We start from the raw sequence: 72,089 nt of genomic DNA, 5'->3' as shown, positions 1-72,089 counted from the left end.
CTTTTACCTATCAGACCATATTATGTTTATGCCTACCTGCACAGAGAGAGCTCAATGGTGGTCCATGTAAATTCCAACTTACAGGTTGGCAAAATTTCAAATCCTTAAGTCTTTTAGTCATCTCATAAAGATGTGAAAGTGACGTTTTTGTCTCTTACATCAGACAGAGAGCAGAGGAATTGACACTGTCCAAATTACACAAGAAGAAAGGAAGGAAGATACCCACCATTGGGTGTCTGGGGCATATATATATATTTTTCTGCCATGGTAAAGAAACAGGAAACATCATCTGATTCTTACTTTTGCTGCATCTCATGTCGAAGGTGAACGGGACCTTTGTCCTGCTTCAGGGTCCAGAAAAAACGTGGATATTGGACAACTTTATCATTAAAATGTGAACTTCTCTTTGTGCAATGCAGAAACGTTCTCATCGTTCTCAATGTGTTGGTCGCTCAACTGGTAGAGTAAACATCATGTCATGGATTTTGAGTTCTTCAGGCAGTCGCCTGGGTTCCAGTGAGGAGGAGATGTTTCTAAGTTCACCCGAGGAATCCAGAAAAACCTTCTAAAACCCAAAAGTGAAGAAAATAAGAAACTGGCAGTCATGAAAATCAGATATATACAAATCAATGGGATGAATGTAAACGAAGAACTGTATGAACAGATCTGAGTTGACACTCTGACTAAAACAGACTTCTCTTTGTGTAATGCAACGACTTTCTTGTCCTTCTCAATGTGTTTGTAGCTCAACTGGGAGAGTAAACAACGTGTCAAGAATTTTGAGTTCCTTGGTTCCGATGTAGACACGGATACTTCAGATGATCCCGTCTTTTTCTACCCCCGCCTTACATGACACTTCCCTCCCTCTACTATACAAGCAAAAGTCAAGTCAAGTTTGCGTAAGAAAATTAACTTGTTTAATGTGTGGAAAAAGTGTGCCTGATTGAAATGAATTTGTCTTTATTTTCATTTTACATTTATTTATTTGTCCAAAAAAATCAGTTTTTCCCCTTGTGTTTTTTTTTTTAAACTCCATCTGCTCCTTTTACTTCTAAACTTCAACACTGTGATTGCCATGATTGCGTTATTCCAACCACTTCGTAACCTTTTCTCGGTTCATCATTATGCTATCCAGCCTATTCATGTACAGGAGAGGTTAAAGAGGGAGGGTGGAGATTGGAGTAGGGGGATGAAATATGAGGGGAATGGATCCTTAAGTCTCCAACTCGACCACAAGTGGCATCATTGTCATCACCTTGTTTCTAATTTCATTTCATCTCTCGGCGCCACCACTGCAGGCAATATCTGCGTATTGAGTTACAAGAGGCCCACCTCTTTATTATTTTCATGGGAACTCAAGGGCAGGCAGTCTTGAGCCGAGACGAGGGGATATTTATATGGACACATATAATGTTGTGTTCTCAGTACTTGGGGACATTTAGCGCCTATCTCCGAATAGCATCAGAGGCTCTCAGCTCGACAGAGTCATTAATATCAGAAGGGTTTATGTGTTTCATATTGCCTCCATGCCAGCTGGGACCGCATGCCTGATGAGCTGGCCACTCTTGTAGAGGATGCACCGTTTCTTTTTCATATCCTCATTCACAGTGTGAACTCAGCACATACTGCTGTTCTGCAGATTATCACTTTGTCTCCATAGAGGTCAAGCTAGCAGTCAGAAGCATTTCATCGTCTGACTCAAGTCTTGGGCGTGATATGACGGATTGATATTAACTTTTGATGTAGACTTTCATGTTGTTGCAGTTTGAGCAGATTTAATCAGAATCTGCCTTCCTTTCACAATCCGTTTGATTTGGTTTCAGCACTGTTTTGTGCATCGATTTGTCAGGTCTTGGATGATTAGGACACGAGAGGTGACATTGTTGTTGCAAATTATGAAGTGTTGGCATGTTAAGCAAGATTCATAAGCAGGAGATGTGGCTTACTTCTCCTTAGGAATCCTGTAAATCTTTAAAACCAGAAGAGTGAAGGAAACAAGAAACTGGCAGCCATGGCATTTATATATATAATCAATGGGTTAAATGTAAACCATGACCTGTATGAACAAATCAGAGTCGACACTCTGCTTCAAACAGACTTCTTTTTGTGTAATGCAACAACTTTCTCGTCGTTCTCTATATATTCCCACCCATCATTTCACTGATTCCTGAGAAAGCCGAGCAGGAATGAGACATGAGATCGACTTTGAATCCAAACGTTTCTTCATCCTGGAGGATGACTGATGTGACCAGCTCAGCGTCTGTAATCCTTGGCAGTTCTTGTTTGCAAATCCACACGTAGCATGTCAGTCTCCGAGAAATGCAGAAATCCACAAGTTTCTGTCCAACTGAATTTAAATTCCCCTCTCTTCAAACATCAGAACACATCAGCTACACTGTTGATGCTGTTGCTTAAGTTTTTAGGAATTTCTTAGAACAGCGTCTAAACCTTGAGCCTCTGGATGTGTGTGTTGTTCGTCACTAAGAGGCTATGAGACACACTGCTTACTTTCGTGGACAAAAGGTCCAAAAAATGCAGTTTTTAACTTATTTTTAAGATTTATTCGTGGGCTTTTTATGCCGTATTTGGAGGGAAAGGACAGTGGATATAGACTGAATTTAGGGAGAGAGAGTAAGGAATGACATGCTGGAAAGGAGCACCAAGTTGGATTCAAACCCAGACCACCCACAATGCCAGAAAATTAATACAGAACAAGCAGATAAATGGATTTCCTTGCAAATTTGCTTGTCGGTGTCTATTATACTTAAAGCTCCTGTGAGGAATGTTCAGTCTGTGCTTCCTGTGGTACCACTTGGCTCTTTGCTGATTTTGTGTTAGTTATGTTTTTGGACCGAAAATGTCTTACCGTCTGCATTTCAACAATTAAACAATCTTTACTGTGCAATATGTGAAAAAATGATTTTTTAAAAGCGTGCCGGCAATCACGGTGTCTGACACCTACCCCGCGGCAGGGATTGGAGGCGTTAAGAAAAACTATGTAGGTTGAATAAATCTTTCCGCTGATGGTCTCGTTTGCTTTTGTAGGTCGTAGAGGCATCGTTGTCACTTTCAGTCTTTTTTTTTTTTTACTATCTAAAAACTCCTTACAGGAGCTTTAAGGGTTTAAATGATAAATAAGATAAATGATAGAGACACATGTTAGTGTGCCATACTCCTTCATTTGAATACAGATGAAGAATTAAAATGCAGGTGCTGAAAAACATCCTGCAGCGCTCTGACCAGAACTAATGCCCCATAGGTTGGTTACCACGCAGCGCTGCAGCAGCTGCCAGCGTGCCCTAGCAACAAGCTACGCCAGCCCACAAAGGCTGTGAGCGCCGGCGGGAGAGTGACTCACAGTCCATGTATCCCAGCATGCTTTGCCACCGTGGCGCCCTTCACCCCCTGAACCCGCCATAATGGCCGCATGGAGAGATGAAAAGAGCCATGTGACGTGAGCGGACACAGTCGCTGCGGCCTCATGCTGCTCGCTGCCTTTTCAAACATGGCTCACATGGAGAGAGCGAAGACACGGGGCAGCTGGGCAACAAGAGTCAACAAAACAGAAGTCGTGTTCTTTTCTCATCACTACAAAGCGTCCGTGCATGTTGACGACATACCTGCATCCTTTAAACACGCTCTGTAATGTATTCTTCTGAAGCCTGTTTTCATTTTCCACTTCAGTGATGCAGAATATTGCAGCTGTATTTCCTTTTCCACTAATAACTCATCAAAACGGATTCCTGGAGAAGTTTACTGACCAGAAGGAGCCAAATGAGAAAAACAGGACGACCAATCAGCTTGCGTTGCACACTTTCACCTTCATTGTTCAACAGTCTCCGCACAGTTTACAGAGTAACAGTTACTGTGTGAAAAAGCACCATCTGTGCTCGGAGCCAGCTAACCGCACTAGCTCCGCCATCATTCCTACAGTCCCTCTTGTATGCTGACGGTAATGGGACCTTAAATCAGTGCCACGCACCCTCGGGGTTCATTACAAGGTGACAGCCCATTGTTGCAGCTCTGTGATGACAACAAGTGGCAAAGGAAGAGAGGGAGGGGAGGGGGCTGGAGAAAGTGAGGCAGATGGTTGGGAGAGATGACAATGGTGCCATTTCACAGCGTATCCTCCACCTGTGGCGTGACGGAGACTGCTGTCGGGGGCTTTTGAAGCCTGCTGAGATGAATGAAATGGATGAACATATCTCTCTCCGACAGCCTCTGGATCATCTCTGATTGAGATGTCTAGACACGACACAACAGAAGACTTTGAAAACAAACTCTGTGACAACTTTCTCAACTTTTCTTCTCTTGGAAAGAGCGTAAGATACTCAAATTAATGAGTTTGGAGTAAGGGTCAGTAAATTATAGGCGATTAGAAATTAAAGATAGCAGATTTTTTGACATTTCTAATGTATTCGATGCATGTTCAATTTGACTTAAAGCACTGAAAAGAAGGTATGACCACGTTAACACATTTAAGTCTGGTTTCTTTTAAAGCAAAGTTATAATTTCATCTCACTGAAATACCTGAATTCTTCTCCCTTAAGTTCACTTTGTGATTGCAAATTCTTCCCATAGCTTGCCCCCCGCCCCCCGCAGATCAAATAAAAATGCAGATACCAAAGAATATATCATATGCACAGACTGCAAGACGGCACATTTCACATGCCATAACATCATCTAAAGAAATTCCTATAATGTTAGCTTCAATGTAGGGAATACGACCACCTGAAAAATAACATCCACCGAATTCCAACACATGAAACATCCCTCCATGTGCGGCATGTGTTATAGTTGTGAGCAGCACGATAATAAAAGGCCAGACAAGTTGTTTTAAGAGCGAGCAGGTGGTTCCGAGTTCAAAGAGTGTCGGGATGAGGCCGTGTTTTCCTTTTCTCCGGTGGTTCTTTTTTTTTTACCCCCTCCTCTTCTCTCTTTCTCCCCAAAGGGGTCTCGTCCTGCGAGTCCTCCTCCCCAGTTTCCTGAACTTCAGAGTTGCGTTATTATCAGCAAAGTGCTTTTAAATCCGCTCCTGCTCAACACCAGGATGTCTTCTGCTTGTTAATCCTCGGGGATACGGATCCGTCACTCCTCTGTCGTTCCCTCATGCCTGGCGTGCCGGAGACAGCTGGGAAAACAGTCTCTGCCCGACGATCAGTACATACAATGGGATTCTCAGGCCACCGTAGCTACAAATGAGCTCTTTACAGGAGATCATGGCGTGGTAGAAGAACAACACAGTTTGCACGCTTTAGCACAGAGACATGTGACGCATCGTGTTTCTAACACAGGTATTGTTTAAATGCAATGTAAACTTCTCCTGGTGTCACACATGACAGAGTTTGATTCTGATGTTTTCCTGGAAGCGGACGAAGCCACATTGTTGAATTTTTCTTGAAGATGACGAACTCTTCTGGTGTTCAGAATCACTCCAGTCCTTGTACAACGTGATGACTCTCTGTATCTGCAGATCTTCTTCTTATATAAGTATTTTCTGCTCTCTGTCCTCACTTCCACTGTGTTTAGTAAAATGACTAGAGCGCTCCTTTGACGATGTAAACCCTCTTGCGGGAAAAATACTTAACTCACAGAATCAGTTGTTAGAATACGTGAATAGTTTTTAAATCTTCATGTAATACAGAAGCGAGCCTGTTAGTTTGGAGTTACACAAAACTGGAGAGAGAACACAAGTAGTTTTGCACTTTGAAGACGAGTTGACGAAAGGTTTGTTTTGGTGCGTTTTCATCTTTCTAATAAAGTAAATTGGCCGAAGACTGGAGAAAAATAACAACAACATAACTACTTGGGTTGAATTGTGTACTTTTTGGAGTTTGAAGATCTTATTATCACCAAACCGAACATTTTCTATTCCCTCATATTCCTCTCATATAAAGTGGTGCTGCTTTTTGTAGCCCACAATTTCTGCTTACAATTTAAGTGTTTCTATGTAAGTCCACATATTAATCTCAGCTTGGTATTTAACAAATTCATTTCTTTTAAAAAAAATAAAAAGGACAAAACCTGTGAGCTGGTGGGCAAGTAAAGTGAAGCGAGCCTATTATAGTTTATTCAAAATGTCCTACCTGCCTGTTAAGTAGGGTTATGATCCCAGACCAGGAGTTAAGTAAGTTGAAGAATAATTCCCGAAAATGTCAATGACACTTTGAATGTCACTGAACAAACTGGAGTTCCTGCTCTTTTTAGGAGCTTCGCCAAAAGTTTCTCTCTCTCTCTTTGAGGCAAAACTTTGTATTGTCATCTGATGTACTTTACCGTCGAAAGAAGTCAAGTTTTAAAGGAAACCACACAAGTTCAAAGTACTAATCTCCTCGGGACTTTTGAGAAGTGAGCAGCATCAGTGAGACTTGAGGCTTATTTTCCGGAGAGGATGAGAAAGTGAGGCGATACAAGCTTGAGAGAGGAAGAGAGCGGGGGGAAGGGGATAAATACAGAGAACAGTGATAAAGAGGTAATCATCTCCACTCCAAGCATATTTTATCCAGTAGGTTATTAGGAGGATGGAGATGAGTGAAATCCACACAGACGTCTCTCTCTCTCTCTCCCTCCCTTCGTCTCGTTCTGTATTTACACCCTCTTGATCCTCTCTCTCTCCTCATCCTCTCGTCCGACCTGCCTTGGCACAGAGCCCAGCTCACTCCTTCTCAACCATTCAGGGCAATTTCAATGTTTCAATGTTTCACTGATTCACGCTAATAGCTGATGAATGAGCCTGTGAAGTGTGCAATACACACAGGCTGAAGCAATAGTTTTTAATTAAAAGTTTCACTTATGATGAATTACAGAGGAGAGAGAGAGAGAGTGTGCTCGTTCTTCGTCTGAGGTTCATCAACAGCACTGGCTGAGTTGTCATATAGTTTTTAAAGATAGGGGGCAGTGTTCTCAAAGGTAACGCGGCATCACAAACAGCTGACCTCCAGGAGATGCTTTCTCTCTGCCTTTAAGTTTGAAGTAAGGACATTAATACAGACGTCTCTTCATGTAATATACTTCAAAATGTGAAGTCTCTTCTCTTGGACTTACCGCATACATCAGTGTGATCAGAGCGCGCTGGTTTTTTCTTCAGTAAATGAGTCACACAGACTGCAGTGTGGTCTGCATTATTTCTGAAACATTTGAATTGCGTTATTTTTACACTTTAAAACCTTTCTGAAGATCGTCTGATTCCTTGACCCGGTGCAGTTACTCGTGTCTATATATATATATTTTTTTCAACATGTTTAACAATTCTTCGTTTCGGTTTAGGTTCATGTTACATGAACATGTAAATGTTCTTTGTATCTGTAGGTAGATTTGTTTTGCAGCCTGACACACTGATTACAAAATAGATGTAAGAAGAAAATAAATCAAAACTAAAACATGATGAGAAAAAACAAGTTTTGGACATGAATAAATAAAAGGTGCAAATATGTTTAATCATTTTCATTTTCCCCTCGACTCCACTCACTCACAAAGCGACACAGTACGTCCATACAGTAAACAACAAATACAGGATCTACTGATCAGTACTCTAAACATCTGTATTCTTAATAAAAAATGATGTTAACATAGTATATGGACCAACTCATCCAAACACCTTTAATAAGGAGTTTTGAGATCGTCATAAAACAGACTGAAATGTCGAATAGAAACTAACTCAATGTTCCTCACAGGAGCATTAGAGAAGAAAACATGAAATGCTCTCCTTTTAAAACAAGAAATGTACGACTTTAATTATCTTTCAAACGTGTAAATTGAACATTTCATCGAAACTTCGTGTAGCGTCTTATCAAATCAATGACCTTCAGAGTTTCACTTTTAAATTCTACCTGTGATGGTAGAATCAGTTTTATGGATGACACTTATTAAGCTAGACATATAACCTCTAGAATAACACTGATTTGATTTCCACTGACAGGCGTAATCTTTGAAAACTTCCGAACTTGAATTTAGCTACAACACTTTTTTTCATGACTCCACTTTTGTCTTCCTGTTTATTTAGCAGACAGGCAGCATATAATTCATCTAATTCAGCACCATCCTGAAGATGAATCTGTTTGCCTTCTGCATCCAGACAGAAATAGCTCTTAATAATGAAAGATTGATGTGAAGTAAGCTTGTCATTACATGCTGCAGTAGACAATTAGGTGCCTCCCAACATACAGCCCTCTCTGATTTTCTCTTCTACATTTCCGTTCCCTCTTCTCACTCCCCAGCTTCTCTCTTTTTCTACCTCGCTGACGATGTTGCTGAAGTCATTTGGTTAAAATGTGTTTTGTTTGAGTCTGAAGGGACAACGCAACAAGCTTGTGATTCATTCGCTGAGCTTGTGACAAATAGCTGATGGACCCCTGCAGCAGGTTTCCAACTTTTCCTTTCCCTCTGGGACTGAAGCTTGTTAAAAATGAATTACAATCAAGAGTCATATTGGGACAGAACAGACGCAAAGCAAGTTGGAGTGAAGGGAACTTAGATCAACTTAAACTTGTAATGTGTAGGTCATTAGACAAGCAGTTAAAGGAACAGAATTTTACAGCGGAAATAAAAACTGTCAAAAGGAACCATTTATACGCATCAGCATCGACGCTATATCTGGAAATCATAGCCTTGAATTAAACAGGAATGGACGCACTCGTTTATCAAGTCAACATCTGAAGTCCTGCCCCTTCTTGATTTTGATTGGTTGGTGCAGAAAAAAGTGAGCGCAACAACAGTTCTAAACTATTTTGAACAGATAGAAATTGAAATTCTGTAATGGCACTTGAAAAAAAAAGAGAGAAATGTAAAAATAAGGTTTTCCATCAGACACCAGCTGTGACATTGTCCCTCTGTAACACACTCACACGATGACAAACCTTCCACTGTTTAACCCAGTCCACTTCTCCAGGTGTTCCTATTGAAATCCCAGGTACCTCCCCTCACTCTCTCAGCCCCTCTGCTGTTCCGTCTGTACCCGTGACAGGGCCTGAATGCATTCATAAACACTGGGAGGACTGACAACTCAATGGGCCGCCTATTCCCCCACTATCGGCTTACAGCCTATAATTACAGCCAATCATCTTGGATCAAGCATGTCTGCGTGAACAGGCCAACGTAGCATCTGCTGCCTCGTCCAGCCGGCCAAGAAGGACTTTTATACTGAAAGGTGAGCTAATTGTAGCTGAGGACAGGAGGAGGGAGTTAACAGGTAGGAAAGGCTATTCATAAACCTACACTCAGGGAAGTTTTTTTCTTTTTTTTTTTACTTGGGAGCAGGTGCCCTGAGGTATTTCTCTTATCTTTCTTGTGCCTGTGCAGAATTCTTATCTGCATCAGTAAATGCTCAAGGGCATTACGATGAATCTCCAGGAGTTGTATTTGGAGTGCAATAAAGGAAGTAATGGAGCTATGCAGTTTTCAAACCTAGCAGAGGTGCAAGTAAATCGAAACAATCTCAATACATATAAATAACACAAGTATTTTTGACTCTGCTTGGAAGTTGTGAAAATGACTTGTGGGCCATATTTTAAACGAAACAAAGGGATACTAACATGAAACTAACGTCCCGTCAGTGCTGCAGGTAAAAGAAGTCCTATTTTAAGGTTTTCTTTGGTTTGCAAATGGTGATAAAACTCCTCGATAGGTTTCTCACTGGGTTTTAAGTCCTTGAGAAGACAAGAAAAAGAAAAGCTGTCCCATTGGCTGGGAAGATTTGATTGGCAGCTGTGAAGCCTATTTTGTGGTCTTTGGTTTATCTCGTATGCAAACCCCAAACCACAAGTCAACGCTCTGTGGAGACAGCCAAAGTCTTGGCCAAAGATATCACACAAACACCCAACAACTAAAGCTGAATGTCATCGTTACAGCTTTGTGTTTCAACCACAATGCAGTATTAGTTTCTTACTTATTGATCACTTGTTTTTGCAGATTTGACATCCGAGGGGTCAGTGCATAGATGCACTCTTTGCCGATTAGAATAAAGCCAATTTTCTTTCCTCTCTCTCCAAAATGGCTCATGCTACTTTGTCCAAAGGAGTAAGGGATGATGGGAACTCAGACTAATAAAGACACTTTCTGTCCATCCTCTCCACCGTCCAAATTCCATGTCTCTGCATACGCCTCCACCCATTCCCGGCCTTCGTCTGCGTAAACAAGTTAATCAGCCTCAGAAGCCTGTGGGCTGTGAAACAAACCCTGGCCCAACGTTGAGCCTACGCAGCCATCAATCATTTCATTTGGACTTCAGTGGAAAAACCAAGCGAACACATGCAGAACTTACACCTAACTCTGAGCTTAGCTCGCTCGTCTCTCTGCTGAACTCAGCACCACGGAGCTGGCACCGTTAGAGACTGAGTTAGACAGCAAGGAACTACCTGTCTACTGCAGCAACATGAGCGCTCATGTCTCAACTTAACAGAAATAATTATCAATCTCCTAATACAGCGAACGGGAATGCCCTGTCCATCACATTCATCAGGATGTGAAAGGGAACTAAACCTCTTACTTCAATTGTCCTTCAAAGTGGATTCATTTAACTTGACACTTTGGTATTTCTTGCTGAAGCCCCCTTTTTTTTTTTTTTTTTTTTTTTCTGAATCCAGTTACGTGGATATCATTCAAGCAGTTTTGGGTTCAATATTTGAGGGATCTTTTTTTTCCATCTCATAGATTTCCCCAACAAAAAAAATGTTGAACTGGTAGAATGCACGCTGGTAACCACAACTTTCCACAGAAAATAATCCAAACAGAACCACTTAAAAGTGCCAAAAGTCACAACCAATTAAACTCACTAACAAACTCGAAGCTTTGATGGAGGGAGTTTTCTTTGAGCTTAAGCTCTCCAGCAAATACATTTTAATCAGATAGAGCTTCTCCGATTCATGTGACCAATGTTAAAGCACACGTTGGTCTTATCTATTTGTAAAGACACAAGCTAAGACATCAACAGTGTCAAGCCAGCCCTGCATGACACGAGATGAGATCTGTGCAGATCCTAATGGACCTCAAAGAACACATTACTGAGGATATAGTCAAGGGCTTATTGGGGGAGATTAAGTTCAAGGAAAATTGTTCCTCCAACAAAAATGTAAGTTTGTTTGTGAGCTTTATTGGTTGTGACTTTTGGCTCGTTGAAGATGTTTGGTATTGGATTGTTTTCATGTGGAAAGTTGTGGCTAACAGCATGCTTTCTGCTGTTCAAATAGATATTTTTTAGATAAATTTTGGGATGGGATTTGGGGGGAAAAAAAATCCCTTAAATAATAAGACCTAAACTGATTGAATGGAGCTGGTTTTAGAGAAACTCGGGATGGACTCAGGACCTGCAGAGACCTTGAATGATATATATTTGAATAGATTTCACAAACTACTCCTGTGCTTTGAGAAAAATCAAAGTTACCTAACGGGTGAACTCAGTGTGAATAAACCTTTATGAACTCCTAATGAAGTGTCGGACCAAATGCGAACTGTGACTTTTTGCACGACTTCTGTATATTTGAATGCTGTTGTAGTTGTGCAGTAAACACACAGTTAATGTACAGACTATACAGACATTAATCTTGAAGCATTGGCACAAACTGCTACCTGCAGGGAAGATGTTTCTCTGAGTGACAGCTCAGACTCCAACTGCACTGAGAGTGAACTCCAGTTCTTTTTCCTGTTCTCTGCTTTTCATGTCATCTGTGTTCACTTTGATGATCTCGTCGCCAAAGACGGTAAGAAGCAGCTCAGACGCACCTTTGATTAAACTCATATACGCTCAAGTTGAGCTCGAGTCACACACATTTGACATTAATGATTCAAACTTTAAGTGAATATTTCTGGATACGACTGTTCTTTTAACATCATTCATTGGTTTGGGGTTGGGTAACTTGCGGTACACAACGCATTGCTTCAAAAAAAACAATTGATATTTCAACAATAGACAATCATATAATGATGGATCATAACATCTTGTTTAATACAAAAAAAAAGAAAAACAACAAGTGCAGGACTGATAAATCTATTTGCTGGAGTTTGGTTTCAGTTTCCGCTCTTTGAAACGCTCCATCCTTCAACATCGTCCAACATTATGAGGGGAAGGATGACTTAACTGCAAAAAAAAGAAAAAAGAATTGCAACTAAAACATGAAAAGTTTATCCTTTTGAAACGAGAAGTTGTCTGGAATCTCTGGAAGAATTTGTCTTATCTTGTCTTTGTCTTATTTCATTGGATTTGCTAAGACAGTGATGATACTCTGGATTCCTTGTTTCATCTCCTGCTTTGTGTCCAGGCTACACCCTGGCTGACCTCGTGTTTAGTCTTAAAAGGGGGGGTCATTAAGGGCTTAAGCTGCAGTGTAATGAAAATGTTGTGACAACAGCAGAGGGGTGAAGTAAAAACAGGCTTTAGGAGACAGCTGAGCCTCTCCTCTGGGGACCGACAGGAGGGTTCAGAGGGAGGAAAATGATGGTTATCTGCACACCCTTGAGACAGTGATATTAGCCCTCAGACTGGTGGATGGACTTGATGATAACCCTGAGCACTGCTGAAGGCCTGTCATAGTCCTGGGTGGTGGCTGTGTGTGAGAGGAGATCACACAAAGAGAGGAAGCTGCTTTAAGGTCACAATTTCTATTTCTAACAGTGACTTTTTTTTGTTGCATTAAAGTGTTAAATCAAGTTTGACCTGCTATCAGAACTGAGACTGCAACGGCACACACGGGAATGAAACGAGCGTCGCGAGGAAACCTCTGAGGAAATTTGATTAATTTGGCGACGGCAGTAAATTTAAATCAAATACAAAACGCTGCACGCCCTCAAATGAAGCTAAATTTAAAGATTGTATGCATTCGCAGCTTGTTCTGCTTTAGCAGCCGCTTCCCCTTTCGACGACATTCATCATAATTCTGCAGCTTGTTGTTTTCACACGGTGCGCTCGCTGGCAAGTTGAATGTGACAAAAACGAAGAGTAATGTGCTTCGTCCAAGCTCTTTTATCCTCGTGCAGAGGCCGCTTTTGCCACCGTTTGTTTCATTCCCTTTTTAAAAAAATAAAAAAATATTCCTGGCAGATCTGGTCCAAGCCAAAAGCACTTCCACATGCTGTATTCGAAATCCAGAGCTCGGTGCCAGAGAGAGAGGGAGGGAGCGAGAGCGTTCGCCTCAGTTTCTGGACTGCAGCCGGCTCTAACCTCTCTTGTTCGGGAGCAGGCTGCACCACCCAGTACTTTTCAGTGAGAAACACCACAGGTATGCTGTCGGCAGAATTAAACACACCCAAAGCAAACTTACGTCAGAGCTGAAGGACATGAGTGAGAGAAGCGTACTTAAGTCATCCTGAAGAACTAATAGCTGTATAATAAGTCTCTTTAATGACAAGATGATTGTCTGGGAATAAATAGCGCCACACTAATGATGGCTGACTGGAGCCTGTGGAGCTGATAGGCTGGTCAACGTTATGTCTAAAGTCTACCAAACACTGGAACATTGGTTCCCCAACCCTGGGGGATTGGGATGGTGGCAATGATCTCACGATCTCAAAGTCCACGAGATTTTGTTAGATTTGCATCTACGAACCAAAATCATGAAAACTCTCTTACTGGAGAGATCACACAAAGGTCTATTGGTAAGAACTGTTTGGCCTGTGCTTCAGTTAAAATGTATGTTCATTTGAGAGCGATGTTTAACTTTATTTATGGGCTCTTCCTTTTGTGTGTGTGTGTGTGTGTGTGTGTGTGTGTATAGGGGGGTGTCACATTAAACCAGGATGAAACCCAGTATAAGAGGGATTTGATAAGTCTCTTTAAAACTCTGCACAAATAAAGTCGGAAGGACTACAAAGTAAAATGTTTTATTATTAATTGAAACACAAGATATATAAAAAAGGAAGATTAAAAGGTATCTCATGATACCACTTTAGAACAAGAGATAGAGATGACTTAAACCTGCCTATCCTCAAGTCAGGATTTTGTCCTGACAGGTAAATTATCTGGGTCATTGAAATTGCTCGGAGGGTCGTTTGTTCTAAAGCGGGCACACCTCATGATCCCAGCACAGAGAGTACGAGGTGACTAACAGCTTATTTAATGTCTGCGGGACTTTTCTTGCAACCGTTTGTTTTTTAATGTAATTAATGCTCAATCAACTCTTTTGGCTCCGTCGCTAATTTTGCCCACAAATGTTCTGTTTATGACAGTCTGTCTGCATCAAACTTTTGTCTAATTATTCCAACACGATTTCCCTGAAGTCATTCGACGGGAACTTTTACCACAATGAATCACTGACATCAATCTCCACAGGCCCTATTTATTATTTTAACTGCTGAAGTGAAACCATGAAGACGTTGGACTTCAGGGGCAAAAAGGTGAGCCACGATGAGACAGACATGTCGGTTCGTAATTTCTACATCTTTTACCCCGACCGCAGACAAATGCGCACAGCAACATACAGGTTGATTCAGCAACCACTTCGACTACCGCCAGCATGAAACAAAGCATGAGAAACAGCCTCCTTACTACCAGCACATGAATCATACCGCTGTGACATTGTTCAGCGCCCGAGGCCAGATTCTCAGCGCCCAATCTCCAATCTTTTCATCCATCCCTCCAACTTGTCAGTTCTTCCCTCCTGTCTCATAAATGGGGCCCGTCTGCTTTACCAGAAGCAGAGAGGAAGCCTGGAGGAGGGACAAAACTATTATCTCTGTCGCAGCAGCAGCAGCAGCTCGTGCGGAAGCTCCCGCAGCAGATAGGATCCTCAAACACGCTGTCCCCACTCAGATTGCCACCCAGCCTCTACTTGCCTCTCCGACATGTTGTACCTCCCTGCTGGTGGTTGTCAGACTTTCTCCTCCAGGGCACTAACATACCCAAACTGATTTTCCAGGCGGTTGTGTAAGCATGTCTGACAAAATGCATCCAGTTAGGCAAACAGATTGTTTGTTTTCCTGCCGAAGAAATTGGGCAAAAGGCAGCATTTCATAATTATAAAAAACAATCATCTGCTGATGTGTTTTGGCGTGACGCTCTCGTCGCAGGATGATCAGCGAGATCTCTTTTTAAAGGTCAGAACCAACAGACAGCAATCTGCAGAGAATGATAAAAGAGAGATTTTAAAAATCTTCAGCAAAATATGAATTTGCATATTGTGGACTTTGAAATTGTCTCGCAGGAAGCAAGCTGTCCCCCCCCCCTTTGAGAGATTCCCAAAAAGCTATTTACATTCTGGTGCAATTTTTGAATTTTTTGTAATAGTACATTTTCCACATACCCCCTCATTGCTCATATGTACCTCCATTCAGTTTCAACGCAATCAATGTGTTTTCCGTTAGGGAAGTTTAAAATGCAAATGTTTTTCAGAAGAGGTCACTTGGACTTACAGTTTGTAACAGAATCAAATTGGAGTCCATATCCATCCAATCTACTGTGCAATCATGTCGACGGCCATTTGCTTGGATGACACTTTCTGCCATCAAGTTAGAGCATACTGCGTCCTTTACGAGACAGCAGCATTGCTACGTTGTCACTGCACTTTCAGCAGGCCATGTTGTTACTTTTACCTGGCAGGCAGACTCTGTGTTTCTGCCCCATTACCTCCCATTAACAGCCCACAGCCTGCAGAAGTGAGAGAGTCAGGTCATGAAGGTGAATCAGGTCCTCTACAGGATGCTGGGTTCAATCTGGATCTAGGACAGCAAACTGTATAGCAGTAAACAAAACCCCACAGAAGTCTTTGTCTGTTGTAATGGATGTAGTTTTAATGTGATGCAGATCAACATGTTCTTATTTATGGAAGCACAGGTGGTGGATGTGCAATTCATCCATCATCTTTCCGCTCTCGAGCCTCACAGCTGCCAATGAGGAAAAGTTCTCGGCAAGGAGCTATTATATAAAAAGGATGGCTTTTCCGGCGAGCTCCTAAGAATTGTAAACTAGATGTCTGGATTGTAATTTTCTTCTCACCGGAGAATCAATAGATTCTGCTGCGTTCCTGACTCAACCTGCTGAAGCATGCTTCTCAGCCTAATGGACCCGCAAGTTCCCATCTGTTAGTGAAAGAGATCTCAGCGGGTCCTCTCCCCGCGCCGTGTCCAAACACAGGATACTGAGCACAGACTAAAAATGTTGACGACTTTTATTAGGATTCCAAGAGAGGGCTGGAAAACCAGCACACGGCGGTTAACCGTCCACTGTGGAGCGAAGACAAATAGTTTTACAAGCGAAACGTTACAGGACGTTGTGTCACCGCGTTCTTTTGTTTTCTTTGTTATGACCTTGCTGTGTCCATTCAAATAGCCCACCTGTCATCACATTAGATTTGGCATCAGGGTGCCATTCCTTCTTTCACACCTCTTTTTTTTTTTTTTTTTTTTGCTTCTTAGACACTAGGACCTTGTCTTTAAAAGAGAGTTCAGACTGTTGGAGAACCTCTTTGGGAATCGCATAGCATGCTCACCCAGGGAAGATAATCCAGGCTACCAGTGCTACATGATCTCTTTATGGATGAATGCACTCACTTACAACACAATTACATGAAATTTATAGACAAACCTTTTTTTCCAACGGTAAGCATAAATAATCTTCTGGCAATGTAAATGGAAGGCACAGTAGGTAATTCCCTCCAGATACACTTTTTTAAGATTTTGGTTGAATTTTTTTTTTGGTCCTGGCAGAAATTAATAACTCATGTGCTCTGAAAAACAAACGAAAACAATCCGTCATCTGTAGCAGCTGTAAACTCGTAAAAATGTTGACCAATGTCGGCACTCTGTACACGTTTTATAAACCAATGAAGCCTCTCTGTCCCATGTATGCATGAGCCCAAATTCAGAGCCTGAGCTGAAATCCGCTTCTGGACCAATGGCACTTGTGCATGTGCTTTAAGTGAGAGGCGTGGCTTTTGAGGGAGCACAGAGGGGAGGGGGTGAAGATGGAGCACGGAAAGAATGGTACTTTCAAAATCATGCTATTTTTCGTTACTGGTCCAAGTTGTAAATCTTTTCCAAGTTATTCTACATTTCTCCAATCACTGCATGTCTTAAAAAAAATCCAGGGTTCTGCTCGAGTGTCCAGCGTTATTTGGCACATTACTTACCTGTGTTGCAGCTGTGACATACGTCAGCTATGTTTGCCTTCGGAGAGGCCCAGGTAAGGTTTGATTATTTACTCATGAGGCACAAAACTGGACCTGCCCATCATCTAAAAAGAAACCTCGAAGCAGAGAGGAGCTGCTTTATTTCAAGTATTGGACTCCTTCATCGGCCTGTATCCGTTCTGACAAAATCCTGCCTGGACAAAGTAACGTGGTTAGTCTGACGCTGAACAGCTTCGTAGACATTCTTTGAAGTCCTGCAGTGTTTATTTCCTTTTCACCTTTTTTTTTCCCACCAAAGACCACCCAACCTCCCTTAAATACAAAAAAAAAAAAATAACATTCCTGATCCATTTTCCTCCAAGCTGCATTAAAACATCCCACGGTGGCGCATTAGGAGACATGGCGTCTCAAAAAGATGGAATATCCCTCCGTGATCAGGCTAATGTGTTGTTGTCGGCTGCTCCCTTTTTTCCCTCCTCGTCTCCTCCCAAGCCTCTGCTCCGTTTAAATTATGAATGCCTTCTCCTGGAGAGCAATGGCTTTAGCTGGTGTGTGGGTATTTAACCGAACATTTAAAACATTAGCCAGATACTTGGAGCGTGATGCCGTTGGAGACAGGGGAAGGGGAGGATGGATTGAAGAAAGGGAGAAGAGGAAAAAGGAGGCAGAGGAGGATAGACGGGCAGAGGGATGAGACGTGGGAAATACGCTGCGGTCGCTCATAAAATGGTGAAAGCAGGAAAGAAAACATGTTCCCTCTGACCGCACAAGGCTTTGATGGCACATGATGAACTCTCGAGCGTGGGTGTGGATGGAGACAGAGACAGGGAGGGAGAGAGAGGGAGAGAGGTGGGCACCACAAGGACTTTGGCCAAATTCATCACCCACATGGTTTAGTGCAATGCTTGGGCAACATCATCAGTCCTGTAGTCTGCTCCTCGCTGTGTCAACGGGCCCAACACGTCAACAGCTGAAGTCATCAGGAAGTCATCGAGTTAATTGGCTGCAATTTTCCTTTTACTTCATCCGGGTTGGAATGAGCTGTCAGTCACTGTCAGGGCTTCTTTGTGATCTTTTACTGCAAGAAATGAACAAAGTGTGACGTGAAATGGCACAGAAGGCGTCTTTAGGTTTGTGAACACAATGGACAAAGGACAACACTTTGAGTCTCTGGCTAACCACAGTGATGTTGAGTGGAGATGGATAAGCCAAAACCTGATGACAATGACAATGATACAAAGATAAGAAAAGTGTGTAAGCAGTGTTTTGCTGAAAGAGCAAACAAGCTTTTTTTGCTCTGATTTGGTCTCTACCTTCCTGTTAGGTCACATAGCATTGAACGAGAGCTGCAGGACTTAACCTAAACCGTAAAGTTGTGGGTCCGAAGCTGAAACAATGAGTTGAAAGATGCTAAAATGTAGAAGTCGATTATAACTCCGGTGTCTGCTGTCTTTACAAAATAGAAACTAAGTACTGACAATGACTGCCAACCAGGAACTTCACTCTGTGTTGCTTCCACTTGAAGCCTCTCGCATGACAACCCCCCCCCCCGACCCCCCTCCACCTCTGCTCTGTGATGTAATGAGACACAAAGCCGAGGTTTATTTGAACACAGCTCAGCAAACAGGAAGCAAATGACTCAGCAAATAGGATAACTTGTCACAGATGTGCTGCTGGGCAGGTTTGATGGTCGATTAATTAGAGGCCATAAAAAGCCAGTTCCTGTAGGTTTAAGGAAGGAGCACTCATTGTTGTAATGGGATTAACCTCTGAAATTACTTGTGTCCGACTTGTTAATCTGATTTGGGTGTGTCTAGCCTTCCTATGAGTCTCCCAAACAGCCCCTGCACATATCACGACCACAGTAAAGAGCCTGCATAAGTTTTCATTTCCTTTGAATGTCCTGTTTCTAGAGAAGGTAAACGCTACGCCATTATTCCCCCATGACCTTTAAATTTGGGACTTCTCTTCGAGTAAACACAGTAATCAGGTTTCCCGGTCTTCAGCAGAAGCTAATTGAAGATACTCAACTGAGAACTCAGTTGTGTAAGTGTGATTTAGTCTGTGCCCGGCCTAATCAAAGTCCTGGAAATGACCTCCGAAGTTCTGCGTGGCATTAATCAGCTAAGACGCCTCATCAGGCACCAAGGAGGGTCTGCGAGAGCCTGCACCCACACAGCATTAAGTCAAGTGTGTGTGTGTGACTGATTTCCTGGCATTTAACCCCCGTTACAGCTCTGACAGGATCAGCCACACTGCTCTATTGACAACCCTAATCCTACCTCCGTGTTCAAGACCTCCATCGCCTGCCACCCTCCTGATACTGCACACGTTCCTCATTTCCCCCCCCCCCGACATGTGGTCCACGCACAGGGACCCCACTTGTTTTTAGTTACACCCCATCACCCCTCCCTCGAAATTTGCCTCTTTTTTTTTTCCAGCTCCACTCCTGCTCAGCCTATGCACAAGTTTGCCTGGATCCGCAGAGGTAATGCATGCAACTTTTTGATTAAAGCGTTCCCTTATGTTTTTTGGCTCCGAGCTCCACCACCATTAACGCCTGAGCCATGAACAAATGGATTGTGTGCCGATGCCAGGACGCTGCCTCTCCGCCTGCTCCGATTCCGTTTCATCCAGCTATACATTTTAAAAGTGCACCTTTTAATGTCTCATAAAGTTCCTCTTGCCTTCCTGTGACCTCAGAGCCCATATGTTCACTTAGACTACTTTTGGGATATTACTTAGTTCAGTAGTCATTAGCTGAGAAGGACAGCATCGTTTCAGCAAGTGTCCCAAAACGACAGGTTAGAATACATTTAGACGGCTTAGCCTTCGACAAGTTGCTGTGATTATTGCTCATGTCTGTTGTGAGTAAGGGTGGTTGTCAGGTGTTGACAACATTCACCAATGTCACCAAAAGGATGAACGTTTGGATGAAAACATCTGCCGACAGACTGCATATCTTTAACAAGGGTGGCCACCACTGGTCTCATTTATTTTAAAACTGGAAGAAACAATTGGAAACTAATTCAGAAAAGGTGTGGATGTTTCCAGAAGACATAAGCAAGAAGGTAAATGTAAAAAAGTGTTTGTTAGGAGGCTTAAAACCCGCCTCAGCTCTCAGCCTGTCCTTAGGTTGACTGAGACGATTTCCAGCATGGCGACGGCCATCGATGAGCCTCCTGCAGTAACAGATGGGTGACGACACTCAGGTCTATAGAGACAGAAAGAAACCTCCACTATAATGCATGATCACCGTAAACCAACTCTAACAATGGGTGAGCTGAAATATTAAAGCTGACATATTCAGCACGACATTGAAACAGAGTTTTAAACAAGAGAGATTTTTTTGTGTGTTTCTAAATTGTGGGCATGACTTTAAAATAACCCAGAGGCATTTTCAAATCAAACTGTTCCTCAGTATGTTGCTCCTCTGTCTGTTTTTCTGTCAGCTTCAGTTCCTGACACAGCTCACAAACGCAATCAGTCAAAGAGCTCTGCCTTCCTACCTTCCAGAGTGTCCTTTGTGCCCCTCGCTGCTTGTTGCGGTCGTTTTTGTCTTATCACATTTTCACACAGTCCCCTCTGCTGCTTTGACAATTTTGAAATGCTGCTTTTGTTTGCGGTGCTTGAAAAGAGGGAACGACGTGAATGAGACCTCGGAGAATTGTAGTGCCATCAGCGCTAATGCAGGCGCTTCTCCATCTGCTGTCGAAAGCGACGTCGCATGCCAAGGAGGCACCGTGCAAGTAATCCACTGCACTGAACGTTACACAGACCTGTTTAGTCTGTGTGCACGTGCATGTAGGTATTTTGGACCAGATAAGCGCTTAACCACTGCTCCACTCAGTGGAATCAAGTCCAAAAAGCCAAAAAGCGACCTGATCAGAGGTGGGAATTTGTCAGATTTAACCTCCCAGTGTTTCATAGTTAAAAGCACCATTCCTTCTATGCATGGCCTGCTGGAGAATATGAAAGCTGTACCCTTGTTTCCTCTGATAATCTCCTTTTTTTTAATGTTCTTCGTTTAACTGCAGCACAAATTCTGGAACTTCTGACGCCATATTTGGCTCTTGCAGCGTTTGAGATCAGTCAGAGGAGGGGGATTGACAGATATGATTTGTGATTTCGTTGGCTGTATCGCTGCTAACGAGGGAGTAGAGGAAGGAAGCCGAAGAGAGAAAATGTAGAAACGAAGGGTATGGAAACATAGATGATGAAGAGAGGACGGGGAAAACGAACATTTAATCATCAACGATCTTCTCGTACTACCATAACAGTTCACCTTTGGTTTCTTTTTCTGTCTTTCATGCATGACACTGATTCATGAAGAGGGTGCTGCTAATATGTTATGTCAGAGGAGACGAGAGAAACTGTGGAGAAAAGTGTTTCCACAGCTGCTCGCACGCTGGGACTCGACCAGGTGGACTGTGGTCCCACCACAGGATCCACCATCGCTCATTTACTACACGTGCCAATCATACTGTACTTTAAGCTTCCTCCTGTGAGCCAGTCATGGACCTGATCTCTACTATCATTTCCTCTATTTTCTTTTTCATAGGACACACAGCTCATAATTTGAAATATTTCTAACTCTATGATAATACTAGACACGATGTGTTGGAGCCTTTTCCTAAAACCAATTATATCCATACAAGGGAATGTAAACACCCCATATCAACGTTTAGAAGTGAAATCTTTAACACACTGCTATGCAGAGGCCAATGCTCGAAATATTTGAATGTTTAAAAAAAAATACAATTGGTAAAAACTTCTTTATAGAGATGTCAAAAAATGGTTGCTTTGATGAGAAGTTTGGTTTCAGACAGTATGACGACACTGCAAACGACAGAAACCCCCCCACAAATAATCTAAATTATATAAGAAATATGTAATATTTGTAAAATATCACAACATATGAGAAGATACAGATTGTTTATAACGTACGTTTTGCTCCTGCCAGGTAATAAAGTTAGTAATTGTAATTGTTTCATTCCTGCTGATGGATACAATAAAGCGCTTTGTTTCGGTTTAACGTCACACTTTATTGATTTGTGATCAGAGATTTAGTCTCACATCACAGCGTAACATGCCAAAAGTTTGGCAGACAATTATTCAAAGACATTCAGGTGACCACAAAGTCTGGGCTCATTAAGCAGAAGCATCGTGTAAGAAATGACTGTTCACTAGTTTGCACTATCGTCATCATCTGGGGAAGGGACTTTATTAAAGTAGAGAAGGAGTCGTGAAAAAATACCTCTCACAACATCTGTAACATTAACTCCAAGTCCGAATGTTAATGATTGTTAAAAGATGACGCCTGTCTAAAGTGCTGAGTGGAGAACACACTTAAACCACATTAGCTTTTAGCAGCAAACGAGTGTGAAACAAAGTCAGCCACTGTTATCAATACGTCTGATTCAGACTGTGTAAAGGCACACACACACACACACACACACACTGTGTAGCTATTTACAAAGTTTCGTTATTGACTGTGAGCAGGGCGCTCTCTGCAGAGGAGAAGTCACAGTGACTGCTTCAGACCTGAGAGGTCACTGCTGACAAATTAGTCTGTTGACGGGTCAGCGAGAGAGGTCAGGAGCCCGCAGGAAGAAGATCAAGGGTCAAGTTTGTACAAACACACACTCCATGTGTTGTAGCTTCTTTCAGGAGCTGTAGAGAATTTAAAACATTTACCTCCCGAAACTTTTGTAGCTTCATATTTCTGTTAGCAAAATATCCTCAGGTAGTATTTTAAATACTTCTATTCACCATGTCGGCATCTCATTTTAGTCGATGTTTTGCCTTCTGATTAAATTTAAGACCAATTAGTAAACTTGCAAAAGTCCCATTGTTGCAAATGAATTTTTAATGTCAACATAAAATAATGTCTCTTGACTAATTATCCATGACTAATGCACAGGATTTAACATAATAAACAAAGCTCCCTAATTAGACCTTTGGAGGATTTTGGTCTAAAAAAGAAGGAAAAAAAAGAAGCAAACTAGTTCTCCCACTGTGTTGACGGGCAGAGGCGTCTGAATGGACAACTTTGTACAAAGAATTCAAATCAAGTGGTCCTTGCAGATGAATGGGGAAGATTTTGAGCCTGTCAAGGACATGGTTTCTGACTTGGCGAGCTCATGACAGGCGTTTTGATGTGGACAAAGATGTTTTTGAAAATTTACAGAATTTACAGAAGTGTGTGTGGACTGAGCTTTAACCTCAGTGCAGCCAGCCACACCTGTGGCAACTTACCAATCAGGGGCTAGAGGAGGCATCCAGCTGCATTAGTGTGTGTGTGTGTGTGTGTGTGTGTGTGTGTGGAGCAGGTTTAGTGTGCTTCTTCTGTGGAAGCAGCCAGGTGTTTTTGATTGAGGACTAACTGCTCTCAATAGTTTCATATGTAGATTGCTTACAGAAACATCTTTCCTCAGAAACCGACCAAGAAAACTTTTTCAGCCCAAAGTTACAAAAATATAAATTATCATGCACTTCTCGTTTACCACATTTCCTCTTCTCAGTTTGTTTCTGCGTTCCTGTTTCTTCAAGTTTTCCATTTATTTGATCAGTATTTGATTAATTGCATCCTTTCTTCCCCTTCTCGATGATTATTTAATGTTATTTACAGCTTAGCGTTTCCTGAATGAAAGTGTTGAACATTGTTTTCCTTCAGTCGGAGTGCTGTAAAGTGTGTAAATGAGGCTGTGCCGAAGAGAAAGCAGCTTAAATCTAGCGTGCAGGCAGGCGGTGTGCAGATATATTCTATCGCTCCATTACCTCGCTATTGATTGAAGGGCTGGATTTGATGTGTTAATCCGCTCTCCCCATGGTGAAAGATTCCTGTCTTTTGAGACACTAAACACACACACACACACACACACACACACACACACACACACACTCTCGCGTTGAAAAAAAGTAATCAGCTGAGAATTCTACAAGGCTCCTCATTCACCTCACAGTTTTCTGAAAGCCTTTGATCAAGAAGTGCTTAGGTTTCACATAAACGGTTGGATACCTTTCAGAGCCCACGCTAAGCACACAGCTACTTTGGGGATTTAGTCGACTTTAATGCCTGTTTTCAGAGCTTCTCTCTGGTATTTGAGCCAACACGTTAGCTGAGGAGCACGGTGACTTATGAACTGCCACACAAGTCGATATCGCCGAGGCCAGCGAACATGTGACTTTTAAAAAGTGAAATATTGGGGAACGTGAAGGCATCAAAAGCATCATGAATTTATATTCTGGTGGATTTCAATCCTCCCTTTGTCAGCTGTTCTTAAAGTTCTGGTTTTTGGATTTAATTATGTGGAAAGTTGTGTTGTGGAGCGAAGACAGACATCGCACATCATCCCAATTAATTCTGTTTTCCATTCTGTCGTTAAACCATGACAAAACTTGAAAACTCTCATCTTCCTATATTTCCTCCACGTGCTGTACGGGTTACATGCTTGGTGATTTAAGTGGCAGCAAGTCCTCTGTCCTCTGACAAACACGCTTCATTTCCGCTGTCTATGTCGAGACATCTTTGTCGAGACGTCTCTGTTTGGAAACACTCGTCAACTCTGCAAAGTCTCGAGACACGGCGAGTGAAATGAACCATCTTGAAATCTTATCAAATAAACATGTTTGCGAGTTTGTCGGCTGTCTGCATGCTCTTGTGCTCGTGTGTGTTTGTCTCATAAATGTGTGAGATGCTTCACAATGCCCCTGCCACTTCTGAACCGAGACTTGTAGTTTGTGCCACAAAACTCTTGAGCCCCATGACACGCATGAACTCTGGGACATTTTCGAGACAATTTCTGAACTCATGTACCTCACAGCCGGCGTGGAAGGGTTTCTTTAACCCAAGAAGTACAGTTGGTGATTCGCCTTTTTCCGGGCAACAGGGGTTGCAGCGATCTGCATTTTTCGAATAAGCTCCGCGGGCAGAAACGTGATACAACTAGGATAAATATTGGAGATGCTTCTGAGAAGAGAAAAGGTAGAAAAGTGTCAAAACAGATGCAGAGCTGGCTAAACACTGAAGCTTTCATGTTCAAGACATGGCAACCTGCATGCACCCATTAGTTTCAAAAGAGGCGGTCACCATATTAAAATGCTGGTGGGTTTGGCTAATATGGAAACGGGCAACAAGATGGAGTTGAGGCCAAAGCAACAACAGGCCTACCTGTCAGACAAATCAGCTGCTACCCTCATCATGCTAACGTGTGAGTAACTGTCATGGGAGACAAATGAGCTTACGAGACCAACAGCCCTTTTCTGACGGCTGCTTATTTCTGTTTTGAATAATGGAGATTTTTTTGGCCAAGCCTCAAGTGGACACTCTAGGAACTGCAGGTTGTTGTTCACTACATTGGCTTCCCTTTTTTTTTTTTTTTTAACCTGCAAATTCACAAATCATGTCAACCTGATTTCACGCTGACATTTTACGAGGGGGCCGGCAGCACAAGGTCTGCATTAAGTCCAGATGAACTGATTTAGCTGTTTGCATTCACACATACGTCCTCACATAGACGATGTCTGGACTTTTTTCAGAAGGGCAGTGCTTGTGTGAAAAGACCTTATTGTAATACTTTAATTATGTAATTCACTTAAACTTATCTTTTTAACGCATCATTATTTAAAAGAGCAAACTCATCATAGACGCATGTAGCATGCTATAATATTAAAACCAACACATTTTTAAGAATCCTAATTGTCGGGATAGTCGCCAGTAGTGTTCTTCTTGAATGATTGAACTTTTTCCTCTTACAGTGTTTCTTCTTTGCTTTGTTTATTTCTTCTTCTTCAAACCACAGTATGCCTCATTGCAAGCCTACACTTACTGTTTCTGTTGTTTACATACAGTTCTTGACCAACATATCCCACCAGACGTCTTCCATTATCTTCAAGTGGAGCGCCCTGATTTATTGCCCATTCTTTTCTTTCTCCTGTTCAGAGGGAATCCCTGCGCTTCCCGTAAGACAGTGCCAGACTTACCTTTGGGCTAAAAAGCACCGCTTCCTTGTTTTCCAGTGGGCAGTGCAGTGTAGCATTGGCAGCACTAAAAAAAGAAAAAAAGAAAGAAAGAGGCAACCTTCACATGCGAGCCCTGCCGCCCCCATGAATCAAAGCGCAGAGCAGCGAAAGGTTAAAAGCTCCTGGGGCTTGCAGACACATTTTTCAGGGGGGCGGGTAATAGGATCAGGGCTTCCATAACTCCCCAGAACAGCCAATCCTCCCTCGTTTCTGCCCGTTTAGCCTTCAAAGGCAAAGTTTGTGTGTCTGTGACGGCTGGTCAGAGGGTTAAGAGGAGAGTGCATTTTTTGGTCACAAACTCAATTTCCTTGGTGAGCTGAGGAGACCATACTTTAAAACCCGGAGCATAAAGCCGGTTTAATTTGTGCCACATACAGAATCCTCCTGAAGCTCTCGCTCAGACAAAGTCCTGCTAGAGAAAGCAGCAGCAGCAGAAGAATGTCCAACCAAGCTGTTTCACCCCCAAGTCCTGACCCTTTGTTACTATTATAATGACATTTTTCATACTTTTTTGTCATCCTGCCTTCATGTTGTTATCATAGTGGGAAATTTGTCAGCCCAGGAAATGAGGCCAAACAGACAAACCTATTATTAGCAACTGCAATATGTTCCCATATGTTGTTTCATATGACTGCACTTAACAGTTCCCATGCATGCTGCTTTCAGGAGACATTTGAATAAATAATCAGCCCCTCTCCCTTCTTTCCATAACACCTTGGGGATTGGTGCAATAATAACTATTTAGGACAACAGAGACTTTTAGTATTTCCAGTAAATGATCTGTTATCCCATCTATGTAGTTATCTATCGATCCATCAATCCATCCACAAATCCATCTGTCCAACCATCCATCATCCATCTCTCAGAGACATTTTAGAGAAGAAAAAAGAGAGCAAGAAAATCACCTCCGCTCTAAAATCTCAAAAAAAGAGGTCATGTTGTGTCTAGCGGTGGGTGACTTGAATATTTTAACACTTTATGTCTCACCTTGATGCCTCTAATTATTTTACAGTACAGCTCTTTTCCTGTCACTTTTGGAAAAGATCCCTTTAAAAAAAGAGTACATTTTACATTCAAATGTCTTGTGTCTACTCTCTCACTGTTCCTGAGTGAGAGACAACCAAGGTGGTGGCAAAGTGATCTCTGCGTTTGAAGGAAAAATATTCTAGTTTGCTTAGAAAGTGTGATGAGTTCGAATAAAGAAGGCAGACGTGTGTTGAGCCCGATGTCTCACATGTGGACCACCAAAGCTGACGAATAAACACAATTTATCATATTCGCAGACACTGTACATGAAAGGAAATGTAAAGCTACAGATTTGTGTTTCCCCTAGAAGTTGACCTCAGGGGGCCGCTAGCATGGCCTTAGTGAGCGCGCCCCATGTACAGAGGCTTAAATCCTCCAAGCGGGTGGCCCAGGTTCGAATGGATGTATTTTATTGTGAGTTATTTCTAACATCCCTGCTGTGTGCGGCTTTGACACTGTGGTAATCTGTTCTAAAAGTAACACAACTCACCTACATGGCCTCTGTATCAAATACACGCCTCTACAATGTGATCAATTATCACCATGCCTCCGCCGCGGCATGCCCGAGTGCCTGAACTGCTCGTCTCATGACTGGAGCAAATACATTTCAGCCGTCATCACTTGAGCATGAACGCCGTCCCTGATAATTAAAAGGGCTCCATTGTCATGAAGCAGAGCTGCTGTTCCGATGCGTGCGGAGCCGAGATCGGGTGACGATGACAGGGCGAGTGTGGAGCGCGGCCGGGGAGTAGGTGACGAGGGGGGCAGGGTCTCTGAGGGTGACCTCGGCCAAGCTTCGCTCACCAGCTGCTGCCTGAAACGGGACACCCGAGCCCCTCTGCTGCCATCCACCTGGATCACTTACCTGACACACATATGCTGCATACACACACAGGTACAGATGCAAATGCCAACAGTATCTCTTTCTTACGGCTCTGTATAGTCATGCACACGTTGCTCATTTTTAGGGAACATAATTGGCTGTGGAAAGTCAATGCAGACTCATGTGGGAGCCAATGTTATTAAGTCTAAGTCTAGAGGCTTTGACTGTCTTTATGGTGGGTTTTTTTAGGGTCTAACTTTCCAATTTTTTTATTACATGCACTCCATCTCAAAGCTCGTGTGCCATTTGTTGTCTCAAAGACACATGGTGGTGAGCAGCTGCCTTTTTTTTTTCAGCTGGCAGGGATGATCTTTGGGTTTATGTTCTCCGGCAGCCCATCATGCAAAGTTCTGTTGTTTGAATGGACCGAGGCATGTAGTTATCCTTGTGCAGGGACGGCTTTATCTGTATCTGAATCTGTGCAATGAAAAGCCTAAAAGCACACCATCTTGTGTATTTAAATACATGACAAAGAACAGGAAGTGCTGATAAGGGCAGTTCCACCAATGGCCATGTGAGTCTGGCTTCAAATGTGAGTCCATTCCAAGCGTCTATGTGCAAGTTTGAAACACTGCAGTTCCTTGAGTGTCCACTTGAGGCTGGCTCCTAAAGTCAAGGTGTCCCCCTACATCTTGGAACAACCAAGTGAGAGACTCAAACTCATGTTTTAGTTCATTTAAAACCATTGAACTTTGGTAGACAGATGATTTATGAAACCCAAATTCCGTCCGTGTGATTCATACACTTATTTTAAGTCAACGTTTCTGTTGTAGTCTGTGATAGCCAACCAGGCTCCACTTGATGGAGACATTTTTGATCTCATTAAGTTTTCCCTTGGTGCTAAAAGCTTAAATACCGTGACGGAGAAAAGAGCCCTTTGTTCAGAAATGTCCACAAAGTTTATGACCCTTTATGTTTTTTTTAAAGGCCAGGCGTCATTATGGGCAGCGATACATCACGCTCACACATACTGTAACCTTACAGGAGTCCAAGTGTGGCGAAACGCTCGGACAGCACTTGTAAATGATCCTCCATACGACTTAGCTGATTATTGTGACGTCCCCAGAAAACGAATCCATCACTTGATTACGCCTGAGCCTCTGTGGAAACACACCACTTTGGAAAAGAACATAACAAACTGCCACACTTGTCATAATTATGAGTGCGCGGGCCTCGTACATGCTTCACACAATGGCCCTTATGGCAGTCTCATTTGTCAGAGGCAAACAAACCTTAACTAAACGGCGAAGTGAGGGAGCGGAGAAAACCGCCAAGTTGGGTGGAGTGACAGAATAGGGAGTGACGCTACATAAACACACACAGTGCTATATGTCACAGGCTGCTTAGTATTAACAACCCCACTCCCAAAAACAGGTTTGAATGTGATTGAATAAATCTAATTCAGTTGAGCAAAGGGACAAATCCACAACGTGAAGACCGACGGCTCAGATTTCCCATCTATCTTTGCATGAATCCCCAAGTGTGCCGTGACCTGCTCCACCAAAATATACAGTCTGAGAGGTAATATTGAATCGGTCTGTAACACCTCATAAGATTCTCCTCCAGGCTACTTCCACACGTCGGCACACTTTGCCTCCACCGCTGTAGCCCTGGGTGATAAATAATTACTCGTCAGAGCCTTGACTTTTCTTCTCTGGTGTTTGCATGCTGTCCCCTCGCTCAGCACTGTGGCACTCCGACAGCGTCAATTATTAACTAGCTGCTTTTTTGCCTCAGTGTGTACTCTGCGTGTGTGTGTGTGTGTTTCGGGAACTTTGTTGTTTCCAGGGCTGAAAGTAAACCAAGGCGTGAGCGGGTTGGTGTGTTTGAGGACCTCTGAGTGTGATGGGCCAGCGTCTGTAATGAGTTGGAGGTAAACAGGGGCGAGTTCTTATTTATTCATAAGGCAAACAGAGACTGTGCAGAGAATGGGAATGATTAATTTAGAGCCATTTGTTTCAGGCCACACAGGCTAATTTGCCTCTGAAATGATAAATACTTTTTATCAAACTTGGTCCCCTCGTGTCTCCTGATTTGACTGAAGAACGTGAAATGATGTTTTTTTAAACTTCCTGCATTGTTTCAAATAAACCATAAAGAAAGGTCAAGATAGGAAAAGTTCCCAAAATCTTCCAAAACGTTTCCTTTATTATTTATTTTTATAGATAATAGAAATTGTCGATCATAGAAATTTTTGCCTTTAGTCAGCACTGGTCGTTTTTACCTTCATCCAAAGGCTACACTAATTCCCTCCAGGCTGTAGCATCAAACAGCACCTCTTCTTAGCTGGCTTACAACAAGAACAGGAAGTATTCTCCTTATTTGTTGTTTTTGTTTGATTTTGAAAATATCTTCCTACTGTAGCAATCAGCTATTATGCTATATGAGTCATATTAGTCCAGCTTATTGATTAGATGATCCTGATATATTTTGGTAAAAAAAAGGCAAAGATTGTGTATGTTCCAAAGTGCTTGGAAAGGATTTTCCAAAAATGAGTATATAAGCAAGATGCTAAAATTCTTGCAGTTGTACTCGGCCACCTTGTGACATGAAGGCTCCGGCGCTGAGAGCCTCCTCTAACAGGACAAACTTCTTCTCCCTGGGCTCTTATCCTCAGACGATCTGGCCGTCTTGTTTAGACTCCTGTCACCCTGCTTTTCATCCATGAGAGGGAAAATTTGAGCTTAACATGAACACATCTTTAATGATGTGTCAGGATCAATTTTCACCCTTTGAAAAGCAGCAGCGGAGAGATGCGTGAAAACTTCGAAGTCAAAACACACACGTCTGGAAAAAGTCCCGCTCCCAGACAAACTTAATTGCTAATTTGGTGTGTTGTCTGCTGTGTACTTTGTACAGAAGTGACAGTTCAAAGAGCAGTGCCTCATTTCTTACTGTTAGTACTAACATGCAAACCATCAGTGGAATTACTGTTTCTTTTATGGAGGGGAATGTCTATAAAGTTAAAACCAATAGTGTTGCTGCAGCATCGGCAAAACTTCAGAATAGGAATCCTTCTGCAGAAACTATATTTCCATTTTTTTCTGGAGATATAAATCAGTGGAGACTATGCGTATCATGATGGCTTTAACGCATGTCATGTAAATGCATATAGTTTTCCAGCCTGGAGACATGAAACACAGGTATCTTGTTTACATCTGACCGCCAGATAACATTCAAAAGGCTGCTTTGAAGATTTCTCTTTCAGATTTGGAGTCCATGGTAGATAAAGCGAACTTGAAATTGAAAGTGCGACTGAGTCGCCCCCTCGGCTGTTTTGATTTAGGCTGTGTGTGGAGCGTGCCTGGCGGAGATATTTGCTCAGACTTGGCCAGGGATTAAGGGCTCCTCTTCTGGGATCCAGAGAAAACAGAGGTCTGATCCCCTCCATGTCGCTCCGCAGGGCACAAGTGGGTGGCGACAGTGTCTCTGTGGATCCGTGTAGGTCAGCACGTGTGTGTGTGTGCATATGAACAACTTTGTACATGACACAGGCCTGTCTGCATGTTGCATGCATCCAAGTGTGTGCAAATGCTCTCGCTGCTGCTTTTTTTCTTCAAAGCAATCTCTCTGATCCCTTTACTTCATCATTTTGCACAGTCTATATGATGCTGAGGGCACTTCACATGCAAGCACACACACACACACACACACACACACACACACACACACACTCTGAACCTTGTTTTCTAAAGCTGGTGGTTGTTATCGTGCAGCCCACCCATCCCTCGCCGCGCTTCTGTAACGTCTGCGTGTGCAAAAACAGGCTCCAAGTTGCGTGTAAAGAAAAGGGGGGGTCGGATGAGTGGAGGTTTTTGTGGCTTAGTTAGATTTAAAGAGAGGGTGGTTGCAAGTTAATTGTGCGCAGGTGACTCCACACAGGTGCTCCTGCTTTTATAGATTAAGCAACACCGATGGAATGAGTAAAAAAAAAAGGAGGAGGTGTAAGGAGGAAGGAAAGCAGATCAAACGGATTTGCAAGGCGACCAGAAATGCCCGTCTTTCTGCAGCAGCTCGCTACAGCCTAAAAAAAAAAAAAAACACCGCATGCGGTCAGCTGTTTTTCAATAGACCGACTTGAAGTCCTCTGCAGGTTTGTGCCATTGATATTGAGCCGAATTCTCTCTGACAGGGGTGGTCTGTGTGCCGCCCCGCAGCAGATGTTGCCGTTCCGTTTTCTCTTTCATAGTAAGCTCCTCTTCAGAGAATCGTGCGGAAGGATGAAAAACTGTCTGTGTTTATTACTGTGAGGAACCCGGCGCTGACGAGGCCCCGCTGACCCTCTCAGGAAGGAAAAACAAGCAAATTGAACGAGTCAACAAATGGACATGGGCTCCCCTTCTCTCTCTCTCTCTCTCTCTCCCGTGCCTCCTCGCAGGTTGCTTAAGTCACAACATCGGCTCAGCATGAACGAGCTGCAGAAACGACGAGGCTTTCAACAGGTTTCCTCCCGCTCACCGTGGTCCATCTGTTAAGTGCCTGTCAGAGCAATTTTGCAAATCAGTCAGAAGGCTGCAGGCAGGAGGAAAACACCAGGGGATTCATCAAGCAAAAGGAAAACAGAGGTGCAGTGGAGGAGGAAGGAAGAAATGGAGACGAGGGAGAGGAGGAAAAATGAATATGGGTGAAAAACACGGAATAAAGACTGACTGACAATTTGTCCCTTCGGGCACAAACTGTTTGATTTACTGTACACTGCCTTCTGTTGAGACTGTGATTATTCTGCTCTCGGCCTTCAGGTTACTAAATGCCAATGATAAGATGAGGTGGTGCAAGCGGGTCTAAAACTAACCAACAGTAAATGTTTTGTTTAGTCCCTGGAGAAAAAGGATTTAAATGTGTTCTGTGTGGCGTGTGAATAGTTCTCAAATGAAGAACTAGCATGAGTTCAGTCAGGATTCATGATTGCCTTCACGATTGGTTCTCTCATGCTTCCCTTTTTGCACGCTCCCTCATATTGCCGCTGTCATTTTCTGGGGCTGTCATTGGATAATCGGCTGTTCGTGCTCATCTAACCAATCGGACGGAGTTCCTCCCCTCATTTTCTGCCTATCGTTTCCCTGCTCCCCCTTTTAATTATGATTCTGCCTGTGTCTTAGTTCCGTCATGCTGATGTTTTTGAGATAGGACAGAGAACAAACAGAGAGTCAAACCTGGGCCGCCCAAGTCGAGGACGACAGCCTCGAAGTATGGGGCCAGCAGCGCTCCCCCATGCTGATGTTTTTTGCGCCCCTCCACCTCACAATCTCCGCCCATCATCATCCGTCAATTCTTCACCCATCCGGTCTCATCAAGTCATCAGCTTCACCACCACCAGGGTCTGGACTCCCATGGGTGGGTTTATTCTGTCGCAATCAGAATTGTCATTCTCCAAACTCGAGTTACGTTTCCATGTTATTCATTGAAATAAATCCAATTTTTAATTCACTCTCTCCCCTGATTGAAATTCCCAGTCGCTCCAGAGTGACTGCCTTCAAACCAAGAAGTTCCACTTTAATTTTCCTGACATTGTCCCCTTAAAAACCTCGTGCCTCTCCCAGTGTTCGAGCTGCCAAGAAGCTGCCAGCAGAGCCAGAACGAGGCGTTCAGACCGCACACATCTTTTTAAAATCCTCAACACCTCCTTTGGCACAGGCTGAACGCAGATAAGCAGAGACAATGTGAGAAAGGTGTAACGGTGGAGATAAAAGAAGCGAGGAGGTGCAGCGATGATTCTCTAAGAAGCTGAGCGTGTTAGACACCTGAGAGGCAGTTTGAAGGCTTCAATGTTCTCTGCTTATTAGTGGTGATGTACTTTGTTTCATCGGAGTCACTGCCATGAAAAACAGAAATAAAAACATGAAGGCCAGCTTGAATAAAATATTGACATATAACATCTTTTATTGAAGGAGTGCCTTAAAAATCCCCAACTTTAGGAAAACAGTGGAGCACAATTAAATGTGCAACATTATCCCCAACACAAAAAAACACTTCTCTGATTCTTCCACCGAAACACGACTGTAGATTTTGTCTTTCGAGGCACATCTGCTTTCAGACAGTAGACATGAGTAGACACAAATTAGGAACACAACCCAGTCGTTGTTCTCATGCTCTCCAGGTTTAAAAACAGACACACACACTCACACACACACACACACACACACACACATTGCCTCGAGGCAAGGAAGGCCAGTGACATCAAGTGTATTCAATTCACAGAGAGACATGTTGAGGGAATTTGAGTCACAGTTTAGGGGGAAGGCCCGTTTCAAATGTTTCCCCTCCACCAGAGTCGCTGTTCCTCCAATAACAGTGAGCGCTGTAACTTCGTTATCTGAACGTGGGGGAACAACCGTGAAATAACAAACCCACGGTGTTCCCCCACTCGCACACGTACAGGTTCAAATCAAAGACCTGCGATGAAACTGAGATGTTTTTAGTGTTAAATAAAAAAAAAAAAAACTGAAGGCATGAGAACAATAAAAACATGACGAGTTATTTCAAATACATACATACTGCTTGTGTACTTCTTGAATAAATACATTTTGAAAATACATATATTTTTATTTTTTTATAATGATTTTTGCAAAAAAAAAAAAAAAAAGTTAGAATTTGAAAGCAGCTACGTTTAAAATATGGCATCAGTCCCTGGAGGATTTCATCCTTCTTAAGAAGCACTGCATACAACATCTCCGTGTCCCAGCCGGGGACCTGAAAGTGAACAGTTTCTTCAGATAGTGCAGCAAAATGTAACACAATCCCTCGAACGAGTCGACGTGTTTGCGGAAGCATCGCCATGATTGTGGATGAGAGGCGGCGAAGACGATGAAAAATGTAACAGTGAAATATTGCATATCTGGGGAGCCTGTTTCTCTCCTGTCGCGGGACACATATTGCTTCTAGGGCGACTGCTGAGGAAGTAATGGGAACACTGTTTGGGTAAAAATGTGAGACTGAGAATGAAGTCTTGACAATTTGAGGGAAAAAAGTTGTCACACTTATTTTTTTGTTTTAAATTGTAAGTTTTACCCCCCAGAAATTCTCGACGGTTTTTACATGAATATTTGACTGAAATACTTAATTCTCAAAGTCAGACATTTTTACCCCTCCTAATATTCCATTGCAGATATTTTCCCAGTCCTCAGTGTCGAACAAAAACACATTCAGTCATCCCAACCAAAGAAGCGTCCTGTCATCTGGTAGAACTTCATGTTGAAGGGCCTGTAGAAGTCCCGTAGCCTCTGGACCACCTCCGGATCAATGTTCGGGTGGGTCCGCCCTTTGGTTTTGCCCAGGCAGTGAGGCTTGCTGCTGCCCTCGGCCTTCTTGAGGCACGGGAAACCCTTGGTCTGGTTGAAGTAAAAGTGTTTGTCCGTGATGATCCTCTTGAGCCCGAGGAAGTCCTGCACGCGGCCCAGCTCTCCGGCCGGGTCGCTGATCAGACGTTCGCCGCTCACAAACAGGATCTGGTCCATGGGGAAGTACTGCAGCCAGTTGTCCAGGTGCTTGGCGTAGATGCCGATCTGGATGGCGCTCCACGAGGTGTCGATGAGCCCTGTAGTCCTGTTTTTGAAGGTTAGGCTCTCAAAAGAGGGAATGTCAGGCTTTTTGGACAGAGTCTGTGTGTAGTCTGAGATAGCCCTGGTGACCGGGTCCCTCACGACCACGATCAGCTTGGTGTCCCGGGACATAGCCGAGATCCTGGCTGGTGCCTCCCTAGTCACAAAGTAGCTGGGGGTTTTCTCCATGGTGACCTGCCCCTCCAGAGTCTTGGGCATCAGATCCCTGGAAAGAAGAAAATGGAAAATAAGTTAATGACTTGCACTCCTGACATGACTACAGTGAGACTGACACAGTCTCGCCACCACTGTTGGTTAAATAAACACAACAGTCGGACAAACTCGGGTGAACTAATTAAAGAAGTCCAATCCAATCAATCCAGAAAAAAACTCAAAAACCTTTCCTCTCCAAGAAGTTTTTGATTTTTTTTTTAACTCATTTGGCTTCCAAGAGGTGCGACCAAACGTTGTTGACTCAGTGCCACGCTCTCAATGGAAAGACATTGTTACGCTGACAGTATGCAGATGCTCCCTCCCCTGTAGCATGTAGCTTAATGTAGCCTGAGGGCTTATGAAATCGAGAAGGGGGCTCCCTTGGGTCCACTTGAAAGAGGGTATTCTTTAGTCTCATATGGCGCGAAAAAGAAGCTTGTCCATCTCTACAGCAGTACTTGGGTAGTGCTGGTTATAAAATATTGATATTTGAGCCTCTCAGCATAATTGATCACCTTCTTGTCTTTCACTTTTTGTAACGAGTGGTGGTAGAAAATGATGTGCTTCAACGATATTTTAACTGTACAATTATTTATTTGAAACGTGATATGGATCAAGTTTTAGTTGTGTTTGAGTTTCAAACAGTCTCATCTGAACAGCCAATCACGCCCTAGATTTGCTTCCTAAATATGTTAACCTGTGTGATATTCAAGTGCAAATAAAGTACGACCATCAATCCCTTTCCAAATATTCACCCAAGAAGAGTTCAGCTAGGCACAACCTGGGGATCAGCATTTATTTATTTCGCTTGAGTCCTGATTTCAAGAACTCCCAAAAAGGGGTGGGAAAAAAAGATAATCCATTCAGCCACGCCACCCGTCTCCTCTGCGATCCTCTTCTTGTGCTTTCCTCCTGCCCAGCTGCCTTCAGGACACTGACCTTAAGCAAAGCGGGTAAAAGCAGCCCATGAATGATTAACGGCGCCTTCCCTCTGCCATTTAGAGCCTCTGCAGAATACAGCTTTAAAATTCACCAAAGTACAGAATGCAGGCGTCAATTATTCATCTGCTTGGCTGCTGCTGCTTACAGCGAGGACTGGTGCTGACAAAGTGGCCCGGGCTGCTCCCAGGGTAGACGCTGTTTTCTGCCCGTGACAGAACCACCGAGCCGGTAAAGGGGGGAAGGCCCTCGGAAATTTGTGAAGAGTGAAGAGTGCTCAACACTTGAGTCCGTTGTTTTGTTTTTCTAGGATCGTTCAAGCAACGGCAAGCACCTAGCATCTGTGATCAAGGTGCTACCAACCACAGCGTCTTTTTCTGATGTAATGGAGGTTGTTTTTCCGCCTGGCAGATGAAGAAATAAGACATTGTTTTTGGGCATTTGCAAGTACAAAGATAATTTAGTTTTTCTTTTGGGGGAGCAGAAATTCTCCTTCCCCAAGTTACTGTACTTCACTCAAAGAAAACTTTGACTCTGGAATAAGATGAGGCTTTCGTCATTTCAAAATAACTAAACTAACTAATATGACATCAGATGGAGAATCCCCAACTGCTCAAGTGTCACTCATATTGAGGTGGCAGCAAAGGCAGCATCAGAACAGCTGCTGGTTTGTCCCAGCGTAGGCAGTGAAATGGATCTAAAAGCCATACGTCAATACCTTCAGGCACATGTCAAAACACATCCCCGCTATGTGTGTGAGTGTTTCTTCTCTGCAAGGAATAGATCACGAGGTCAGCACTGGTGGGACACGCAGGAAGTGGTGGATAAGAGCAAGAACGGCAACGCAGGTGCATTGATGTCTCGACATCCGCCCGCAACATTGACCATCAGCTGACCTCCAGAGTCCTCTCAGTGTCTCCAACACGGTAAAGAGGAACACGGACATGGCTCCTTTCCTCTCGCATTAGATCTGCCTCATCGCCCCAAGTGTCCAGAGTGAGGCTGTATAATGGTGCCTTCAAACAGCCCAGTTCCATCGGGACTGCAACAGCTACCAGGCTGACAAGGCAATAACAACCAACATGGAGACTAATTATTGATTAATGGGGGGGTTTCATTCGTGCAGGTAGTCTTTCCTGGGCGGCTTCCTGGCTATAGTGGCGACATGCTGATTCAGGGACGACTTGACTTCTGTCGTAGCCCTCTTAGAAGGACCGCAACTTCTGGATGCAAAAGACAACATTATTGTTTTATGAAAAAGAAATGAGCCTGTACTAAAGGAAGCATCCATATTTGATGGCGTGCGTCACGCTCGTTCTGCGGGAGATGCACTCACAGCGATGGTGGGTTTGTGCGAGGGCACTCTTGGAGGGGGGGGGGGGGATTTTCAGGGTCAGTAAAGTACAGAAAGTGGTATGGGGTCCTGCATGAGGAGTGACATGTTTGGAAGTCAGAGTATGAAGGTTGTGAGCTTAAGGTTGAGAATGGTTTCAGGTTCAGTCAGCTGGTTAAACTGAAGAAAATGATATAAAGCCGACACTGTTGATCCTGCATGTTATAATTTGAAACCAATTTCATTTGAAAAAATGCCGCATGATAAGAGATATCGTCTTTTTTTTAGTCCAAGTACACTTTTAGTTCTATATTACTTTGGAACAATCCCTTAAGCAGGCTACACATTAAAAGATCATTGGGCAGATTTTTGGCGCGAGTCCTGAGTTCTAAAGACGACTGGTTTATTCCCATTGTGTCCCGCTGTAGAGGCTTGGGTCTATTTGTCAACATGTTAGTTTTCTCTTTATGGGTGGGTTTCAAATCTGTTTCCTGTAGTTGTGAATTCTTCTGTTTTTTAATCTGGTCTGACTTTTTTCATAACTAGTTCTTATCATTAAAGAATCAATAAAAGCACATCAGGTTCAGGTAGGTTTCAGATGGGCCACGACTTGGACTGGCTTAGACTTAATGTACGTTAGTCAACTCATCATTAAAGTGACGAATGTACAGAAGTTATCCAAGAGAAGAACATCAGTGCTCTACTTTCAGTCTTGGTAAAGGGGCCAGGATACTCGTTTTTACAGTAAGGGAACCACAGTGGGATATTTCTTTCCATTCTGCAGCCGAGGCATGCTGCGCTTCCAAATGAAACTTTATTGGCATGGTAGGTGATGTAACAGATGACAAAACGTCCAAGCTCTTAATATTTACTGCCGTTCCACATTCTGCTTTGATGTCTTCATCGCGCCGCTAAAATACGACTCCCTCCGCTCAGCGATGCGTGAAACACGGGCAGCGGGGTCTCACTTCAGAAAGAGGACTTGGACCCAAAGTGAAATACGAAACACGGTACATGAACTCTCGCCTGGTTTGAAATCAAATTGACTCCTTGGAACGCATTTAAGAGCAGGCGGGCGGAAAAAAATGTGTAGGATGACTAACAAGTTAAGAAGAAAACTAAACAGTTTGTGTACATGACAGAACATAACACATGTTGTAATTGTACGTCATTCCGCTCATATGGAACTAACTAAATTGAAGAAGGGCGCCAGGATTCATTGGACTGTCTTTATTCCCTATTAAAAAAAAACGAATCCAATGTACACAGTAACACGCAGTACATCACTCAATGAGTCCTTTGTAGGCTCGTCTATAAAGTAACCACTCTGGACTGAAGGGCCTGACGCATCGCCGCTTTCATTTCCCTACTGAACAAATTCTTCTCGCAAACCAACTTAAACGCTCGCAGTGACTCATGTCTGCTCGTTATGTAAAGGCCAAGAAAAGTCTGACGAGGCCAGAAGGTCTTATTTACTGTAAACTGGGAGTATGCATAATATGACAGCTTGACATGTGAATTACAGAGGAGTAAAAAAAAACAAAAAACAAGCATGTGATCAGCTCTGAATGGGCCCCTCCTGCTCATATTCTTCTAGAAAGCAGCTTGGATCGGGGCCAACGCCTGTCAATTGACGGGAGTTGTAAAGACACAGAGGCAAGTGGGCGAGTGAGAGCCGTCCACTTCTCCCCCCCCCCCTGCAAGCCTTTGATTCATTTTTCCTCCTGCAGCGGGGAGCCCTGGCAGACATAACTACACTCCCACAGTGTTCCCTCGCCGCTCGCACCAGATAATCATCTTGTAATTGGCTCAATATTTCTGCTGTTTGCAGGCGAAGCAAAGGCCAGCGCCGCTCTTGGTGGCTTGGACTCGCCTGATATTTTCCAGGTCAGTGGATGCTAGCAGAGGTCAGAGAGAGAGAAGGGAGGGGGGAGTTAGAGTAATGGTTGTTGTGCGGCGTCGGGGGGGGGGGGGGAAAGCCCACTCCTCCCTGCTGCAGAGGTTTTGCAGCAACACAGCCCTTAACCTGCTCCGCGGGCTGCAGACGCCAACGGCACATAGAGGAATACAATGACACGCACATGATAAGAGATGATAGCGTTTTAAAGCCTCCGCAAAAAAAGAAAGAAAGAAAAGAATCAGGGTCCACATAGGAGTACAAATGAAGGACGAATTTACATTTGCAATTCACATTTCTGAGGTCTTCAAACAAGGTATGATGTTCAGAGTTAAACGCCTCCGTCGGGATTACAGGTGTGAGCTTCCAGCAGCCGATGGTCCACATCAAGATAATCGTCTGTTTTACGACCGTGGCGGCCGCAGTCCTCCAATATCTGCCCACATGACCTTTCCGACATGCTCCGTGTCACCTTTGCCTGCACACCTGAACTTTACAGCTCTAAATCCTCCCTCACTCCTCCAACGCAGCTGAACAAAGTGTCTGCCGTCTGGATTTCTCAGCTTCCGATGCGGACGTTGTGTACTCGTAGTTCTTGCTCATTAGTCGACCGGATCAAGGAAAGTCTGCGCTTTGAAGTGAAATCACTTTTTGTTACTTTATAAGTAATAATAAACTCCCATGCTGACTTCTTATTGCTAAATAAACTGCACTTTATTTTTGCAATTCTGAACAAATTCTGGATCCATTTTACTAAAAGATTCAAATTTTCATTCAGGCCTCGTTTCATTTGAGGCTAACTCAAAACAACGAAAAGTCAAATTCTTGATTCTTAGTGATTTAGAACTGCAAAGCAAATCGTTTGAGGCGTTGACGCAGCTCTTGGCTGTTGTTTTAATGCAATTTCAACTTTATTTGGAAGGGACTGTGTGCAATTAAAACCTAAATGTAACCATTGGACGTTCTGCAACAGAGTTAGCTTTGGGCTAATTTGCATCTGCAGTTCCTTGGCAGCTAACAAAACATGCATAAAAACATACATCACTCCGAAAGTAATAAATAGCAACATCACCCTTGCACACACACACACACACACACACACACACACACGCGTTATAATTGTTCTATAATTGTTAACATGGACTAAAAAGAATTGTGTGAGTCGTGCTTGATTAAGAAGTCAGATTCATTTGATTAATGAAGCTCATTCAGATGCAGCTTCCACTGTGGGTTAAGTAGAAATGATCCAAGGTGCATTCTTGGAAGGGAAGAGTGAAATCAGAGTGGTACATGGGAACAGCAGGGGGTAGGAAGCAATTTTGAACGACGCACAATTACGAGATAAGAGAGTCGTCTATTCTTGGAAAACAACATGGGAGGACAGGGTGTTCTGTTTCCCTCGGGGAAATGACGAGGTTTTGATAAAGAGCGAGTAGAGGAGAGAAAGCACCAGACATGAGATAACAACGTCAGAGAGGATGAAAAACGGCCACGTGTAAGCTTTAAGAATAACAGGAAATTCACAGTCAAGGTCGATGACAACTTGTCTTTCAAATGAGACGAAAAAGGAAGTGAAGGGTCGAGAAAAGCTCGCGGTGGTTCTGCGAGGGAGGAGAGCAGGAAATTACACCGAAAAATGGAAAAAGTGTGTAAAGTTAAAACCCAAGTTTCATGAATAGAACAAATGGTGAAACACTTAAAAGACAAAGACAAGCAGCAGGATAAAGGACGCTGTCCTCCGTGAGGTCACCATGGAGGGAAAAACAATAAAGGCGAGTTAATCAACAAACGCCAGAGTCTAATGAGGGGGAAAAAAAAAAGAAAAGCAATGGAAACGGCACAAAGCTTCACAAAGTTGTGTTGTCTTTTCTCATTCATCTTAGGATTCAGTCCAAATGCCTATTAGCTGGGGAAAGCATTGAAACGCAATTTTCGAGCTTCTAACACAAGGCTTGAGAAATAGTGCTGGCCTGTCGCAATTTATCTCCGTTGAAATGTTTGGCCACACTTGGAAAATTTCTATTTTTTCATGTACACTCAAACGTAAGAGAGCTCATAAATAACGTCTGGAAAAGAAAAAATAATCTCACTCATGCGATTCGTTACGGGGAGAGCTTGATAATAAATAGTGCTACAAGAATAAAACGCTATGATACACTGCAGTGAAAACATTTTTTTTTTTTTTTCAACAAAATGCAAAAGGATGAATTAATCTCCCGGCTGGACGCGAGCACAGACTTTTTCCCTCCCTTTCTTCTTTCCGAACGACCACAAAGCTTGATTTCGTGAAAAATTTATAGAGTTAGCTTTGCTGTGTGTTCTTATAAATTTATCAGCAGTGTTTTTCACAGAATCCTTTTTTTTTTTTCTCCTCCCTCCATGCGGAGTGTAAATCCCCGGTTTATTGCGTAAAGTGGAAAAAAAATAAGCTTTATCTTTATTGGAACTTGCTTGTGAATTATTTACCCTTTCTAACTGTGGTGGAAGAAGAAGAAGAAGAAAAAACCGGACAGAAGCTGCAGCAGGATGCATTCAAGCCATCTGAAGCGTTCTCCACACCAACAAGCAGAGTTCGCTCGCTTTAAGATCCAACTGATGAGGCAAACAGTTCAAGGCGAAGGTTGTTCCAGTGAGCTTAAACTGTGAAAGTATTTCAAGCTTTGACGTATTAGCATACTAGCATGTGATTTAAAAAACATTTGGAAGTTCATTGAGCTTGGACCATAACTGAACCGCTGTTCACCAACACGTCCATGACATTCATCAAATACTGTAGTATTAAAGATTCGTCACTCAGTACCTCATGTTGCCAGCTCGTGGATCGTAAATCTGTCCTGTAGAAATGGAGCAACTGAAAGTCCAGGAGCAGATTTTGGTATCTGAAGTGTTCTGGTTTACGTTTGTAGTCTTAGCTGTTACAGCGAGAAATGGCTGTCACAGGAGAAGCGTCCTGAAGGGAGAGAAGGAGCCGGATCGGGATAGAGCAAACGTCGTCCTAAAGCCCATTGGACGTAACTAAACAACACTGAGCTTTAACTGTTGTCTTTAAACAGATGCATGTAACTAAAGCTAACAATCTGCTACTAGACTTTATGTCTCAATATATTCTCCCTTCTCTGTTTCTTTATTTGGTCGTAAGATGGTAAAAAATGGCGATGCTTCAAGAAAGACGTCTTATCGCTGGGCTACACCAGAAGTCCATAACGTCTCAACCCAACAGAGGTCACATTTTGATCAGATCACAGTCAATGATTTGACTTTTGCGGACCATGAATGTGCTAATTTAAAGAACTCTTTTAAAACGCATACATGGCTTGGAGAAACAGCTCTACACTCCATACCATTGTTCAAAATGCTGCCTTCTGTACGTGGACACTTGGGATCTGGAGAGGTCAAGATGACATGGGAGATGTAGTCAAATTGGCAGGAGTAAAATCTGCAGAGTTAGCAAAAATAAATGTTACGATGTTGTCCTGCTTCCTGTTATTACTCGAGGAGTCTGGAAAACCCACAGAAACACCGGCCAGAAGAGAAGAGGCTGTACTTCGCATTTCATGCTCCATTCAACCAAATGACTATAAGCTAACCCAAACTGTAGCTCTGCATTGTATCTCATGTCATCACAGAGTGGTGTACATATCGGAGACACAGCGCTCCCATTACTTTTTCATCTTCCTCTGACCTACTTGTTCAGAGATACATGGAGTTTGAGACAGAGCATGTGGAGGCGACACTTCAGCGGGATCCGCTTTAATAACAGCTCAACTCTATTTTTTCTTTTCGCCAACTCAGTTTTTTTTTCCGGTTTCAACAGCTTGTGGAAGATAAGACACTTTGGGTTTAATACCAAAGCTCATTTCCCGAGCTTTTTGTGTTTCTTGAAGGATCCCTTATATCTTTAAGGTGGCCTCATTAGCAAATTTCAAGTAGCCATTCTATAGCCCGCTTATCCTTTCTCGATAGCTTCTCGGATGGAAATAATCCAAGAAAGAAAAAAGCAAGCGACTGCTTCAATTGGGAACTTTTTCAATGGATGTTTAAATTCTACATTAAAGTTTGGTTTGAATTAAAAAAAAATGGTGTCAAATGCATGAGAGCAAAATGAAATGAGTTCAGAGCCAAATGGAAGGCTTTGTGGGAGTGCTCTGTGATAATTACCCATGACAAAAAGGCGAAGGCTTTTGTCTTTGGGACCATTACCGTGGTGATTTTCAAGCCGCTGGAACGTTTAAACATAAACATTTCAATCGGCTGGATGTGCCACATAGACTGCTGCTGGAAGGATATTCTTCACGAGACACTTTTTACGCTGGCACTGATCACACACACACGCACACACACACACGCACACGCGCAGGCCTCCAGTGCTGCTGCCGAAGCTCAAAGAAAGACGAAGTATCAGAGCTGAGAGAAAGCCGGTGATTTCAAAGAATATAAAGGCCAAAGACTGAGGAGTAAAGCGCAGAATCCGATCGTTCTGTGGACACAAAATGATGAGCTGGCACAAAGACAATCCCTGACGGCTGGAACGAGCACTCCTCAGTGTTTCTTCTTCACGGAGTGCGATGTCTTGATCTCACAAGGGATCATTCGAATCCTTTTGATATTTTCTCTATTCCATTTAAGTCTGATTTGAATACTGCAAGCGGTCTGCCTGTTTTATACATAGAAACCCAACACATGATGCTTACAGTATATCTGCACCTTTACATTCTTTATTGTACCTAGCCGATAAAGCTGATTCTGATTATTATGACAAAAGACTTCTTTTTCTATTTTGCACATTTATGTTTGGTACTTTGATTTCAGGCTATTCAATCAGGAATAAACTCCACGAGGACAGGATGATGTTTTTTTTTTTTTCTGCTTCATCATATTCGCCAACACTTTATCTGTAATGTCTGGTATCCCTGGAGGTGGCTTCTTGAACACAGTCTTGTAAAATTACACATGAAGCTTTCATTATCAGTGCGAGGAAACGTGCGCAGATTCAAGAAGACAGAGAAAGAAAAAAAAACTATTAAACTCACGGGAATGTTCTGAAATGCTGCTGTTCTCAGCCAGCAGCAGAGAGTGAAAGTAGAAAATACAATGCAGTATTAATGGTGCAGCAACATGCACGTGTGTTATCATCTCAAGTTAAAACCTGTATAATTCATTTTGTCAGCTTATCAGGCTTGGCTCCATTAACCAGCCGTGCTATAAACACCCTGAGACAGTGGGGGCCGTGATGGATTACAGCATATTTCAAACTTAAATGAACATTCAACAATCCTGAGGCACTCTTTGCCCCCGAGCAGCTTCACTGTTTCCCTCCATCTGTTTTCCATTGACACGGTAAAGAGGTGCAGCACGAGCACTTGATATGTCTTGTGTTGCAGCTGAGCCGGTCAACGGGCGTGCAGCGGGGAGCTCCTGTAGGAACGAGGAGAGGGGGAGGAGGAGGAGGAGGAGTTAAGAAGTGTTCCCTCTTGAGTGACATTCACAGTCAAGACGAGGATGCAAATGTTCTGTTTTCTCTCCGAGTGTTCGTCCGTCCTCGAGGGGTGAACTCAGGCTCAGGTGGTTCCGTCGTGATCCAAAAGGTTTTAGGGCTCGATCTGAAGCTCGTGCAGTCGCACGTTGGCGTGCGCCTGGCCCAGACGATGAACCTCAAACTGCTCCTGCTGCTACGTCAGCGGAGAAAGTGTCAGATCACTAGCTTGTATGTTTTAGCCTCAACTTGACGAGAATACAGGAAGGATGTGTCGAGGAAGAAGAAGAGCTGGCTGAGGTGGTTTTACAGTAGTGTAAGTTGTCACTGCCATATTATAAATAAGAATACGTTTAACAACACAACACGTCCACGAGATAAAAAGCTGGTGTGTAAATGATCATGCGCATTGTCAAAACCCAAAAACTACACAACGTCCGCTTCAGTCTTCAGCCGTCTCTGGGTGTCACACCCACAGCACGAGCAGGAATATAAATGCACTGATTATAATAAATAGAAGTGAACTGCGAATCATACGCCGCAGTTTAAGTAACAACTTGACAGGTTGAAAGCCTGAGTCTGAGTCGTCTGGCGTACTTCTAAAAGCTCTGACTGTAAACCGCCTGGGATTTTCTAAAATAGAACGACTTCTGAAAAGGAGTCATTGTCCTGTTCAAAATGCACATAGAGGAGCCAAAATTAGTCAGGTGGCGTCTCAGCCAACGGAGCTGCAGTCGACGTGCTGGCAGATATTCTTTCTCCGAACTGCATGCTTGTATTTTCCTCTCAGACATTGTGGACTACCTCAGCAGAGAGCTGCAAGGATCACTTTCAGCTTTTCCTTCTCTAACAATGCTTTGTCTCAGGGCTGAGAGGCTGCTCAACATCACCTTCTATGAAATCCAATAGCTGTAACATCAAATGTTTGGCAGTTGACTTTAACCAGTTTTCTGGGCGCATAAAGTCCGAGCTGAACGAAAAAAGTTAACAAGATAGCAAAAGAAAAAAAAGAAAAATGAAAAAACTTCATGTGGGCAAAAAGCAGAGAGTTCATGTTTCGGCTAAAAATCAATCCAGCTTGTGACATTCATAATGCATTTAAGATATCAGAGCTGTGTTTAAAGAAAAGCATCCACACAGTGTGAGATGGAGAAAGGTTCCAATGGGTCAATAACAGACTTTAGTTTGAAGATAGAAGGGAGACACATGCTACATTAGCTCATAAGCCGCCGTCATTTTGCCAGAGGTTTGAATGAATGAGCGCTGCATGAAATGACAAATGACGCAGGGATTTACTTGACGCAGGGGACGATACGATTCACCGTGCCGATTTATTGATTGGTGCAAGCGACCCAGAGATTTTATTTTTAATGTTATCGTTTTGCTTTTGTCTTTTTCTGCCTCACTCCTTGCTTACTTTATTTCCCTGTCTGGAAAAACAAACGTCTTTTATTTTGAAAGGATGCATGGTGACGTCTTTGATCATGAAATGATGGCACAACCTGTGGCAAGAGTATGAAGAACGTCTGAGGAAACTTTTTATAAAAATATGGAATTTAGACTGAAACTAATCTCTGATACTTTGAAGATGTTTTTTTCATGTACATAAGGCCCTGAATCATATAGCTGGAAAACCATAGGGGATTTAAAACCCCCGGAGATTTTAAAGGAGGAAGTGAGACAGTGAGATACGAGAAGAAGGAGTGCAGAGAGGAGCCTGGGGATAAGAGTCAAGTGTCAGGCGGACAGCGGTATCTGCGAGTGTAAAAGTGATTACACTGTCTCCATCCTCTCTTCCTCTCTGTCTACCGCCTTTTCCTATTTCATCCTCACCCCCACTCTCCCCCCTCCCTCCCTCCCTCCCTCCATCTTTCTTTCTCCCAGGCTCAGAACACAAAGCGCCTGGCACCATCACGTCGCTTTCCCAATCTGGGTGCCAAGCCAGAGCAGAGCGCACCAGCGAGCACGCACCTCCTGCCACCACAGAAGAAGAAGAAGCAGCAGCGAGAGAGAGAGAGAGAGAGAGAGGGCAGAGATTAGCATGTGTGAATGCTCCCTCTTATCACTTCTTTTTTGACGTAAACTCATTACACACAGGCTCTAGGTTTTTTTTCTTCTTCTTCTGTAGATTGTAGCCGCAGAGACACACAGGCAGAGGAAGGTGAAGATTATCTTCCTTTCCTCACATCTACTGTAGCAGCTTTAAATATTTCATCGGATTCCTTTTTTTTTTTTTTTTTTGCTTCTCCTTAAACCTGCCGGAGAATAAATGATTCGCTAACAAGTTACCAAAATGATATATGCTCACAAGTGATGAGGCTGAATGCAGTCCAGGAAAAAGCAGGCAGGAAGGAGTCGAGGTTAAAGACATGGTTGGATGGGTGATTTCCATTTTGTGTCGCTTGCATTATGCATTAAATAAACAGCCCGGGGAAAATGGAACTCAGTGCAGATGGTTTCTGTTGAGGCGACGGCAGCATGCGCACAGAGCAGGTGATTTGAGGCGTGTGACATCACTCTGCTATCAGCAACAGTGATGTCACAAGTTTGCAGTGATTGTAAGCTGTGCCAGCGAGGTGGGAGACGCGTTCAACGCTCCAAGAGGAGGTGAAAGATGACCCCGCCGCAGAATGTCAGAGGGGCTGAGACGACACAGGAGGGCGAAACGCAGAGGCAGCGGTTGCCCGGGGCTGAGCTGTGACCCAGAATGCAACAGACCCACAGTGAGAAACCAGGAGGCCCTCCATCGCAGCGGAGCACAACAGGAAAACACCTCCTCTTCCTCCCCCAAAGTGCGGAGAGGTAACCCCATCCGGGAGGCTGGATTGATCATATGAAGTGGAACAGAGGAGCCGCTGACAACGTGCTAATGTTTTAGCCTGTCAGCTCGGTGTGAGCTGAGACGGATGGTTTTAGAAATGGAGCGTAATTACAGGGCAGAGTCTCTTTGTCGGGGTTAGGACAACGGTTAGAGTGTAGTGGAAGCTTCTTTTTTTTCTCCCTGCTTAAAAAAGGCGCTCGGCTGGAACCGGGAGCTGAGTGTTAGCAGGGAGAGAAGTGACACCAATACCAACCATGTGTCTTTTCAAAAGGACTGCAAACAGGAGATTCAGTTAGTTCACCATCTTTAAGTTTTGACTTTTTAAGCTCGCTTTAAGCTTTGTCTTGAAATCTTCAGGGTCTTAAATAAAATAAAATAAAACATGACCTTATAATTTGTGCTTTATGTGCAATGAGTAAATTTAAATAAATAAAAAAATCCAGTGTATAAGACGCACTTTTAATGCATATTTTTTTCTTTTCCATTTCTCACTTCATGAGCTCGACAAAAAAAAGATCTTGGGACAGAATGAACCAACACAGTCAGGACATACACTTTGTCAGCTATCCTTTTTTGTTCCTGCTGAAATAATACCATCTGAACAAGCTTCTGTAGATTGTAAATTAGATTTCCTTTAAAACAAAACCAAAAAAATCCTTTATTATCGAGTGACGCTGTAGAGACAGACAGAACCATGGTCTGCTTCTGATTTGAAACCACTCTTAATCACTTTGTTAAGGGGGGTGAAGAAGAACCATGACTCATCGCAAAAGTTTGAAGCCAGATATTTTTCCGACAGCAATGCCATTCAGATGAAGGGGAGAACTTTAACTGATTCTGAACATGAAGACGTCACCTCTTGTGTTCATAGCTGACTGAAGAAGTCGTACGCCCTGACAGATATAGTCCAGCAGTTATCTCTCCATGAGAGATGTTGGGACTACATGTAGGTCTGTGTTGTTTTCCCAATGTCCAATCAAAACGTTCCAATTCTCACTGGAAGCCAAAGCGACAACTGAGCCACCGGCACAGCGCGGTCCAAGTCGGAAGGTGCCATCGAGACAGTTAATGGGGTGCGGAGGGGGAAGGGGATCCAGGCTTGACGATTCCTGTTATCAATCAGAGGGATTTTTTTTTTTTCCTCCAATATTTCCCGTTGATGTAATCGTCCTAAAAACACATTAACATTGAGGGAGAACTCGGCGGAGAGATAACGGCTGGATATTTGCGCTGTTATTGAGTCAAACTCTGCCAGGCTTGAATGACGGATGTGCCGCACATACAGAGAGAGAGAGAGAGAGACACGAATAAATACGACCGCCCGAATCACAATTAGAAGACAAATAAATAGGGCGTAAAGACAATGATGAGGAGGGGCCGGGCGTGCGCGATCCTTCAAGAGAAAAAGAAGCAAAGCAAAACGAAATGCATATGAGTGCCATTCATATTCATGACAGTGTAATAGAGGCCATTATGAAGCACTTTCAATCACATTTGCATTTACATTACTGGGCTGTAATGGCAAAGTAAACCTACAGAGACAATAGTGTGGAAGTAAAAGCAAAATTGTGACTATCTCGGGACGTGTGAGCGACCTTTATTCTCATGTTTTATCTGCTCGGTGTAAGGTTTTCAGAGTTTCACGAGTTTAGAGTTCGGAGTGAGCCTTTCAGTGAAACCCCTCCAGTCGATTACATCTTTGTGTTTTAATGAAGTCTTTGTGTTCTTTAGACGTGCTATAGATGCATCAAGGACTTAGGCAGCTAGTCAGCTAAAGCTAGCATACGTTATGTTCACAAACATTGAGTTTGAGTCCGAGCCCTCACTGCATGTATCCCATAAGCGTTCAGTGTTTGCAGTTTTGTCAGTGTAAGCATGTAATATAATCAGGGAACGTGAACACGTGTGTCTCTCTGCATGTGCAAGTTTGTGCATTCACCTAGCAACGGCAAAGAGCGCTTTCTCAAAGCTACAACATGCATCCAAGAGTTCATCAGAGAGAGCTGGAAAACGACTGCCAGAAGTAAAAAGCTTTGTGGGCGAGGGGGGGAAATCCCTGCTGCTGGATTTACGCCCTGCCAGAGCCGACCTTGTTTGAAAAAGCCAGTTGGATACGAGAGAGAGAGAGAGAGAAGAAACGTAAGAGCGAAAAACAGGGCGGTGAAAGAGCATATTCACCGCTGCTGCTGCTGCTGGGCTGAGTGGAAAATAATATGATGTAATAAATGTGTATGTCAGACACAGACCTGCCCACGACAGCCTCACACTCAGCCTGTGCATGCATGTGTGAGTCTGTGTAAGTGCATTTAAATGTGTGTGTGTGTGTCCATTAGCATACGCCTAACATTTGAGCCAACAAAGCCCAGAATCCTGAGTGAGGAGGTCTACAGCTGAGGTGATAGTGGGGTGAACCCTCGACTATATATGAGCCTAATTACACACAGTTGTCTCCGAAGGGACATACATCAATGCTTGTGGTGAATCCTGAACGACAAAAATCAATACGGTTGCGTCTCAATGGCCATAATGAGAATCTGGTTCAAGGCAGAGGGGGTTTAAAGTCAGCCACGTATTTGCTGATTCAAGAGAAATATAGGCCGTTAAGGAGTGAAATGCATGTTGGATTAAAGTACCATGATTAAAAAAACAACAAGAAATCTGACATTTTGAATATGTCGACAGGTTTGCAATCAAAGGGAAATGAAAAGCAAGTCTCTTGTCCTTAAGGGTGCTCATTTAAATGTCTTGCTTTTATCTGTTTGGTTAAGGAAAGGTTATTAATGAGTGTGATACAAAGGCTGAGCCCGGAAGAGAGTCGACGTGTAGGAGCAACATGCAAACCTGTGGGGGCCCTGAACTCTCATTTGTGTTAATCAAACTTCTCTAAATTGTTTGTGTAATGAAATTATGGCTGCCAGGGAGGCCTGGGGGACATCAATTAAGCAGATAAGCAAATGAAAATAAATCACTCTTTATCGAAAAATGTGCGGCCGCCCGTCCGTGTGTCCGGTAAACACGGGGAAAAAAACAGGAAGTGATTTTGTTCAGAGATTCGAGGGTCTATAAATCGCAGTGACAAGCAATCAGGAGCAGCGCTCTGTTTGGAGATCTGTGGGAAACAGTGGGAGGACAGCAAACACATGACTTCCTCTTCACAGATAAAGACGGAGGGCAGGACATCGTTTTGATTTTCATCCAGAACTAATGACGCCGTGTCAGATTGATCATTCTTTTACTGACGTTTGAGACAGGTTTCGGTCGTCTTGATCTCGTGACATTGAATTCAAAATCTTGAGCATGATGTTGACAATTTCGATGAATTCTTGTAGTACGAGACTGTAACAGTCAATGTACAGTACAAGAGTATTGATGCAGCTACATGTGTGGTCCATTTCAAAGCAGAACGATCTTTCAGAAGCTGGTTTCCCTGACTGTACTTACAGATGAAGGTGGAGGAAAACTCCTATCTTGTAAGATTTTAAATACATTCATAACTTCCAAAAATCGATTTTTCTTTTGGCTAATCTGTCACTCCCTGCTAAGTGCTAAGCTAGCTCTTTAACTCAGTAGAAAAACAAATGGATGACACAGATGACTGGAGCAGATCCTGAAGCAGGGACTAAATCAAAAGGAGACCTTGAATCCATGGAGCGATGAATCCAGAATCGTTTTGAATGGAAAATCAATTCTGAAATGAATCATGAGACGGCCAGAGATTCTACCTACTAAAGCACTGTTTGTTTTCTCGCCGTAGCTTATAAGAGAATCAGCTACAAAAACATCAGAGTAGTAAAACTGCTAATATAGCTGAACTATAAAAATCCTGTACTCAGTCCTACCATTGACAATAAAATCCGTCCGACTGATGTGAAGTAATTTATCTCCACAGCCTTGATAATGTTGTCTTCAGGTCTTATCAGTGGACATCTTTGGACAGAGCGGTGCTGGTTGATTTATTAGGAGGATACAAAGAGTGATTTTGTTGTTGTTTTCGGTATAATAAGCTTTAAAACTGTTTGTTTTTTAATTCCTATGCTCATTTGTCAGTCTGTCATGTTTATCAGTTTGGGTACCTTTTGGTACATGCCGTCATATTTTTATTAAAAAAGTAATGTCTGGAGCCAAAGAGAGCTGTTGCTGTTTATACAGTGCAGTGAGCAGCATTTTAGCTAGGAACTCCAACCCAGGTTCATACAGTGCATCTCTCCCTGAAAGTGAGCAGTATGAAAAAAAGTGACACAAAATTGTACAACTTCCTGAACATGCTGGATACATGGGTTCGTGGTCTGTAGACTGGGTAGGGGGTCTTTGTGTGAGTGCCGCCTGGGACAGCCACAATGAGGCGAGGCGGCGCCGTTAATGGATGTGATCACAGCTTCCTGGTGAATAATGCAGCCCTGCTAATTGGCTGGATTAATAATTGATGGGGGCGTGTTTAGGGAGGTGGCTGCCGGAGCTGTAGTGGATAAAGAACAGACAAAGCGTCTTGTTAGAGAAGACTTTGAATGTTTTATCTCATGCATCTGTCCATGCTGGCGGTTGGCTTCTAAATAGACAGCTTCCTCCTCTTCGTGAAGATACGACAGAAGGGAAGGATGTGACATTGTAAGACCAAGATGTCAGAATAAACAATCGTACTGACAGCATAATGACATAATAAGCCCCGGCCCTGCCACATGTTTGACGGTTGAAATGACTTGGGTTAAATCCCACAGGCTCAGCAATGTTGTTCCACCCTCAGTCCAAAGTGGCCGTAGATGACCCAGAACTAGCCAGCTGCGAAAATAAAAACGACTGCAGTGTTACGGAAAGAAACGCAAGGTGCGATATATCAGAGCCGGTTTTTACTCTGGAGCCTGGTGATCCAAATCCAACTCAGTCCAACTCAAATGGGGGCAGGATGGGAAGAAATAAGTGTGGTGAAAGACGGGGACAAACAAAGGGCAAGAAAAATAGATTTTACTGTAAACTTGATTTATCTGCTGTTCTCGAGGTGTCCAGTTTCCAAAGGACGCATAAAACCAGCCCATAAAGAAGTCCTGTCCTCCTGTCGCCTCGGGTCAACACCTCTAAACCACTGTTGTGTTCTTACAGGAAACAATAGGATCAATATCTCGGGTATGTTCAAAGGATTTCTAACAATGAAAAATCTTTTATTATGGACTTTAATAGGTGTTGAGCACAAAAGAACAGAAACACAATGATGTGGTTGGATCACTGAAGCCAATAAAAAATCAACTGGTTTTTTTTGTTGTTGCTAAAAATCTGTGATCTTCCAGCACTCCCATTTCCCATGATATACCATTTTTAATCCATACAAAAACTAATTTATCAAGGCCAAGATATAGGCCCTGGTTTCGGTCATCATGCTAAGCTAACCAGGTCCTTGCTGTAGCTTAAAATTGTATAGCTATGACATATTAGATATGAGAGTGGTATGGATCTTTTCCGCTTCTTCCAGGATATGATTAGAAATAAGCATATTTCACCACGTATTCGTGTACAGGACATTTTCTTTGCAGATGATTACATAACTGTATTGTGAGAATGTCCACAGAAACAGCGGAGAAAAGCTTCTCTGAAATTTTGCATCTATAATTTCCCTGCCGTGATTCATCCCTGACTTCTCTCTTGCTGGTCCACACATGAAGAGAATGTGCTCCCCGTTCTTCTCATTAACATGCAAATCCTCATCTTTGGTAAAAAAAAAAAAAAAAAAAAGAAAAGATGGGGGGGGGGGGGGGGTGAGAGCTCCAGAGAACCGAGGATGTTCCCTTCCTACTTCTATTAACTGGACATGTTCCTGTGACAGCAATCTTCCTCCTGTCTAATGTACAGTCAGCCCCAGTTACAGTAGCAATTACTAGTGTTCAGGTTAAGATTAATTGAATTACTGGGTGGCTTCCTTGCACTTCTCTGTGGGCTTATCAATCACGGCCTGAGCTCTACACAGACCCTTTATCACCCTCTTCCATCTTTATGTAAAGAGACGCAGACTGTGCTGTTGCACTCCATCTATCAATAAATAAACTCATTTTCTAAAACATTCCTCTCTTTAATCAAGCAGCCTGGCATCCGGTGGTAGTTGGTAATAGATGTCAACCATCTATTCTGTGAATGAGTTTAATGTTCAAGGAAATTAAATAAAAAGAGCAGCATGGACAGCATGGATACAGTAGTCTTGTTGGTCTTTTCTATGAGATAAAAGGTAAACCTGCTCTCTATGAGTCCATAGAATATTTCTGATACATCTCACTTGATATTTTTTTAAAGAGAAATCCAGCTGAAGAGCGCTTTCAATGGCTCTTTTGTGCTGTGAAACCTTTCAAATTGAAACTACAATTGACTTTATTTAAAGCGAACAGCTGGATTTCAACTTGAGGAAACAGGTAGCGTTTCAAAAACCGCACATGCAATACATCTGCTGTGCTCCTGTTTGAATAAAATAGCTCTCAGGACAGATTAAATGCCACTCTGTCATTCTCCCTCTGTTCAACACCTCCATTATTAGCCATTTCACAAAATTGCTCAGGATTTCTGGTCATGGTCTTTTAGCGCTGCCAAACCCTAATCTTCAGCATGTTTCATTTCCCTCACTGCTACCGCCATCTTTGTTCTTAATCGAGCAGGAATACACAAAATATTCAGGATGTAGAAGTGCTGAAAGCTTGAAAATGACATCTGAGGGGAAAAACGTGTTGGCCTCCTTCGGTCTTGCCAAAAAAACGGCAATACCTTGTTTTCGATGGACTCCAATAGCCCCACACACACACACACACACACACACACACACACACACACACACACACACACACACACACACACACACACACACACACACACACACACACACACACACACACACACACACACACACACACACTTGTGACTCAAGCTTAGCTGCAGTTGGATTGAATGCAGTGCACAGAGACAGAGGTTGGGCAGTCAAATAGAGGTTGTGCCTGAGGTGCCGTCTGCCGTTGCCTCGGCCCATGTCTGTAGTTCAGACTCTGCCAACACGACTGGCACAGGCCAAGCCCCGATGGAGCAAGACAAAAAAGGACGTCTGGTGCCATCCTATCGCCACACAGGCAGCTGCAGATAGCACACATGGCAAGACTGTCAGAGTCCATGCCTTCAAGCAGAGGAGCAGAGAGGGAGACAACCCCGCGTTTGGCCTGTAGAAGCCTTAAAAACGACCCTTGAAAAGAGTTTCCTGCTGAGTGCAGGGAAGTGAAGTACTGGAAAGATGAAACTCCGTCTTCCTAGAGTTGTAAACACTTCATGTTTTTTTTTTAAATACATGAAAATGAAATACAGGAGAGAAATTAAATGAAGTAAGTGGCTCATGTATTTTAAAGAAAATACAAAAGTTGGAACGGAAAATGGAGGACCCAAGAGGAGAGGGCTTCCTTTTTCTTTTATTGGTTCCCAGGCTTTCCGTAGCTGTGGTCCTCCCATCTCTCTCTCTGTCTGTCTGTCTGCGTCTTTTTCTCTCCGCTGGAAAATATGGAGCGCTCCCTGTCCTGTGATAAAGCTGTTGCCTGTGAGATGGGAAAGAGAGATCCATCACGCTGAGGCGTTGGTTTACCCTGCCAATCCGCACCACTGAGGGGCTGTTACGCGTACATGCTCCGTCCATACATCATCTCCCAAGCCCTTCTCTACCCAAATAACATGGGTTTGGCTGCACGTTTCTCAAATCCTGGAGCACTCTGGCAAATCCTCTGAAAGTCTTGATATGCATGAATTCTGAAGGTGGTGTCTTGTGGTTTGTTTAGCCCACTTCTACGAAAGCGAGCTGGAAAAGTGTAGAATAAACCCCCTTTGGCTATCCAGTGCCAAATGATAGGGTTACAGTCTCTCTTTGTTTGTGGAAGGATAACACTAAACTTCCATCGACCTTGGGTTGCCAAGACGAAGAAAAAACGAAAACATTGAGAAATGCGTATAAATACAGTGCAAGGGAGAAAATTGCCAACGCAATTCTTTCTTTTTTCATTTCAGTCACATCGCTTGTGAAGCGCCTGGAGGCAGAACTGCTGTGTTGTCAGAAAACATTACCTGGCAGGTTTCCATGAAGTTCAAAGAAAAATAAATATCACTGACATTCACGGGCGATACTCGAAAACTATTGCACCAGAAACGGACTTCAGGTACATCAGCTGAAAAATGGAACATTAAAGGGCAGACGTGATACTGTGCGCCTTGAAAAGGTCAAACATCTCGACTTCAGAGAGGAGAACATGATAGAGACATTTACAATGCATGGACGCTCAACAGGGCTTAAAATAACATTCAGGCCTATGTCCCTTTGAAAAACCATGACAAAGACTCTTAATCCCAGCATGCCCTGCAGGTACCCCAAGAATGGAAAACCCCAACATTTAGAAATCTTCAGCTTTTTTTTATTACACAAAACATTTCTAAAGTGTCCCATACACCATCCAGTACCAGATCAGTAAATAGCAGCTGTGTATTGTACAAGCCTACTCTGACTCTGTTCTTTAGTCTCTGTCAAAGAGCCGCAGTGAGAGATGGATTTTAATGGCTTTAATTTACCGGGTTCTTATTTTGGTAAGGGGAGAAACACTTAAAAGAATCCAAACTAAGCTAAGTGTCACATTTTGAGGTTAGGAAAACAGGGATGGAGGACCCAATTGCAGAAACTAAAATTTATTTAACAAAAGGCAAAACGAAACTAAATCCAAAACGTCTCGAAACACGAGTGACAAAAAAACCACAAGAAAAACCAAAATCCAAAAACCACGAGGAAAACCCAGGGAGACAGGGAGAAGAAAATGACAGGCCACAATGACATACAAAAGACAATGATCCGACACGAGGGTAAGAACACACAGAGACTATATAGACAGGGGTAATCAGACACAGGTGAGACTAATCAGACAGGTGAGGACAATCAGGGTAATCAAGAGAGGAGGGAAACAGAGCAGAGAACACAAGACCAGAACACTGACAACTACAAAGTAAAACCAGATAATACAAAATAAAACAGGAAACACTAAAGACTAGACTTAAAACAGGAAATAAACTTTCAGGTAACATAGAAACACTTAAGACTAACGAAAACACAAGACTAAGAAACATTAAAACACATCAGGGAAACGAAACAGAACACTAAGAAAAACTTAAACAAGACGAAACACAGAGACAAAACCAAACCATGACACTAAGCACCTTGACTCAACATGCTAACAATATTAGCAAAGGTTTTCTTAGCAGCTCCTCCTGACATGTTTCGTGTGCCGAAGCCAGAGGCGCTGCTTGTCAACAGGCAAGGCCATGCAACTGCCTGGGGCCCCACGCCATGAGGGGGCCCCTTGAGGGCTGACAAACTTATACCAAAGCAGTGCTCCAAAATGTGCACATTTTGCAATGACAGTAGGAAACCTCCCTCAGTGCGCCCCATCTGACAGCACTCAGTGTCGTTAGCTTGCTACGAGTAGCGTGCGTTATTTCTGTGAAAACCAAAAGTCTGTCAGTGGAAGTCAACAAATCAAATTAAAGAGGAAATCGTCAGGACACTGGTAGACATGACGGTAATGAACGCTGGTCGGACGGCCCCCCAAAGGATTTTCTAAGTTTATGGCGTGACAAGAAAGCTATGAATTGAGGTTTACAAATGTTTTTTTTTCGAGATCTAAAACATGTATCAGATTGGTGATTGGTCTACTCTATGTTACTTGATTCTTTGTTTTATCCTGTATGAGAGGGAGGCATCTCTGATATCTTTATCAGAACATCTCCAGTATTTTCTTTTGCCAAGGACATAAAAAAAGCAACCTCAAGTTCTCCTTTAGCAACATGAATCCCTGAATAAATGCGTCATAAAGTAAAGGCTAATACCTCGTAAAAAAGAGCAACAGCTGCTAAGCTCAATGCGTCTTGGACACGATGAGGTCAAACAGGTTTCTGCCTGTAGTGTACACACAAACCCAAAAGTGAACAAACAACTGAATCCTAGAAACACTGTAACCTGATCTTTAAAGTTACAGTACCATCTGCTGGCATTGTGAACTCTGAGGGTGGCAACGTCTTTGGCAGCCCTGTGGGTGACCCCACTGACCGTGATCAATCATTCTCCCTTTCTGCACATGCTCATCAAAGCTCCTGGAGTTCCTGATCCTTGAGGCCTGGAATATTTGTATGAAGTAGACCTTTTAGCTTCTTCATTGCGACGTTTCAAGCAGTCAACAAACAGCTCTTTTTTTAGGTGTGTCAGGTGAATACATCAGGTGTGAGTGCCTGGTGGAGATCCAGGTGGTGTCTCCAGAGCACCCTGCACCTGCTCCCTGTCCTCACTCACCCATCGGGGGGCAGATTCCCAGGATGCCAGAGGGCAGCTGCAGACAGGCACTGCTTTGGATAGCCCCCTTTGCTTCTATCTGCCTCCCTTGCATGGGGCCTCCAAGGGTCAGCTGCTGAGGGTACGCAAAGATGTTGGTGGGGGTGGCAGAGGTCAAGGAGTTGGCAGGGAGTGGGGAGGGAGGGGGGGGGACTACAGCCATGGGTGGGTTGCATGCTTAGAGCAGGAGGTGAGGTTCCTGGTTTTACAATTATACTCCCTGATAATCACTTTCACAATCCAAAGGCAGCTCCGGGCTCATGCTCAGGATGGTGATCACGTTACGTCCGCTGTGTGTGTGTGTGTGTGTGTGTGTGTGTGCCCTCTACAACCCCGAACGTGACCCTTACACCCACCTCCGTCAGTCCTCTCAACTCCACCTGCCGTCCACAAGCATGTTTCCTAAGTGTGCGGATGTGGTTGAGCTCCGGAACAAAACAGACCCACTAAATAGTCCAATGAGTAAAAAGCCTCTATGAAAATGCATGTTTAGATAATCTACCATTCAATGAGTTATTACACCTACAAACAAGTAGACCTTCACTGGGAATCTCATCTCAGAAGAAAAAACTCTCACTCCGATGATTCACATATATGTTAGAAACTTAGCATCCACAGCCATATTTAGGGAGATTTAAGAATATTTCATGTCTGCTGTATTTTCCAATGAAGTATCAAAACAGGCTCAAACAACCAGGGGAGCAATCAAAGTGAAATCTGTTTTTAAAATCTCGTCAGTGCCTTGGAGAAATGTCGAAAACAAATGGCTCCTTTCAAAGTCTAACTGGAGACATTTTAGGGATTCACACGGGGAAAATTAAGCTTTTTTAAAGCAGCAACATATCATCCAAAAAAATCTATGGTTTCTTATACATAAGTTCAGTGAGGTGTTTTAGAGTTGTTATAGAATCTGTAGAAAAGTGAGCCGGGGGTAAAAACTGAACTACCATAAAATTAATAGTTAACGCTTTGGTCTTATTCACCGAAATTGGGAGGGCCAAAAAATAAGATGATTGCATAATTGTGTCCGTGCAAGGTAAAACAGCACACATGTAGTGGTCACAATCAAGTCAGAAAACAGCTGAATACTTTACTGAGTCTACCTTCAATGGAAAAAAAACAAACAAAAGCAAATTTACACTGACATGCCTGGCAGCAGCGAGCGCCAACATACACTGGAGGTGCTTACAGTTAGCATGCTCACTTAAATATGTCTAAACACACACACACACAGGAGTCACTGTTAAATCTGGCCTCTTATTGGTGTGTGTTTTTGCCACATGACTACATGGTGAACTGCTTCATGAACAGTGTACACATGCATGTACAGCTTTTTTTTTTCTTCTTTTCTTCCACTTCTGCAGCTCGCTCTGTTCTGACTTCACTGCCTCTCCCTTTTTAGAGTCGTGTCATGCTTTCCACCGCTCCTCACAGCCTCTTCACACTTCACACCCAACAGGAGCAAAAACACACAACCTCGAACCCTAACTCTCAAACTGTGCCACCAAATCAATAAACATCCATCTCTAAACACAGCCAACGCATCAGAGACTTACAACTCAGCCCCTCAGTGAAAACCTCCAGACTGTAACCAGCGGAGCGGGTGTGAAAAGAAACCCCTCTTGGTCGCCTGATGACGATCACAAATGCTAATTACTAATGAAGACAATATGGCATTCATTCATGTTATTGAATTAAGTGTTTTGAAGCTCCACTTGTCTTGCCCCCCCCCCCCGACAGCCGACAAACACAGATCAGATCCACTCCACCACGCTCTGACCCCAAGATCACTCTTCCATGATTCAGACTCCGTTCTTAATGCCCTTTGCAAAATGTCCTTTTAAATACGGCCAATTCTCTGACGAGGGGAAAACCCCATTTACATTTCAGATCTTTTCTTCTGTGCATATTCTTTTCATTTGCTTTTTTAAGTTCTGCAAACACAAAAAAACGCTGAAGGAAAATCTGAATTTACACCGATGGTTTTTTTTTTGTAATATAACCTCTCTGTTCCTTTTTTAATTTTCTAAATATTTTACGTTTTTTTTGGTTGTTTTTTTGGAGGTGTTTTTTTTGTTTGAGGTGGTTAAAGTGCTTCATGTAAATAGAACAGGAGCTGTGTATCCCTGTGTGTCCTCCGAATGCTTGTGTGGATAAATACGCATCAGTCGAGGTCGGTGGCACGTTGCCCTTGTGTTAACAGGTCAGACATGTTTTTATCAAGGATAATTAACCCATTAAGGGATCTGGTGAAGGCTAATCCAACCGGTCTCAACTTCAAACAGGAACCGCAGCGAGGTCTAGACAGGTGAAAGCCGGGCGTTCAGTAACCCAAGTAGCCCAAAAACATAATACGGCCCGCTCTGTAGCGCGGACCTCGCCTTTAGTCCACAGTGTTTGTGCTTGACCTCCTTGTTCCCTCTGAGTGTCCATTTCCACAACAAAAGCCTAATAGGTTGTATGTGATTATACGGCTACACCGCAGAGAAACGTGTAGTGAAATGTAACACTGACGGAGCGGGCGATTGGGTTCGGTGTTGGTTTCCTGTTTGACAAAAGCTCGAAAAGTCTTGAAGAACTAAAGTGCATAAAAAAAAAAAAAATTCAAAGAGCTACGATCATCCTGAACACCCTGAAAAACTCACTTAGATCCGAAAAAAAAAAAAAGATTTGAGTATGACAGATTTTGTACCCGACTGTTTGGACACATAAAAGTGAAGCTAAAAGTTTAAAGCTACCAATATTTCATGCCGAGACAGACGTGCTGTTAAAACAACAACTTTTATCCGTCTCAATAAATTACAGATTTTTTTTTTTGCGTCCCTGCTTTTGGGTGGCGTGCGACTTCAGGGGCCGGTTTGATGGAAATTCCCATAACGAGGAAGACAAGTATAATTCAGAGGAAAGCTGGGAGGAAGGCGGGTTTGGAGATGCTGCCACGTCACATTAAGAGCTTAGAGGTGTTACAGTTTGTTCCACACGTTCCCATAGGGACCGAGACGACAGATTCATGCTGAGGACGTGTACCGGCCTTGACAATGAACAAAGAGTCTCCAGAGACGGAAGCGTCAACGTTTTCAAGTCTTCACTGTTGTTAATGAACGGAATCCCATCATTTCAGATAATTAGATACAGGGATTAGTGACAGACAACGCGCCTTGTTTTCTACAATCACATTGTTTTTATTTTTTCTAGAAATATTTCAAAGGACGGTCGTTTTGCGTTTGAAACGCGTACGGGTGTGAAGCCGCTTCTCCGTCGATACACGAACAGAAACATTTTAACTTTTCACACTGGACCCGTTGAAGCATCAACACACTGTTTTGTTTTATTTTTTATTCCAAGGACAAAAGTTTTTTTTGTTTTTTTTTTGCTTCTTCTGGACAGATCTGGAAGTGTTTAGATTTTTTAGTATTGCAGAGAATTTTCAAACTGAAGCTTTCAAACCTGACCCTTTCTTTTGCAAACATGCAGATAGTCTTGTAGTTTCTGAATTTCGAAGGACTGCAAATGTTTATTTTCAAGCGTTTACGGGACATGTTTGTTTGGATTTAAGTTTGCTCCTTTACTTTACAAATTCACTTTAAACCTGGTTTCCCTCTTTTCTATAAATTTCAAGAAACATTTTAACATTTAAAATTAGGAAAGAAATCCAATTGTACATGGACACATTAAAAACATAAACTCGGTGTGCTTTAAAAGCATGTGCAGAGCTTTGATTTGAATGACACTTTAAAACCTGAAACGATTGTTTTATGTTGAAGTCATGTTGACTTTAAACCTTGTTTTCAGACACACCTGCAGTTTTTATTAATACATTAGTTTGTCTCTATTGATGTACTTCTAGTGTTTGGAATTTATTCCTCTACTTCAACACATGAGATTTCCTTCCTGCTGTTGTTTTCTACAAACATAAAGATTGAGATTGTATTCTAGTGTTCCTCATCTTAAGAACATTATTATTGATGTTCCTTTATGATGCAGACATGTCGAGGCCTGTCGGGAGTTTGTTTCTCAAAATATCATTTCTTAAAAGCATACCTAACAGCGTCTCGGAGGAAGTACAGCTTGTGGTCATTTTGTTCAATTTCAGATGCAATCGGGCTGATTTCCGTGTTTCAACCAGCGATGTGACCAACAACTTCGGATAAATGCGACTCAATCAAAAGCTTCCGCAGAAAACCATCACAGAGAAAACTCTCAGGCTGTTGTTGAGGAGAGCGGACAAGATGAACTCCTACAAAGTGGGCCACGCTGTTGTAACAGTTATTTATTCCTCTTTTCATTTCAAGGGTCCTTGTGTTCTTTAAATGGACAGCATTAAGAGGAACCGGCACTAAAAGGTCCGTCCTTGGAGGCACGGTCCAAATTCCAGAGAATCTTGGCAACTCCTTGGGATGGATGGGACCCTCTTGGATATAAAACCCCACAATGGATGAATAGGTAAACAGAAGGGTGTGAAAGAGTGATGGGGAAAAGAGAGTGTTCACTCTCAGAGAGGCACAAAGAGGGAGGTGTGTGAGTGGGAGATGGTACAGAGCCAGAGTGTTTTGTGGGGGGAGGGGGGGAGGGGAAGGCGAGAAGGGCACGGAGGGAATAGTCGGATAGGGAGAGTAAAAGTTTTGTCTCCAAGCTTTTAGAGGGTGCTGTGTGTAGTGTTAACTCAATCAAAAGGTGAATTATACCTCCAGAGACACTCAGGTAACCTTTCATTATGGCCCTAATCCTTCTTAATAACAGAGCTGCGATGTCGGCAATGCCCCATTAGACAGAGAACCACTGAGAGGGAGAGCCATTATTCCCCACGGGCCTGTGGAAATGTGAACACACAACACTCACACACACACATACACACACTCGCTGTGACAGATGATGTCAATCACAAAATTCAACTTGAGCGAGGAAAAGCAGCGCAAACCTCCTCCATAAGGAGAGGCTGCAATGAGGGAGAGTCAGCGTTCATGTGGCAGTGTTTCTGAAGTTTGTCTCGTGTCAGGAAGGATTCAAAAGTGAATCTGTGAAAAAACTTTCAGTCTAAGAGATCATGTAAAAAGAAAAATGTTCAAAGAAGGGGAATATTTTCGTGGTAATATCCAAAGTTGGGTGTATTATGTTAACTTCCCGCAGTGCCGTTAAATCGTTTGAAAGAGGAAAACTTGTGACTTTTGTTTTGTGGTAAAAGCAGAGCTTGTATAAATGAAGAGTGAACTTTTTCATTTGTCAGCACATGGACCAAAAAAAAAGCTCAATTGAGATTTCTGTAACTTTCAAAAATCTATCTCAATTTTATTTTGAAATTATTGGAAAACTAAACATATTCCTCATTATATTTACATGAAATTAAGTGTGTTCAGAGGCTTAATTTGACAAAAAAAATCTCATAAAAACCTAAAGTTTAAATGAAAGTGACAATGTGTGTTTACTAAATGCTCAGACCTCACAGTAATCTGCAGAATTGTAAACCCACTAGAACTAAATATAATTACATTTTATGAATGTTGAGCTTAATCCCTGTCTTATTAACCAGCAAAATCAAGCTGTAAATGTATTCCACGATTGCCCAGACGAGAGTAACAAAGGTGCAGTCAACCCTAAAATGTGCAACAAAATGAGCAGCCTGATAACATCTAATGAAGTCAGGCTTAATGTGGCGTAATAAATCAACAGGCTGTCCACGGTGTTTCTTCATCCAACAGCAATTAAACCAGCTCGGTAAAAGCTAAGATGTTGAGTACAGATTTCTGGGTTATGCACACTAATCTTTCTCAGTGATGTCGCAGCAGGTGGAATAAAAGTTGAGTAAACACGATGTATCATGGTGGCATTTAAGATGATAGTTTCCAGAGGGGTGTTAATAAACCATCTTTACATATTTTTGCAGTAAAGTAAGGCAGTATTTAATCAATTTTCCGCATTTGTGTGTCAAAAAAAAGGCGTTGTAACTCCTTAATTTACCTGTACCACTCCAGTCCGTTGTCATAGTTTCGGTCGAAGAAGTGCGGCTCCGCTCCCACAGCTCTGATGTCCGGATGAACCCGGAGAAACTCCAGCAGGGCCCGGGTCCCTCCTTTCTTCACCCCGATGATGAGAGCCTGGGGCAGCTTCTTGCTCCCTTCCCCGAGCGGACTGAGTTTACCTGCGAACCTGGGCGACACTTTCCTGGAGGCAACTAAATCCGGAGGCGGCAACATCAAAGACTCTTCGGGCCGCTCGAGCGTCTGCTCCGCGCGCTCATCCGCCAGGACGCGCGAGGAGCGCCTAGAAGCATCGAAGCCCGCCAGCTCGGACCCGGCTGTCCATTCATAGACCAGTCTTTTACTCCTAATCGACCCTAAGTCCTCATTATCCCCCTCGACCCGGCTGGAGGACGCTTTCACCGGCGAGGAGGTGCTGCAGCGCTCCGTGAGGCAGTGCAGGAGGAAAAGGGAGGTGAGGAGGGAGCACAGCATGACCGCCGCTCTCCTGAAGATGCCTCGGGACGGGGGGTCCAGTTTACTGATGCGGCTAAAAGCCATACCGGTCCATGGGTGGTCGGTGCAGGAGCCACAGCCATGCTAGGCACACATTACCCAGACTTCTTGCCATTAAAAAACGACAATTGAGTCTTCTTCCACAGTGTGCTTCTGTGGATGATAACACCTGTCTTCCACCTCCAAAAAAAAGTGCCAAATGATACCTGCTACACTCAGGTAAGCTATGGACGTCCAAAGTCACCTGAAACAGTAAAAAACAAAAGCCCACAGTGTCCACCGATGTTTGTTTGCCACAGGTAATAAGGACTCCTCTGTCCTTCCTCAGTGTAGGATGCCACCGCGAGCCCTGATCTACCAGCCGCACGTGTATAGAGTTGTAAACTTGTCTCGCACGTCAGGTTGTTTGACAGACATCTCCCTGACCAATGTGATGAGGAGAGCGCAAGACAAGAGCCAATCAAAAGCCAGGTGGGCGGGACACTGAGACAGAACATCCCAGCAAAATGACAGCGATTCACTTGCTGTGTACTAAATGTTTTCACTGTATGTGATTGTAATGTAATTATTTACAGAGCTATCTAAGCCAAAATGAAACAATCACTTTAATTTATTTTACTCCGCTTTTTAACCTCTTCTTTTTTTCTTCAAAACACATTTTTTCCATGTGCTCAATCACAAAAAACGTCTATATATTTACAGTGGAAAACGTTTTGCAATGACAAACAAAAAACAAAAAATGCACTTAGTGGCATTTCAAAAGATATGTACACAATATAAAGAAAATATATCCTAATTGGCATAACTCAAGTCAAATCAATTCAACTTTATTTATAAAGCACTAAAAACACCTTTACATAAATTAAAAGAAAATTAAAATCCTGATTTGAAAATGTATTGTTTAGAAATATGTTTATTAATGTCGAGAATAAAGGTAGATAATTAAAATACATTTCTAGGCAAAGTACAAACCCTTCAAGACTCTACTCACCTTCAGTTTCAAAGTGTTTTTACCTTGTTTTGCACATCGCTAAATAAAAGGCAGAAACTGTTGTCAGTCTCTGGAGTAATTCTAAATAAATATACATCTTATTCAAGTTTTTGAACCTTATTAGCACATTTTAAAAAGTTAGAAACCTTCGTTGGGTCTTGGAGACTATTTCTCCCTGTCAGCGAGCACATGCAGCTGAAGTCAGGCCACCAAAGAAGACGGCCTCTACCCTGAACTCTTACTTTATGACACGCAGAAGAACAAAAGAAGCCAAATAATGATAAGGGGGCGCATTATTTCTTTACAAGTGAACAAGAACACAACCAAATGTTTCACATCTGCTCCAGCCTTTTTGGGGTTATTAGCATGAGAATGTGAAAGCAGTGCTTCAATGCTGCACAGCTCACTGCTCCAGAAAGAAGACGGGAGACCTCGACACTGAGCTGAATCGCCGATGCCAGATGTCCCCCATGTTGTCGAAACAATACTGAAGGGGTGTCCCACATTTAACAAATCACACCCCGTGTCTGTTCTCTGTCTCTTTGACGGTGCGGAGCCGCTCAGCACAGATGACACCCAGCATTCCCTCACAGAGGTCGCATGTCTCCACAGCCTGCCTCATCCGGGGCACACACTGGCAGCATAATGAAGCTTAAAACGGATGGTAATTAAACCCTGAGAATTTCAAGTCCTTGTTTTAGATTATACAAAAGTTACATTTCACAAATAAAGGTTCACAACCTGTTAGTAGGGACCCCTTGAATAGGTCACAGCATAACCCCTCCCCGAGGTCATACGTGATTAATGAGAAAGGAAAGAATCCAAATCAAGTTTTTCCCACACAAACTAGTGTTTCTATAGTTCTGACTTCTTCTTGTTTCTTGGTGAAATAATCATACTGATGAGTACAACACAACTCAGTGGTGTTAATGTAATTCTTAACTCAAGTTAAAGTTGTGATGATACACTACGAAGACGAGTCAAATTTAAAAAAGATCAAAACTTACCAGTGAAAGTTTTAATTTTTAATGTGTTCATTAAAAATATTCATTATACGGAGACACAAACAAAAGAAAAAACAATCAGAATGAATCAATATGTAATTTTTAATTTTTTTAAATGATAGAAGTGTTTTTGAGCTGTAGCATTGAGTAAAACTCTCGGTGGAGGCCGTCAGACTGAAGGCTCTGCCCCGGAAAGTCCGCAGATTGGTGTGGGGAGTGGAGAGGAAAGACTAGTCTCCGAGGACCGGAGGCTCAGGGGCCGTGTGTTGGCGTGAAGGAGGTCTGAGAGGTACTGGGTGGCAATGCTGTGCTGAGACCAGTACTCCTTTTCATGTTAAAATCCTGCATTAAGGCATTCTCGTACTGCAAGGAATGAAGAAAGAATGCAGATTCTTCTCTTCATTATAAAACACATTTAACAATATTAAACTACCCAAAGTCCTTTACAAGTAAAAGTCAAGTATTTGAAATGTTTAAGGTAAAGATAAAAGTTATTAGTAACCCGAAAAAAAAATCATTAAAAAAAAACACAAAAAAAAATAAGTTGGATTTACTTCTGATCACACTCACATTTAGAAAAACACATTTAAATCAGCAAGAAAGTGAAATAAATGTAACTGAGTACATTGAAGGGAGCAGAATTATAACTAACATGAAATGGAAAATGTAATAGAGTCTTAAAAGTGGACTACAGCACTTGAGCTAATGCATTAAGTCGTTTTCCAGAACTGATTATAACACTCAAGGCCTCGAAATGATTCACACACAACAACAAAAAAGTCTCATGGACACTTCACATCTTCAGAACGACGTCAGGCTCCCGATCAGACCATCGATTAGTCTAATGGCTCTGTCGTCATCCGTGGCGTCTGGTACTCTGGGGCGTGCCTGTGTGCAACGTGCCCATTTTCAGTCCGGTTTCATGTTTGTGCAGCGACACACAAAAAAACAGCATTTAGTGTGTAATTACACACCCAGACATTGGTGCTTTTAGAAAAATGTGCAAGCAGTCTAGAAGGCATGTAAAAACGCAATTCTGCTTTCATCTTTGTCGTTTATCCAAATTGCAGCACTATGGTTACTCTGACGCAGCCTGTAAGGAATCTTGGATACAAAGTTGGGGTTTTTTAGTTAAATTTAAGCAGTTTATTATGCTTTGAATACAATCGTGCATTCACTTTGCATATTGAATAAATTCTCAGGGCATGTCATGGGAAAGCAAACGTGCCAAGGCAAAAAAATAAATAAATAAAAAAGGCTGCATAATCTGAACGTGATTGTTGTTTCGTAGAAACGTATAGAAACCATACCTAGACATGTGCATGAGCTCTCTCAAATGCACCATCGACAGTGAGAATGTAGTCATGCATAAAAATGTTTCCATTGCAGTGCTGGCCAAGTAGTTAGACTGTGCGTCTCAGCCGTGCACATAATCTCCAGACAGGTTTATGAACTGAGGTTTGGGAGTTGTCAGTAAGGAGGAGACATCTTTACTGCCAATACTACGGCTTCACGTTTCTCCAACCTGCACGGCGTGGTGATAAAATTCTTTTTTTTTTTTTTTTGCACAATTTTTATTTTTAGCCATGCATAGCCAGTCTGTTTTGATGGCATATAAATGTAATAACTTGCTGAAATGTATGCTGGATATTGAAATGTTGCCCAAAAAAAAAGGGTACAATGCTCCGTGAGGCAAATATGGCAGGAAACAGATGCAACCAGTAAAAAAAAACAAGATTTGCACGTGGAACTGTGTGGATGATTTACGACAGGTTCCATACCTGAAATAAGATCAGCGTCACAAATTTCCACACAAGCCGAGCAGCTCTTTGGCAGCAGAGGTTCTTCTCTTAAACCTGTCTAATTTTGAGAATAATTGGAATGGGATTGCCCGATCAGGGGCTGAATTACGTATATCAGAATGAACTTCACAACACTAATACAATAATCCAATTTGTACCGGCCAAAAGGCGAACATAGGCCAATACATCAAACCTACTTTAAGTAGGAAAAAAACCCAACAATAAATAAAAGACTGTATCCCTTTCTCTGCACACAACTTGTATATACCATTTCATAGGATGGTTTCAAACTCTGTGTTTACACATGTGTTTATGGTGTGAGAGCAATGACTCAGACTTTTACCGAAACAGGTTTTTTTTTTTTTTTTCACTGTGAGAGGAACTGTACTCGTTCTATATACACAGCTGTTAGCCATCCATCCGTCAAGTTTGGGTTCTTCTGCCTCATTGCACGTCCGCACGCCGAACAGGAAGGGGTTTCTATTGAGCACGAACAGCCCCCCAAAAAATGGTGCTCTTAATCAGATGGGGGCCGTGTCTGTAAATAGACTCAAAAATGTCAACACAGGACTCATTTAAATCAAGCACAAAGGCAGTTACACTCGATTTAACAAAGCTGTTGTCTGAAGACTTGTGTTTGCTGAGGTTTGACCCAAGCACAGGAGGAGTTTCTTCGAGTCTTGTGTGCAGGGCGGGCCTTGTTATTCAGCTCCTAAAAAGTTTGAACATGTATCAATGTTTTCAAGGTTAATGCACAATCTTATATCTATCAAAACAATCCTTCTGATGTAATTGTAAAAAAACAAACTATACATAATTTATAGATAAATCCAGGTGAGTACATTCCAGATAAAACAACCCTCTCCTTTGGTGTGTGTGTGTGTGTGAAATTCGGGCTTTGTGCAGCTTGTGTCACATTCCTTCCAGCGAGAGGCAGCAGGATCCAGCCGATGATGACAGAGACAGACAGGATGCAGGGGGGTGGGGGTATTGTTTGAGCTGCTCTCTGCAGGACAGTCATCAGGTTTAAGACAAGCTTGTGTGGTTCATATGTGATATGTCTGGTTATGTTGCATCTCAAACAGGGGAGAAACAACCAATGATCAATTCTTCTTTTTTTTCAAATGTTTGCTAAATCCTAATTGGTGCTCTGAACTTTGAAGGAGCAAACTGAGCAAGGTCAAAAACACATGTGCAGAGGTCATTCAAACTCAGCACAATGTAATCTCATATAACAGTTTGGATGATACCTTATAAAAACATATGCATAGTAATCCTTAAAAAGTGGCTGCAGCGCCTTCTCATAGACTTTAAACACAGAGGCTCTGTCTCTTTTATATCCTTCAGTGTCTGTTTTAAGATGTGCTTTGCTCCCTAAGGGTAGGTTAAGGCAGAGTTTCTATCGTGTTATGAATTCAAATAAAAACTTTTTTTGACTTTTTTGTCTGCCAGTTCGAGTTTCTTCGACGTTCCTGACTTCTCACCAAGCGGCAACCGCCTGTGTTAAAAAAATGAAGCCGATGCAGAAGAGCAAAAAGTCCTGCAGTTAGTCGAGTTTCCACATGAGTCTGACAGAAGCAGTTGCAATGCAGAAACTAGCATCTCAGCCGCTCTCTGACTCAAAGTCTTCACACATGCGCTTAACAAATGACCATGTAATACTTTCTATAGGTGCAAGTAAGACCACTGAATTTGAACATATTGCACAGAGAATCTTCTGTATCAGTTGTGCAGGAGAGGATGATAGCATCACAACACACAGAGTCACAAAGTCTAGTAACGAACACGCACAGCGCTGTCCTTTTGACCCCGCTTTTTGCGTTGGACCCGGCCAAAATGGGAGATGCTTGTGGTTGATATGGGATTGACATTGGCGTCCAAATGACCAGTTCAGATGATGCGTCACATGTGAGACAATTAGAGCCCCCGTTGGACAGCGGCGTGCTGTGTTCATTAAAAAGCAATATGTGGAGGTCTGATCTGCCATTTCCTGCAGATAAGTATCTCCTCATACATCCAAAGTCGACAGCTCGGTCTGCGGGTTGAGCCACCGCGGGGTAATCACGAAGCAGAGACCCTCAAAACGTGCAGTTTGAATTAGCCTTGTTGCTAACTGGGGAGCGTAGAGTTTGGGTTTTGAAACCTGGCCAAGATGTCTTTACAGCGTTTTCTGCAGTAATGTTGTGATGGAGCTCGATCACAATCGGTTAAAGCAAACATTTGTTGAATCAGGTGTTTTCTGCCTGATTGCAATGAAGCTATGACGTCTCTGTGGCGTCGCGCTCCAATGAATATCCCTTCCTGATACTGTACAGTACATACGGAGCAGCAGCGTTATTTATTTTGGCAAATGACCATGTTTCACGTCAAATAACTGACAAAATAGTAGCACACACCACATGGAAATAATATTAGCTATTACGCTGAATATGTGACGCTGTGGTTTTAAGGCATGTTGCACAACCACAGCTGGGGCTTAAAATCACGTCTTTGATGATGTCATAGCAACTCTTCTGAGTGTGATGTTGCACAGTAAGTCCACATCACGGACCGCCGATATCATGTTGTCACTCTCACCTGTTTTCTTTGAAGGCGAAATCAATCCAAGGCGTGACACCTCAAAGCCCGCGTCTGAAAACGAGCCCTGTGTGGTCGTCAGCCCAGACGTCTAACTTTGATGGACACGTGAGAGCCGAAACATCGTCCAAGACAAACAAGACCCTTGGTTGGTGCGATTATTGTGCATAGTTAGAATAATTCTCAGAGGATGAAGGAAGGAGATGCTGTCAAGAGTCGAGGGAAACCAGCAGCATGATGTATGGACAGAGGCTTTTTCTTTTTTTTTTGCAGTCCGAGGCCACCCTACTTCCCATTAATGAACTCCCTGAAGGGTATATGAGCAAAGATCCAGCGATTAGACAGGACCGTGGTGCTGGATGTGGCGGATATTGCCTTACCTCTGGAGAGAGGTTTGTTGCTAATGACAAATGGATGGTTGAAGTGTCGGGAAAAATGATTGATCTCCTTGCATTTCATCCCTCAGACATTTCCTCTTTTTCTTGCACCAGCTACGAGGTGTGCCCTGATATTAAGTCAAACCTGTTATGGCTGTCAGATGTAGAACGTCTTTTGTTTTTCAGGAGGAAAAACACGGTCTAAAAAATTCTTGAGATTGGTCCTCGCTGTCAGGGAGGTCATGAGAACGCGAATGACTGGTGAAAAAGATCCTGTCTGGGAGTCTGTTTGGGTTGATTTTTA

The 72,089-nt window shown here is 42.9% G+C and overlaps 1 protein-coding gene and 1 long non-coding RNA gene across 2 annotated transcripts; one reads left to right on the top strand and one right to left on the bottom strand.

Moving 5' to 3' along the window:
• Positions 1-33,839: 33,839 nt before the first annotated feature.
• LOC306842380 (heparan sulfate glucosamine 3-O-sulfotransferase 3A1-like) lies at positions 33,840-65,390 on the bottom strand. The gene is made up of 2 exons (XM_079372586.1): positions 64,520-65,390; positions 33,840-35,748 (listed from the first exon to the last, which is right to left on the bottom strand). Exons 1-2 carry the CDS (start codon positions 65,077-65,079, stop codon positions 35,127-35,129), a joined length of 1,182 nt encoding a protein of 393 aa, XP_079228712.1. The 5' UTR covers positions 65,080-65,390; the 3' UTR covers positions 33,840-35,126.
• LOC306842381 lies at positions 65,184-65,652 on the top strand. The gene is made up of 2 exons (XR_013781730.1): positions 65,184-65,253; positions 65,334-65,652. It is a non-coding gene; the product is annotated as an uncharacterized lncRNA (long non-coding RNA).
• The last annotated feature ends 6,437 nt before the right edge of the window (positions 65,653-72,089 follow it).

The sequence above is a fragment of the Symphodus melops genome (genome assembly GCF_947650265.1).
Source record: "Symphodus melops genome assembly, chromosome: 21".
In the NCBI taxonomy this organism is placed as follows: domain Eukaryota; kingdom Metazoa; phylum Chordata; class Actinopteri; order Labriformes; family Labridae; genus Symphodus; species Symphodus melops.
The sequence above is the reverse complement of the archived record's forward strand: the minus strand, read 5'-3'. Positions and strand labels throughout refer to the sequence as shown.

Coding starts and splice junctions, on each gene's coding strand:
- LOC306842380 (XM_079372586.1), bottom strand. CDS start 65,079: ATGGCTTTTAGCCGCATCAGTAAACTGGACCCCCCGTCCCGAGGCATC. Junction 35,749..64,519: donor AACGGACTGGAGTGGTACAG/GTAAATTAAGGA, acceptor TCTTCTTTCCAG/GGATCTGATGCCCAAGACTC.